The sequence below is a fragment of the Chelonia mydas genome, chromosome 2 (assembly GCF_015237465.2).
Source record: "Chelonia mydas isolate rCheMyd1 chromosome 2, rCheMyd1.pri.v2, whole genome shotgun sequence".
Taxonomy (NCBI): Eukaryota; Metazoa; Chordata; order Testudines; family Cheloniidae; genus Chelonia; species Chelonia mydas.
This window is the reverse complement of record NC_057850.1, coordinates 256,276,448-256,348,040: the sequence shown is the minus strand read 5'-3', so window position 1 is coordinate 256,348,040 and position 71,593 is coordinate 256,276,448. Positions and strand designations below refer to the sequence as shown.

The 71,593-nt window shown below is 49.7% G+C and overlaps 1 protein-coding gene across 1 annotated transcript; it reads left to right on the top strand.

Annotated features, from left to right (window-relative positions):
- Positions 1-28,212: 28,212 nt before the first annotated feature.
- Positions 28,213-68,806, top strand: MYL3 (myosin light chain 3). The gene is made up of 7 exons (XM_007059472.4): positions 28,213-28,486; positions 47,069-47,096; positions 56,974-57,123; positions 60,267-60,440; positions 64,420-64,497; positions 64,932-64,967; positions 67,965-68,806. Exons 1-6 carry the CDS (start codon positions 28,355-28,357, stop codon positions 64,958-64,960), a joined length of 591 nt encoding a protein of 196 aa, XP_007059534.1. The 5' UTR covers positions 28,213-28,354; the 3' UTR covers positions 64,961-64,967; positions 67,965-68,806.
- Positions 68,807-71,593: the final 2,787 nt, after the last annotated feature.

Genomic DNA, 71,593 nt, shown 5'->3' with positions numbered 1-71,593 from the left:
GCTAACACCTGTTTTTATCTCTACCGAGGATCCTGTCCACGAGATCACCTTGGTAACTAGATCCCATGGCCGAGTCCGACATGACGTTCTCATTTCGAACCACAGCCTGGATATCGTATGGCACCAATCACTCCACTGCATCCAAAACAGTGACTGTCAGCAAAAAGATATGCCTGGAATGCATTGAGATCCTGTTACACCGGGGCATGTTTCACTGAAGGGAATGGGAAAAAAAACCCAACAAAAATCCAAAGCTGTAGCATGATCAACATATAATGCAAACGGGACTGTGCGTAGATTGCTTTTGGCAGACATGAGTTTATACTATTTTAATTAAACCCAGCTGGTGTCAGCTATATTTAGTGCTATTTGTTTTTGGTGGTTGTTTTTTTAATCAATGCGACTGAAAAGAATTTCAAAAAAGCAATAACAGGCAACTGCTGATTGCTATCTTCTAATGAGAGAGTGTTCTGGATGAAATGCAATGGCAAAGCACAATTAAATTGCACTTAATGAGAGGAAGGAGGTGCCAGGGGACTAGCAATGGGAAATGGAGCATTTTACCTCTAATGTAGGTTGTAGTTTAGATTTATAACCTAAAAATGATTACCTTTTTAGAATCTGCTCTCTGTGAAAACAAATACAGTTCGAGTCCATTCTTAGTGAACAAGTGTTTGTTGGCTGGCTAGTAATCTGTCGAAACTGGTTGAAAAACGGGGAAACAATTTTGCAAACCATTTCAGAGTTGTTTGCATTTCACGAGGTTTGTCATGGACCGGCCTTTTTCTGTTTTGACATTTCTTTGGGTGATTTTTTGAATCATCGTTTTCTCAAATGTTTACCGAATCATCTTCATAATTTCCCCCTTTTTGTAAATGGAAAAAAAAAGGCGGGGGGGACTAATTGTGCCGGACATTTGGATTGAAACTGTTGTGAAAAGTGGAAAGTTTCTAGAAGACGGATGGTTTTTCCTGAACATTTTCCATTTTCGAAAAAAAGTTCACGGCATGCCAAAGTTTTTGACCACTTCTCTTTCTGCCTCTCTCTAGTCGTTCTCACCATACAATATGAGCTTCATTTGTCACTTCGCACAACACCTTGACAGTTCTGAACATATTATGAACACCTTGAAAGCTGCGAAGTTATCTGATGTTTGGGGAAATCATGAATTTCACAGCTAACAGTGCACATGACAAATTGAGGCAGGCTCAGCTTTTTATGAGACAATGAGAACAGCATTGCCATCAGTTCACACTTAAGTCTTTCCTTCTTGACAACCCAGCTGGGAGCGACAGTGACAAGCTGCTTTGTTCCAAGATGTGTAATTTCTAGGCTACATGTGGCTGTTCTCATTACAGATGTCATTCAAATCAGCACAGCCAGGGCAAATTATGAATTCTTAACAGCTCAGAAAACCCACCTGGCACGCCTTCTCTCACACACTTGGACTTTTTCTGTCTTTCTTTCTTCCTTAAAAAAAAAAAGAAAAAGAAAAAGTTTTCGAAGTTGGTATGTCTGGAGGAAAGTTTAAGTGCAGACCTCTATTATGGGAATTATAGGATTGACTGCTGTAGTTGCTCGCAATAGTAGGCTGTTTTCTTTTTATGCAGACCGTCCACTAGAAGGTGATGTGACACACGCTGTGCTACTGTCAATGTCCAGCTTCCACTTTGAGTTCAATTCAGTTCAATATTGAGGGGTGAACCTCCAAAGAGCTGAAGTGGGGCTTTGGTTCTGCTAAGCTTCCAAGTTCTCCAGAGCTTATGGGGAGCACTGTACTGACCAATTTGATTTTCCCTCAATAGGTCCCACACAACTTCCTTCCGCCGACCTGTTGGGCCTGCTGCTTCTCCCCATGCGGCATGACTGAGCAAAACCAGGCTGCAGGAGTCCTGGTTCTGAACACATCATCCACTCTCCAAAAATCATGGAAAGAGTAGAGCGAATCTGGAGTAGCAGAGAGGCAGGCTGGTTCAGCGGCCAGTATGTTAACGTGGGACTTGGAAGGCCCATGTTCAGTCCCCTGCCCTATCATAGGCTTTCTGTGTAACTGTGAGAAAGCTGATTAGGGAACATCTACGCTGCAATAAAAGACCCTCCGCTGACTAGGGCTCACTCTGCAAGGCTAAAAAATACCAGTGTAGATGTTGGGGCTTGCACTGGACCCTGAGCTCTGAGACCACCCAAGCTGGGAGGGTTTCAGAGCGTGGGCTACATCTACTCTGCTATTTTGTGCGCTGCAAGCTTGAGTCGGGTGACCCGGTCTTTGAGACTCGGTGCTGGGTTTTTTTTATGACAGTGGAGACTTGACTCACCTCTGTAATAACAGCGCTTCCCACACTGGGGTGTAATGAGGTGAACGATTGTGAGGCAAATAAACACTATGGTGATGAGGAGGGCCCTACCAAATTCATGGCTGTGAAAAGCCCGTCATGACCATGAAATCTGGTCTCCCCCCCATGAAATCTGGTCTTTGGTGCGCTTTTACCCTATACTATACAGATTTCACAGGGGAGACCAGCGCTTCTCAAATCAGGGGTCCTGACCCAAAAGGAAGTTGCAGGGGGGGTCACCAGGTTATTTTAAGGGGGTTGCAGTATTGACACCCTTATTTCTGTGCGGCCTTCAGAGCTGGGCAACCGGAGAGTGGCGGCTGTTGGCCAGCTGCCCAGCACCACTTCCAGCAGAAGCACAGAAGTAAGGGTAGCAGTACCGCAATCCCACCAGCCCTGCAATAAACTTGTGACGCCCCCCCCCCCACACACAACTCCTTTTGGGGACAGGACCCCTACAATTACAGCACGGTGACATTTCAGATTTAAATAGCTGAAATCATGATATTTTCAATTTTTAAAGTCCTATGGCCATGAAATTGACCAAAATGGACCATGAATTTGGTAGGGCCCTAATGATGAGGGCCAGGTAAGTACCTTGTGGATGCCTAACTAAGCAATGTAAGAAGAAAATGCACAACGGACTGTAAACTTTTGGTCCAAACTTCTTTTCAAACTGACCAGACATTTTTTGTGAAAGAAAAAAAAAATCCACTTCCATTTAAAATGTTCAGGTTTTCCTCAAAAAACAAAACTGCTCAGTTTTTGATTGCCAAAAAAACCCCCAAACATGCTTGAGTTTGGGGTGAAAAGCTAAAATGTTTTGAGGAATTTGGGGGTTTTTTGATGAAAACCTCCAAATTTTGCACATTAGAAAGAAAATTACTTCCTGACCAGCAATTGCTTCCTATCTAGCATTCATTGTCTCTGCGATGGGAGTTGGCCCATTGTTTGAGACAACTGTTCCCTTTGGCATGGTTCCAGTTACAGAGTACTGCATCTCTACTGGAATTATATCACAGGCCCATGCACTGCCAAGTCTTTGGCAAGGATTCACCACCATGAACATGGCCTTCCACCAACTGCACTTGACTCTTAGGACCCAAGGTTGTTGAAGGTCTGGGATGATGTGATGAAAAAGCAAAGTGAAAGCATGCTGCTGTCATAAATCTCCCTGCAGGCTGTGGGAGCGGGGAAGGAGAGCTGGAATGGATGGACTGCAAGCACCCAAATGCAAATAGCAAGCTGATGATGACCGTGCCATTGCAAAAAACTCATCCTCTTATGTCAGTGGCCCAAACACTTAGACTATGGCCGCCCACTGAGAAATTGGATTTGATCCTGGGTGTGAATGTCATGTAAGGGATATGCCTTAATGCCTGCAAAGTTTGGAAGGCCGCTGCTTGATTGAGAGTGGAAAATTAGATCAGTTCATGACAAATAGACATGCCCGCTGAAGATTCACTGCTTGGCATCCTCTGCCATTCACTGCAAGCAGCAGGATTTCACATCAGACAGGGAAGACTTGATTTCATTGCCCCCACCCCCATTCTGCAGGGATAAATTTAGGCAGAAGGTTTGGGTGGAAATTCAAGCCCCACCTGGCAGAGGCAGGTGCTTTCCCATCTATTGATCCACTCCATTTTGTTCCTGCAGGGAGGCTTGGCCGCATCATGATTGCATGAGGACATGGCGATACAAAAGTCATCTTTGGGGGAACTGCCAGAATGTGGGTCTTTGTCGCCCTCTAGTGAATGTTCCACATAATAGATTTAGGAGTCTGTGATTGCTTCCAACAACAGGATTTTGGCATAGCTCCTCAAAAGTCTTTAGGCACCTTCCTCCCATCAAAGTCAATCAATTAGGTGTCTAAATACCCATAAGAATGTGGACCTTCGTCCTTTATCCCAAGAAGTACTTCATGCTTTTAGTGCAAGGGTTCACACCCTGCTGATGATTCACTGGTGGATGAGAGGTTTAGTGGTTACCATGCAGCCAGCATGGGAGCCCTGTTTCCCAGGAGCTGTCACTAGAATGCAGGCTGAAAGGGCCTGTGTTTGAGTTTGCTAGACTTCCTGGCCAGCAGTTGCAATGAAACAAACACTGACCCAGACTCTGTGCTGGTGAAAGGTATTGGGATGATCACGCTGCAGGCTGGAGGTAAATAAATAACAAACTGAAATCTGGCCAGTCTGCTAAGTGTAAAGGTACTCCCAAGGGCTGTCAGTTAATCACAGTTAATGCATGTGATTAAGACAAAACAAATTAACTAGATTAAAAATATCGCAATTAATTGCAGTGTTAATCACACTGTTAAACAAAGCAATGTAAAGCTTTAGAGCCTACAAGTCCACTGAGTCCTACTTCTTGTTCAGCCAATCTCTAAGACAACCAACTGTGTTTACATTTACGGGAGATAATGCTGCCCACTTCTTATTTACAATGTCACCTGAAAGTGAGAACAGGTGTTTGCATGGCACTGTTGTAGCTGGAGTTGCAAGGTATTTACAGGCCAGATATGCTAAACATTTGTATGCCCCTTCATGCTTTGACTTGGGGGCTGTAAAGTTTTACATTGTTTTGTTTTTGACTGTGGTTATATAACAATAATAATAATAATTAATAATAATTCTACATTTGTAAGTTGCACTTTCACGATAAAGAGATTGCACTACAGTACTTGTCTGAGGTGAACTGAAAACTATGATTTCTTTTGTTTCTCTTTTTTACAGTGCAAATATTTGTAATAATAACAATAATACAAAGTGAGCACTGTCCACTTTGTATTCTGTGTTGTAATTAAAATCACTATATTTGAAAATGTAGAAAAACACCCAAAATATGTATAATAAATTTAAAGTGGTATTCTCGTATTGTTTAACAGTGTGATTAAAACTGTGATTAATCGCGACTAATTTTTTTAAATTTTGCGATTCTCTGGGATTATCTTTTTTAATCGCTTGACAGTCCTATCCCCTCATTCCTTTCATGAATAAGGACTTGTCTCTTTTATCATCCTAGCATTCATCTTACCCTTCCTGAGCCTTTGCGACCTTGTACGACCATCATGTTAAAAAAAATTGGGCAATTGATTTCTTCAAATGTACTAAGAAAGAACACAAGAAAAAAATACAGTTATTCTTCCCACAAATGAATCAATAGAGCATATAGGAAGGAACATGTTGTTCCTGGACTTTAGCAAAGCTTTTGACACGGTCTCCCACAGTATTCTTGCCAGCAAGTTAAAGAAGTATGGGCTGGATGAATGGACTATAAGGTGGATAGAAAGACTGGCTAGATTGTCGGGGTCAAGGGGTAGTGATCAATGGCTCCACGTCTAGTTGGCAGTCGGTATCAAGTGGAGTGCCCCAAGGGTCGGTCCTCAGGCTGCTTTTGTTCAATATCTTCATTAATGATCTGGAGGATGGTGTGGGTTGCACCCTCAGCAAGTTTGCAGATGACACTAACCTGGGAGGAGAGGTAGATACACTGGAGGGTAGGGATAGGATACAGAGGGCCCTAGACAAATTAGAGGACTGGGCCAAAAGAAATCTGATGAGGTTCAACAAGGGCAAGTGCAGAGTCCTGCACTTAGGACGGAAGAATCCAATGCACCGCTACAGAGTAGGGACCGAATGGCTCGGCAGCTGTTCTGCAGAAAAGGACCTAGGGGCTACAGCAGACGAGAAGCTGGATATGAGTCAACAGTGTGCCCTTATTGCCAAGAAGGCCAATGGCATTTTGCGATGTATAAGTAGGGGCATTGCCAGCAGATCGAGGGACGTGATTGTTTCCCTCTATTCGCCATTGGTGAGGCCTCATCTGCAGTACTGTGTCCAGTTTTGGGTGGGGTCCCACACTACAAGAAGGATGTGGAAAAACTGGAAAACGTCCAGCGGAGGGCAACAAAAATGATTAGGGGACTGGAACACATGACTTATGAGGAGAGGCTGAGGGAACTGGGATTGTTTAGTCTGCGGAAGAGAAGAATGAGGGGGGATTTGATAGCTGCTTTCAACTACCTGAAAGGGGGTTCCAAAGAGGATGGATCTAGACTGTTTTCAGTGGTAGTAGATGACAGAATGAGGAGTAATGGTCTCAAGTTGCAGTGGGGAGAGGTGGAGTTATCTAGGTCGATGCAGTTAGGTTGACGTAGTGTCAGTGCAGACACCACTTTGTTTACATCATCTGTTGCTGCCTTTAAGAACATAAGAACGGCTATACTGGGTCAGACCAAAGGTCCATCTAGGCCAGTATCCTGTCTTCCAACAGCAGCCGAAGCCAGGTGCCCCATTGGAAATAAACAGAACGGGCAATCACCAAGTGATCGATCCCCTGCCGACCACTCCCAGCCTCTGGCAAACAGAGGCTAGGGTCACCATCCCTGCCCATCTTGGCTAATAGCAATTGAATTTATCTAGTTATTTTTTGAACCTGGGCTTTTTCAGAAGCCATCCACACTGATAGTTAAATTGGTGTAAGCACTCCTGATGAGGACACGCACCGCTGACGCAAGGAACGTAGTGTGGACATGCAAAAGCAATTTAACGACTGCGGTGGCTGTACATTGACGTAACTTAGGTTGACTTAATTTTGTAGTGTAGACTTGCCCTTACTCAGTGGGAGGAAATGAAGTTCTCTGGCCTGTGCTGGGGTGAAAGTCTCTGGCCTGTGTTATGCAGGAGGTCAGATGAGATGATTATAAAGGTCCTTTCAAATATTAGCAACAGACAACAGTTGGGAGGTTCCATTCACACCTAAAATTTCAGCTGTGTATCCGAATCTTGCCCAACCCTCTGGAATCTGCAAAATGAGGCTGGAAATCTCTCTTGATACATCACAGCTGGAGCCCAAAAGCGCAGGTGGAACCCAAAACAAAGGAGAGAAAAGCTAGCCAAAGTTTTCACAGCTCAAGGAAGATTCAGTTAGAGTTTGGGGAGTGGGCTCTTCTTGGTGCTTTCTATATGGGAATTGGCTTCTCCATTCCTGGTAAACGGTCCTGTCAATAAAGAATGAGAGGAACGTACTAGAGCAAAGATACAGCGTGGCTTCTAAATAGAAATGGGTCCAAAGCCAAGACCTGGATGAACACCCATGAACTGTGGATCGCTATTCCCACTCCATGGCTGGTGTGACAGACCCAGACCAGTTAGGTGCAGGAGTCTGGTCGTATTGGGATCCAGGAATTGGGCAGGCAAAGCCCGCCCACTGCTAAAGGATCCCCCCCGCAGCCTAAGGGGGGGGGGGTCCACAGGACCTGGAAAACCAAATAATTACGGGACAACTAATGAACAACAAGGACAGGAGTGCGGTCAAAGGGTCAAACGAAGGGAACCGGATGGGAACACGGAGCAGAGAACCCCGGACAGCGCCCACCGCTCCTCGAAGGCGTCAAGGGAGTCTGTGGATGCCGCCCAGAGGAACTCTGCCCAAAGGCGTGAACGGACGGAGGATCGGAAATAGGCCCCGCAGTCGCAGGAGACTCCATCGGCCAACCTCCTCACCCTGGTTTTATAGATGGCCACAATAGCCAGGGCCAGGAGGAGGTTGACCAGGAGGTCCCGCGACATAGTGGGGCCACGGACAGGGAGTGCGTAGATAAGAAGGTGAGGGGACAAGTGCAACCAAAACCTTAACAAAATATTGGTGAGGAGCCGGAATAGGGGCTGCAACCTGGCGCACTCCAGATAGACGTGCGCCAGGGTTTCCCTCACGCCGCAAAAGGGGCAGGTGTCCGGGATTGGGGCAGGAGTCTGGTCCTATTGGGATCCAGGAAGTGGGCGGGCAAAGCTCGCCCACCGCTAAAGGATCCCCCCCCAGCCTAAGGGGGAGATCCACAGGACCTGGAGGCCAAAAAATTATGGGGGACAACTAATGAAAAACAGGGACGGGAGGGCGGTCAAAGGGTCAAAAGAAGGGAACCGGACGGGGACACCGAGCAGAGAACCCCAGACAGCGCCCACCGCTCCTCAAAGGCCTCAAGGGAGTCGGTGGACGCCGCCTAGAGGAACTCTGCCTGGAGGCGTGAACGGACGGAGGATCGGAAATAGGCCCCGCAGTCGCAGGAGACTCCATCGGCCAACCTCCTCACCCTGGTTTTATAGATGGCCACTTTAGCCAGGGCCAGGAGGAGGTTGACCAGGAGGTCCCGCGACTTAGTGGGGCCACGGACAGGGAGTGCGTAGATAAGAAGGTGAGGGGACAAGTGCAACCAAAACCTTAACAAAATATTGGTGAGGAGCCGGAATAGGGGCTGCAACCTGGCGCACTCCAGATAGACGTGCGCCAGGGTTTCCCTCACGCCGCAAAAGGGGCAGGTGTCCGGGATTGGGGTAAACCGCGCCAAGTACACACCCGTGCTCACGGCCCCGTGGAGGAGCCGCCAACTGATATCCCCGGCGGGCCGCGGGACTAAGGTGGAATAGAGGCTGGCCCACCGGGGCTCCTCACCCTCTAGAGGTGGCAGGAGGTCCCGCCACTTTGTGTCAGGGCGGGACGCGAGGGTGAGGACATGAAGGGTGTGGAGCACGAGCGTGTAGAGATGTTGTTTTGGCGCGGTCTGGAACCGGACCGGCTGCAGCTCGTGCAGCCGGCTCACGGTGAAGGGGCGGGGGGGGTCGGTCGGGTCCACGGGGCAGGGGCCCGATGAAAAGGTCCGGAGGGCCTGGGGTGGAGGGTGGGCGGGGCGGCCTCTTGCAGGACCCGGTCGAGGTAAACCCGAGCAGCGGGCGGCAAAGCAGCCCTCACCTCCTGAAGTACGCGCAGGGCAGTACGAGGTCTGGAGAGCCCCATGCGCTGAGCGAGCGTCAGGGGATCCAGCCAGTCTCCCCGGTCGTAGTCCAGGAGGTCTCCGACTTTGGTGACTTCTGCCGCTCCAACTGCCCTATCGCCGCATCTCTCCGTCGGCTGGCGCCCCGGGTGTAGTCACGGCAGAAGAGCCGGGCGCGCACCTTCCCTAGGTCCCACCACCACCGCGCCGAGGGAAAGGCACGCCGCTGCCCTCGCCAGGCCAACCAGAACTCCCGGAAGGACACCACGAAGCCCACATCCTCCAACAAGCTGTTATTAAAATGCCAATAGGCCGGCCCCGGCCTCTCTGCACAGAGAGAGACCGTCACGGTAGCCAGGTGATGATCGGAGAATGGGGCCGGCCGGATGCTGGAGGAGTGGGCCTGTGAGAGATGGAAACGTGATAAATAGATGCGGTCCAACCGGGAGTAGCGCGACTGACAGGCCTCCACCCGGACAAAGGTGAACGTCGAGGCGTCGTCCGGGTGGTGGTCGCACCAGACGTCCACCAGGGAGTGATGGTCCACTATCTCCCGGAGGACGTCCGCGGCGGCTGGGCACTGCTCGGTCCCCGAGCGGTCCCGCTCCTCGAGGGTTGTATTGAAGTCCCCGCCCAGGACCAGACACTCGTGAGGATCCAAAGTGCCGAGGAAGGCGGACGCCTGCTGAAAGAAACGTAGCCGCTCCGGGCCCGATGTCGGGGCATAGATGTTGACAAGATTGACCACGAGCCTCTCCAAACGGACCCGGAGGTGCAGCAGGCGGCCCGGCACAGCCTCGGCGACCCCCAGCACCTCGGGCCGTAGGTCGGGGGAGAACAGGGTCGCCACTCCAGCCGTACGAACTGTGAGATGGCTAAAGTAGACCCTGTCCCCCCATTCCAGCCGCCAGCTAGCTTCGGCGGCCGGATCCGTATGGGTCTCCTGCAGGAAAATCACAGAGTACCCCCCCTCCCGAAGGAAGGAGAGCACCTGGCACCTGCGGAGACCCATCCTACAGCCCCGGGTGTTTAACGTGACGATGGTAAGGGGTTCCATGAGGAGGGCTGGGGGGGATCCTCACCGGCAGGGACTCTCGCGGTTCCCAACGGGCCGCACAACAATCCGTGACCTACCCCGTAGGTAATTAGGGAGTCACGGAAGAGGCGGACCCGCTGGTAAGTTGTGGCAGCCTGCTTCCCGGTCCTTTTACCCTCCCCCATGAGGGCCCTCGCGGCCCAGAGGATGAGATGGAAATCCCCCCATCGCTGCAGGGCGAGCTGCACCTTATTACGGGAGCCCCGGACGTCCTCGAGGAACTCCCGCATCTCCTCCCGCAGCGTATTGGGGGCCGGGGCCACTAGCCCCCGGCTGTCCTCCGGAGGGATTACCGACACAGCCCCGTGGCCCACCGAAACGGGTAGACAAGGGGCAGACCCCCGACGTGGCGCCTGATGGGCTGGCACCACGCAGCCCCCCTCAAACCCTGGCTCGAGTGGCGGCGGCGGAGGGGAGGTGGCAGCCCCTAGTGAGTCGGGACTGGGGAATACAGAAGCCGCTCCCTGGGGGCTATCCTCTAGGAGCGACGCGATGACGGCCCCAGGGGCGGCAATGATAGCATGGGAAGTGGGGGGAACAGGGGCGGGGTTGACATCAGGGGCAGGGCAGGGATCCGGAGTGAGGGCAAGGCAAGGGTCGGATGCAGAGCCAGGGAGAGGGGCAAAGGTGGGATCCAGGGCCCCAGGAGCCAAGCCCTTGGAAAAAGGCCCCTCTCAATCAGGCTCTGGGGGGTGGGGGTGGGGCAGGGGACCCTCTATGATGCTGGGCTCTGGCACCACGGCTGGCATAATAGTCCCAGCACCGTCAGCAGGGTCCCCGCCCAGGGAAGAGATCGGTCGCCCCACGCCCTCGAGGGGCAACTCATAGGGCTCGGGTCCCAGCCGCAGTGCACCAGCGGTCGCCTCGATGGACTCGGCGGCTAACAGCATGGTGCCACCCACGGCCGGGCAGATGGAGGAGCCCTGGGAACCCTCGGAGGCGGGAGCAAAGGTAGCGGTTAGGGGAAGGGGACATGGGGAAGGCGGGGCCGGGGTGAGGTCGCTCAGATCGAGGCCCGCTAGCAGAGGGTCGTCCTCCCCCTGGGTGACTGGGGTCAGACCCAGGGCCTCGATCTCCTCATAAATGGAGGGGAGCTCTCCTTCCGCCACCCCGGAGGTCTCCCGGCTAGTGCCCGAGGCGACACTCGCCCCGAGGCTCACGGGGCTTGTGGATGGTAATGGGGCAGGTGGGGCTACATCGGGGTCCTTGGGGGGAAGGGACTCTAAGGGAGGGACGGTACTGCCCTCCCGTGCTGCCACGTCTTCCCCAGCCAGCGCCAGGGGATGGTATATGCCCGCGGGCAAGGCAGAAGGCTCGGCATTGGCGCCCCCCCTTCTGGTCTTCCGGGGGGCTTCCGCATCGGTGGAAAGGAGCTGAGCTCGAGCCTTCCGCTTGCCCCGCTTCCCCTGGACTAGGGCCCAGCCCTCCATGGCATCATCGGGGGGGCTGGCTAGCAGGGGTCGGGTCAGGGGGCAAGGATGATGGCTCAGGGACCGTGGGAGGCAGCGGTGGGGCGGAAAAAGGGAGGGAAGAGTTCCCCTGGGGCGGGCCCTCTCCCACGCTAGGCGGCATCCCTGCCGCACCCTCCTCTAGGGGCCCCGCCGAGTTGCAGGCAGCAGAGGCGGGGCTCTCCCGCTCGTCTGGGCGTGCTGGGGGCAGTGCCCCTTGGGCCCGAGCGGGAGCAGTGATGGACTGGATGGGAGGAGGGGCGGCTTCGGGCGCCGGGCAGCCAGGGGCGCTGGCGATGACGGGGCCAGCGCCCTGCCGGGGCTCGGGGGTCCCGGATGCCTCTCCTTGCCGGGCCAAAGGGCAGTCCCTCCGGACGTGCCCCGTCGCCCGGCAGAGGTAGCACCGGGCCTCCCCTGTGGAATAATGCACCCGGTATTGGGCCCCCTGGTAGGGGATCAAAAAGGACCCCTCAAGCACCTCTCCGTCACGCGCCGCCGGCGGCAGTTGCAGCTGCACTTGCCGGCGGAACGAGAGGACGTGACGGAGGGCGGGGTCCTTGCAGCCCAAGGGGAGAGGGCTTAAAACCGAGATGGGCTTCCCCAGGGTAGAGAGGGCAGGTAACAGGGCGGCATTAGGAAGGAAGGGAGGGACGGAAGTCAGGACCAGGCGGACGCCCAGGTCGTCCAGCGGCTCGAGGGGGACGAACACGCCTCCCACCGCCAGGCCCTTCTCCACCGCCTCCTGGGCGGCGGCCTCCGATGCCAGGAAGAAGACCACCTTCCCGTACATTTTGGAGGCCGCCACAATGGCCGTGGGCCCCACCACCCTCGCCAACGCCCGCACGTACGTCTCCACGTGGGGCGAGGCGGGCACCAGGAGGCAACGGACGCCGTGCTTCCTGGTCATGGTGGGAAAGGGGCCCTGGCCGCTATAGATGGTAGCGGAGGCGGCGGGGGGGGAGAGATGATGTAACGGTGGGCGCGGGGGCTGCCGCCACCTGGGCGTACGCCCTGGGGGCCGGGGGAGGGACACCCGCAGAGCTGGTGGAAGGAGCAGCGGGGTGGGAGGCTGCGGCCGGTGGCGGGGCCGCGGCAGTGGGGGCAGCCCCTGCCATGGAGGGCCTGGACTTTTTGGCAGGGCCCTTCCCCTTCTTCCTACCCCGGCCCTTCCCGCCGGCTGGGGGGGCTCCCCCAGAATCTAAGGGGGGGAGGGACGTGGCAGCGACGGAGGTCACCCCGGTGCCCGCCGCTGCCAGCGCCCCGGCGGGGGCGGTGCCAGATGGTTTGGCAGCGGCGGCTGAGGTAGAGGCTCGGGGGGGTGACGGAGGGGCAGGTGGGGGAGGGGTATCAGGGGCTGCTGGAGGGGCCCCACCCATCGTATCCCCCGCCATAATGATCAGGGAGGGAGGGAAGGACACCGGGAAGAGAAGGGGAAAGGGGAGGCAGGTGAACCACTCCTCCCCGCTAGGCTGCAGGCAGGGGAGGAGGGCACCAAAGGGGATGGGCTGGACAGGGGGGTTTCCAAGGGCTTGTGGGGGACAGTCACCGACTCGGGGTAGAAAACCGGCTCCTCTAGCTGCACTAGGGGAGAGGGGTCATAACAACATTTGGGGAGTGTAGTGAGGTCGGGGCAAACTCAAACGGGGGAAGGGCACAAGCGCATGGGAGGGCACATGGGCGCACTGAATAAGGGGCCAATCGGGGTAGGGCTATCACATGGGGGGGGGGGAGCCAGGCTGGACGCAGGACACGGAACCTAGGGGCTGACTTCAGAGGCAAGGGCGGGGCAAACAAGCAAGGGCTGCAGAGGGAAAGGGCGGGGCAGGCAAACAAACTGAAGTCAGCTAGGTGCTGGGGTAAAGGGGAGGGCAGAAAGGCTGCTAGGGGAAAAAGGGGGCAGGGAGCCAGGGACAAGGCTGGGGGCTGTGGAAGGGCGTCAGTCCAGGATGGGGCGGGGGGCACGTGCGCCCATGGGCGCTTGCAAAAAAAAGAAAAAAAAGTCAATGCGGGCTGGCTGCTGCTGCAGGCCCCAAAGGTGGTGAAAGGGGGCAGCAGGCCCAGTAAGCAGCAGAGTCCCAGAAGCAGGAGCTTGAGGCAGATGGTGAGTGTCTGCTGGGGGTGGTGGAGGGGGCAGCGCCGACGGTGGTGGTGGTGGTGGTGGTTGGGGGGGGACGGGGACACACTGATGGACTAGGGGGCAGGCTCCACGCCACACCCCCTGTGTCCCCGCAAACACAGTCAGCACCCCCACCACAAGAGCACCATCCAAAAGTCACTCAGCTTTTCTGGCCCCCTCCACAGTGGTCTCCAGAGTCCGTGTGCGCTCCCCCAGCAGCAGATGGCCTAGTCCCCTCCTCCTTCGGGGTCCGGCAGCTCTCAGGCAGCAGCAGCAGCAGCCTCAGGCAGCAGACCGGTGGCCAGGCAGGCAGAGAGGACCCCTCACAGGTGGTGTTGATGGTGGTGGTGGTCTTCACAGCAGCGGTAGCAGCAACGGCTGGGGCAGGGGTCCCTCACTCCCCCCCCCGGGGAGCGGGCCAGCAGCCCCCCCCCCCAAGGGGCTGTAGTTGGAACAGAAGCAGCAGCAGCACCCAAGGGTGGGGGGATCCAGCAGCCAGGTAGGGGAGATGGTGTCCGGCCCAGCCAGGGGAGCAGCTGGAGCTGGAGCAGGAGCAGGGGCAGGGGCAGTAGTGGCAGCAGTAGCAAGGGCCCAAGGCCAGCAGGAGCAGCAGTCTCCCTCCTCCCTCCAGACTAGTGGGGTACAGGAGTCTGGTAGAAGCAAATATACTGGCCACTGGATAAGCAGTTTTCTGTTTCCTGAGTGACCAAAGCAGGGGCTGCCCTAGAGCAATCAGGAACCTGCTAGAACCAGTTAAGACAGGCAAGCTAATTAAGACACCTGGATTCAATCAAGAACTTATAGAATCAATTAAGGCAGGCAGGCTAATCAGGACACCTGGTTTAAAAAGGGCCTCCCATCAGTTAGTGGGGGGGAGGGGGGCGTGCAAGGAGTGAGAAGGTGTGCTGCTGGAGGACCGAGGAGTACAAGCGTGATCAGGCTTCAGGAGGAAGATCCTGCAGTGAGGTTAAAGAAGGTGCTGGGGGAAGGCCATGGGGAAGTAGCCCAGGGAGTTGTAGCTGTCACGCAGCTGATACAGGAGGCGTTGTAGACAGCTGCTATCCACAGGGCCCTGGGCTGAAACCCAGTGTAGAGGGTGTGCCTGGGTTCCCCCCATCCCCCCGCAACTCCTGATCGGACACAGGAGGAGTTGACCTGGTCTGTGAGACACGCCAGAGGGGAAGGTCTAATTTGGAAAGGGATCTGGCCTGTCCCCAACCCACTAGGTGGGACAACAGCGACTTCGGAGATTGTTCTCCTCCCTTTCCCCCTTGCTGGCCAGTGATGAGGTTAGCTGAGTGAATGGCAGGTTTGAGCCTTTAGCAAAAGTGGCCAAACTGAGGACTGCCGTGAACCTCTGAGGCGAGCAAATCCTCCAAAAAGCACAGGACCCACCAAGGCAGAGGAGGAATTTTGTCACACTGGACTGTATCTCTATAAAGAATCAGTACCAAAGCCAGATCTGAGCACCCACAGGCTTTGGAGAAGTTTGGATCTGGATCCTAATTTGGGTGCATGGGCCCATATCTTTTCTATGCCACCAGCCCTCTCCAATATGCTTGGCTCCTCTTCTCAACCCAAGTGACCTGTCGGACAGTGTCCCACATTTTCGGGAGCACAGAGAGGAGACAGGCAGCCCAGAAATCCCCACCACCAGGCCAGGCTTTAGGTGCTTCTGAAGTCAGCCCGGGCAAGCATTGTTCCTGAGCGGCTGCTGTAGATTGTGTTACAGCTCTCACAAGTGGAATTGGATTTCACTCTGGGGCCAGAAATTCCACTGAATGAGAAAGGAAGGTGTGTATTTTGGGAGGCAGTGTTACTGTACACGTGTGACATCATGCAAAAGGATCCCACGGCTGCGTGCCAAGCCCCCCTGTGGAAATCCTGTTACAAACGTCCAAGTACACACCAAAGAAATTGTTCACCGTCAATATTATCACTGTAAGAGAGAATCACTATCATGGGAATTAATAATCGCTCCTGCCAGGTGCCCTATAGAGGGATTGTAGCCAGCCACTGGGTAGTATAATAACATGTGGAAGGGATGGTCTGGCTGGGGGTTAAGGCACTAGACTGTGACTTTAGAGAGTTGGGTTTAATTCCTAGCTGCGCCACAGAGCTCCTCTGTGACCACAGGCAAATCACTTAATCTCCCTGTGCCTCAGGTCTGTGAAATGGAGATGAAAATACTCCCTCTGGCTGCCGTGTCTCTCTAGATTGTAAATTCTTCAGGGCCGGAACTATCTGTATCTACAGGTCTGTACGGCACCTAATACAATGGGGCTCCAGTCTCTGTTGGGGCCTGGAACAGGGTGGCTGTCCTGGGTCTGGAGAGCCTGGGGCTAAACCAGCCCTGATTACAAGATGAGACTCACCTGAGAGGAGCCAGGGACTCCAAATATAAAAGGCAGCAGGATGCGGCAGGGAAGAGGGTGGCTGGGAGGAGTTACTGGGACTGTCCAAGCCAGGAGGCCTGGCAGGGAGCTGGGGAACCCCAGGAGACTGTGTGGAGCTGGAACTGATGAAAGCAGGGGAGAATTTTGTGCTCTCGGTGGGATTTTTGAGTTCTATTTTTGATAAGCACTGTTGGTGAAGGGTGCCTTAAAGGATTCTGGGCTGAGAAGGAAACGGGAAACAGTGGGTTCTTAAAGGGGCGCTGGGGAAGGGGAAATAGAGGCAGGTGATAGTTAAGGTACAACAGGGCCTCAAAGTGCTACTGTGTTACAAATTATCATAGGGCTCGAGTGGCTTTAACCAGGGCTGCTGGTGACACTGTCCCCTTTCCGCACCAGGGCTGGGGTGTAGCAGGGCTCTGGTGACATGGAAATTAGAGATAAGACCTAAAGGCATTTGGCCCATATAATGCTAATGGGAGTTGCTAGCGCTCAGCTCCTGTCAGGATCACGCCCGAGGTGAACAGCCGTTCAATTGCTGACATCCGGTCAGAAAGCACCACCAGCGTCCTGAGTCCTAACATGGCTCTGGCTCTTTCTTGTGAGCTGGGGTTTCCCACCATCTCGACTCACATCTAAGGGGGATTAGTGTCTTATGTACTCGAGTCACCACTAGCTCAGGAGCGTCTCCAACGCACTCTTAGCGCTGCTGTGTGTGCTTATGGGAAAGGTTTGCAATGCCCTGGGAATGTCCTCTCCTGATTCCTGACCAGGACTTGGGAACAACCAAAGAAGAGAGCTCATCCCTGGTTTTATGCTCAACCTGGTACATGTTGGGACAGGACTCTTTTCCATCTCTGGATTGTGATCCCCTGATCCCAAGAGATGTTAGATACCCTCAGCTCCCATTGACTTCAACAGGAGCTGCAAGTGCTCAGAACCCTCTCAGTCATCACGCCCAGGTCCTGTGATACCTACTTCACTGGGCCCAATTCGTGGGCAGGCCAGGGTGGTCCTGCACCTCAGCTACTTCCCAGTTGCCTCAAGGCCCTGGCTATTCATAGAATCATAGAAGATTAGGGTTGGAAGAGACCTCAGGAGGTCATCTAATCCAACCCCCTGCTCAAAGCAGGACCAACCCCAACTAAATCATCCCAGCCAAGGCTTTGTCAAGCCAGGCCTTAAAACCTCTAAGGATGGAGATTCCACCACTTCCCTGGGTAACCCATTCCAGCATTCCCTGGCAGCATCAGGATCACCCACCCATTCTTCTTCAATTCCTGTGCTGGGCTCTTCAGTATTGCTGGGATAAGTAATCTCACTCAACCCAACGTCAGACATGACCGCACAAGTCGACAGTCAGTAATCATCTGTAGTTGATTCCCAGCCACACCGAGGGGCCTCATGGTCTGGGCCGTGTCCCACAGCTGCTGGGTCTGTCCCCATCTCATCAGCTTCTCCCAAGCATCCCTGGGAACCATTTCTCTCTTCTTTTCCTATCATCCTATTGCTGCCACCCCATCAGTCAAGGAGCTACAGTGAAACACCTTCCCCCAATGCCATTTTTGTTCTGCTGGGATAACTGCTGGGTTGGCTGGCATATCGGGGACCTTCAGAGCTAAAAGCCCAAGCTGTTACAGCACGAGATAAAGAGACTGAGCTTCCCCCCTGGGGCTGTAACACACTCCTATGCTCTGAGGATCAGTTCCATCAGCAATCCCATAAGACACACCAGTGGGTTATGTTATACCTACAGTTTTACCCTTATGAGATGCTTGTCAGAACTCAGTTTAACAGGATGTTAAACCCACAGCCACACTGTGATGTAATTACAATTCTGCAGCCATAAACACTGGTTCTTAGAGCACAATCTAGAACCCAGGAGTACGGGGGGCTGCCACACCCCCTGGCTTGAAGTGGTTTCCATCATATACAGGGTCTACAGTTTGGCTAAATGGCTCTCAGCACCCCCACTATACAAATTGCTCCAGCCCCCCTGCCAGACACGTCCGTGGCGTGGGCAGAGAGAACCGCTGTAAGTGAATGGATCTGGGTCTTTACTCTTACCTGTGAGCTTTCTGCATGTGAATTATTTTTAAGAAAGGACATGGGGGGAGGGCTGCACTTTTAGTTTGGATCCAAGCTCAGTTTTCATGTTCACCTGCTGGCTTTTCACGCTTCTCTTGGAGCAGGGGAGATGAACAGCAGGACCTGTGGCCAGCTCCTTTAATGCTGAAAACGGGAATCGCTACCGCTTGAGCTAAAGAAATAAGCCCGACAAGTAGAAGCAGCAGCCAAGTCATAGACCTGAGCCATTGAAGGGAGACCTGGAGCACACTCTGAACAGTGCGGGTCACACAAGGGCAGCTTATTTTCCTTCTCAGGTTGTCTACACTAGTAGGAAAAATAGCCATTGCTGATCACTGGAATGGGTTACCTAGGGAGGTGGTGGAATCTCCATCCTTAGAGGTTTTTAAGGCCCGGCTTGACAAAGCCCTGGCTGGGATGATTTAGTTGGGGATTGGTCCTGCTTTGAGCAGGGGGTTGGACTCGATGACCTCCTGAGGTCCCTTCCAACCCTAGTCTTCTATGATTCTGTGATAAGGGGTACAGCGTGATGTTCTGGCAGAGGATGTGCTGCATTCCCCGTTCATGGCCGATACACTGCAAGATCGCCGAGTACTACCAGCTAAAGCAGTTAGTTGAAGTGGTGGAGGCCTGTGCTTAACGTGCCAGGTTAAAATTCTCCTTCTGATCTCTACAGGGAGGAGCATGATTTAATTGCCGACTGAGCTCTGCATCAGAAAACCCTGATAAGGGTTGAACATGGATTTTCTTGGTCCAACCTTTCAGTCAAACCACATGCAGTGCTGGTTCCATTGTGGACATGCAGGAGGTCATATTCCTAGCCTGGGCCTATGTCGACTCCTACATGCGTTACAGGTTGCCAGAAGCAAGCAGCTGTTACTGTATAGCCCCAGGATTCATTTCCAGTCGACCCGGCTGGAAACAACAGAGCTGGAGAGAAGAAAAGAAATCCACCTTCCCCCGGCATGGCAGCTGTCTCCGCAATGCTCAGCTTTTTTAATTTACGGCAGCCGCATTGCGGTACATGTGGGAACAGGCGAAGGCTGTAAAAAATAGTTACAGTGTCATATGAACCGAGGATCTAGCTTGTCACCAAAGGGGGAGAGAGCGGGAGAGAAGAGACAAGGGGAGGGGAAGACTGGGAAAGAGTCAGAAAGTCGGCCCCGCTCCACTGTAGTCCATTGGGTGAAGCTAAATTGGTCATCAAAGTTCAACATTTTGAGGAAAAATTTCAACAGCCTTTTGAAAACTGGAAAACTGTTGCCCAACTCTATTAATAACCTCTTCCTACAGCAGCATTGTAGAATGTTTCATGTGGATACAGACATGCAGAAACTAACATGTATGTTCTGGTATAGTCATTCACGACACGCCAGTTTGGGTCAGCTGACAGTTGCCCAGAGGTCGATAACAGAATGGTTGTGCTGCTCCATCGTGCTATAAGTCATAAAGTGACTAAAAATCTCCTTGTTCTACTAGCCTTAGTCCCATCTATATGGGTCAGTTCTTAGACTGGAATGGAGAAGAAGGACTCTATCTTGAAGCAGTTCCTGGGAAACTCTTCAGCTAATCAGTTCCTTTCGTATGATATCCATCCATCTAGTTTTGGGTCTTCCAGCCGTTCTCTTACCCTCCACTTCTAAGATTAACATAAAGTGACTACAAATTGAAAACATTATGTATCTATATTAATTGCACAGCCATTAAAGCAGATTTTTCAACAGAACTAACTGAAGAGAGCTGGAGGGGAAAAGGGGTAAGGACGATGCTATTCAGTTTCCCCCCATATTTTCCAAAATTTGACATTTTGAAAGCTGAAAAATTTCAATTTGTGAACTTCAAAATTTCTGACGATGAAAAGAATTTCAATAGCTGTACAATTGTTCAAAAATAGGGGGGGGGGGAAATGGCGACAATTTAATAGAGATGTTTCCAGTGTTTTGTTTTAATTGTCAACATTTGAAATGTGATTGAAAATTTGAAATATTTGGCCAGTTCAGTGTGTAGATCTCAACTTGCCATCTGAGCAGATGTGGTTTAGTGCAGGGGCGGGCAAACTTTTTGGCCTGAGGGCCACATCAGGTTTCCAAAATTGTATGGAGGGCCGGTTAGGGGAGGCTCTGTCTCCTCAAACAGCCAGGCATGGCCTGGCCGCAGCCTCCTATCTGTCCCCCCCACTTCTAGCCCTCTGACAGCTCCCCCAGGACTCCTGCCCCATCCAACCCCCCCTGTCCCCTGACGTCCCCCCGGAACTCCTATCACCCCCTGCTCCCTGTCCCCTGACTACCCCGGACCCTCCACCCCTGATTGCCCCCTGCCGCCCCATCCAACCACCCCTCTCATTCCTGACTTGCCCCCCGTGATCCCTGCCCCATACAACCCCCCCGTTCCCCGCGCTCTGACTGCCCCGACCCCTATCCACACCCCTGGCCCCTGACCACCCCCCAAACTCCCCTTGCCCTCTATCCAGCCCCCCTGCCCCATTACTGCGCTGCCTGGAGCACCGGTGGCTGGCGGTGTTACAGCTACACAGCCCAGAGCACTGGGTCAGGCCATGGCTCTGCAACTGCGCTGCCTGGCCGCCCAGAGCCTTGTGCCGGCAGCGTGGCGAGCTGAGGCTGCAGGGGAGGGGGGACAGCAGGGGAGGGGCCGGGGGCGAGCCTCCCGGGCCAGGAGCTATGGGGCTGGACAGGAGGGTCCCGTGGGCCGTAGTTTGCCCACCTCTGGTTTAGTGCTTTCCCTCTCCATTCAGTGACTGACATGGTATGTGGTGGGGTGAGAATTGAAGGAACATGAACACGCACCAGCTTCTGCAGGCAAGTCAGCAAAAGCCTTTCTGCTATCCTTCTCCAGGAAAGATGCTGAAAGTGAACGCTGTCTTAATGCCAAAAGAGGACATTCCTGTCTGGGGAACGCCACACAACAGCCTCCCGGGATCTCTTTTAGGTCTCGTAAACATGTTTCCATCAAACCTAGTTTTAGATGGAAAATTGAGATTTTGTCTACATTAAATTTTCATAACACGTGCCTGCTTTCCATGGAAAATTTCATTTTTTGGGGGGGGTGGAGGGGTTTAAAAAAAAAGCATCTGAAAACTGAAAAATTGAGGCTGAAAATCAAAATACTTAAGTCAAAGGTCCCGCTGTGGTGCTTCACAGGCGTTGTAGGTCAGTTTCCTCGTGCCCTCATTTTTCGTATAGGCTGGTCTCCATCTCCCGTTTTCACCGCTCCCAGGAATTCCCATGATGCACTCTCCTCACTTCTCTGTGAGGCGCGCAGGGGCTGTAGTCTGAGCAGGGAGCTGGACTGATGGAGGAGAATGGGCGCGTGAGATACCGGAACTACAACTCCCATGGGGCACCACGGCAGCATTTCTGAACGGAAATATTCTGGTTTGGTCCTGAAATATTTTGGCTTTTGATTTATTTATTTTTTGTCTAAAAAAGGTGAAATTATCTCTGGGAAACGCCCGTTTTCCGATGAGCTCCACTGTCTTTGGTGATTACCCCAACCCAGCTCTCAGGTGGAACTTCTCAAAACGTAATAAACAAGAGTATTTCAGGAGATCCACAACAAGCCTATGCCAGAAGTTGGGAATGGGCGACTGGGGATGGGTCTCTTGATGATTCCCTGCTCTGTTCATTCCCTCTGGGGCACCTGGCATTGGCCACTGTTGGCAGACAGGATCCTGGGCTAGCTGGTGTGACCAAGTATGGCCGTTCTTACATTCTTATATTGTATAAAATGCGCAGGTGATTCTGGAACAGCTTTCTGGCACAGAAGGCTGCCACTAACATCTGTTGCGTGAGCATGACTGAAAACAGAAAAACATGTTTTTCTGCACCTGAAAGTCAATTAATAGGAAGCAAAATTCTTGCTAATGCCTCCTGCATCTGTTGCTGCTCCCGGGATGCCATCAGAATAGCAATGGCATGGCAGCTAGGGATTAGAGCAGTGGTTCTCAACTTGTGATCCGTGGGCCCCTGAGGCGCCGCAGACCGTATGTAAGAGGTCCGCGAATGGGTGTCATTAACATAGAACTGGGGTTTTCAACCTGTGGTTCACAGACCCCGGGGGTTCCAAAGATTATGGCTAAGAATTCCAAAGGGGTCTGCACCTCCGTTTAAAAATTGTAGGTGTCCTCAAATGAAAAAAGGTTGCAAACCACTGGATTAGAGCACTGAATTAGGAAATCAGAACTCCTGATTTCTGCATCCAGCTCTATAATTGATCTCAAGCAAGTTAAATATGAAATAATTGCTGCCCCCGCCCCGCCCCCCACAGCTCCCGGCCCCCCCACCGCAGCTCACCTCCGCTCCGCCTCCTCCCCTGAGTGCGCCATCGGGTCCTGCTTCTCCCCGCTCCCTGCCAGTGCTTGTGAGCGAAATAGCTTCGCGAAGGAGGGCGGAAGAGGGGGGAACGTAGCGCGCTCAGGAGAGGAGGCTGGGCCGGAGTGGGGATTTGGGGAAGGGGACCAATAGGGGCAGGGAGGGGGCCGAGAATGGGGGCGGGGAAGGGGTGGAGTTGGGGCAGGGCTGGGGGCGGAGGGCGCAAACCGGCGCCGGGGGAAGCAGCCTCTGGCTGCTGTTATAAATTTGCCGCCCCTGCAAATTTGCCGCCCTAGGCCTAGGCCTTGTCGGCCTAGCTGTTAATACGCTGCTGATCAGCCACACCATCAGGGGGTCGTTCACCTGCACATCTACCAATGTGATATCTGCCATCGTGTGCCAGCAATGCCCCTCTGCCATGGACATCGGCCAAACCGGACAGCCTCTACGTAAAAGAATAAATGGACACAAATCAGACATCAGGAAAGCAATTTTCCCTCTCTTAGTAATGACACCGCCTCTTCAGTTATTGGGAGTGGACCACATCCACCCTGATCGAATTGGCCTTGTTACCACTGATTCTCCACTCGTAAGGTAACTCCCTTCTCTTCATGTGCCAGTATATTTATGCCTGTATCTGTAATTTTCACTCCATGCATCTGAAGAAGTGAGTTTTTTACCCACAAAAGCTTATGCTCAAATAAATCTGTTCGTCTTTAAGGTGCCACTCCTCGTTGTTTTTGTGGATACAGACTAACACGGCAACCCCGCTGAAACTTGTGTCTTTGGTGGCCCAGGGCAAAAAGCATCTCTGCAGCAAGGGCCTGAGGCAAAGCCCATTGAAATGAATGGAAAGACTCCCATTGACTTTAGTGTCCTTTGGATCAGCCCCTAAGAGCACAGTGAGAATTCAGCATTTCTTGGGCTCTTTGCTCCAGGTTAGAATCATAGAATATCAGGGTTGGAAGGGACCTCAGGAGGTCATCTAGTCCAACCCCCTGCTCAAAGCAGGACCAATCCCCAATTTTTGCCCCCATCCCTAAATGGCCCCCTCAAGGATTGAACTCACAATCCTGGGTTTAGCAGGCCAATGCTCAAACCACTGAGCTATCCCTCCCCCCAGAAGCTATCAGTGCCCACATGCCGTGATATCGCTGTCAAAGCGATGCCGTGACTCGTTCCATTCTGTCTGTCCCCTTGTCAGAACCTGGGCGTACAATCAGACTGTGGTGGGCTTTCCAGTCTATACAGGTTGACCCGACAAGATCTTCCACCTGCACTATCAGTCCTCCACTGTCTTTTTATGAATATGGCTGAGAAATTAACTGTGATCTGTGAACTTCTGGATGGAGAAAACGCCTTGTTGTTATTATTACCTTGTAACCTCCGAGCTGACGAGATGCTGAGCTGCTGCTAAGCTGTCTCTGGCATGCCTGATATTCCCCTCTCTTCATGGCCATGGCCAATTCAGAAATAAGATCTGCTGGATGTTCAGTGGTCTGCGTGAAATGAATCGGGGAGGGGGCTTGATTCCATGCCCCCAAACCGCCCCCACACTGAGCACTCATTAGCACCCTCGGTTGGCTGATTCAGCCATGAGATCAAGGAGTAAATGGAAGTCTGAACTCTCCTTCCCACTCTCAGACCTGGTCCCTCTAGGCTGAGGCACATTAGAGAGGGAATGTGGTGGAAGCTTGTGTTGGCTCTGCCTTTGCCGGATCCATGTTCTTTATTCATGGAGAACTTCTGTTTTCCATTTGGCACTTTTCTCCAGCAGTGAATTTCCCTCAAGACAGTATTAAAGTAAATGGACACTTACCATAAAGGCAACAAAACCATTTAGAAGGCATAAAGGACGGCAGGATTTCAGCTACCACCCTTTATGGGGATAACCTGCTAAGTGGCACATGGGTGGTCACGTGCATGCAAAATGTGGTTGCACTTGATGCACCCTAGTTCTGTCAATGCTTGCCTTGCAGTACGTAGAGGAAGGCTTGGCCATCACCTTCCCTCCCTCTGCTTTCAGCAAGGTCATGAACATCTATCTCTTCCCACTCTGACCAAGTGGGGTGCTCTTGTGATTGCCACACTTTCTGTCCATCTCTGCACTTGTATTGTCACTCTAGCGCCTAATCTCCATTCCCTGCCCTTCCTACTGCAGCAGAGCCAGTTTCCTGCGGCGGGAGGGGAAAGTTCTGCTTTCAGTTATGATGATGCAAAAACTGAACACTAAGGGCACTGGATACCCCCATCGGTATGCCCCCCACAGGCCTGTGCGGATTGACAGCACTGGAATCTGGCCTAAGTGAAATGAGTGGCTGGATCTGAGTGCTGCTCCTGGGGGGCTGGCATCTCTGTTACCGCTGGCACTAATGAACCCCTTGGGTGTCAGTTCTGTAGGACAGACCAGTGAGTAGAGCTCCCCTGCAGGGCAGCGCTAAGGCACATTGACATGGGAGTTTGTCCTGCCTAGGGTTATCAGGTGAACGGTTTTTGACCGGTGAGTCCAGTTGAAAAGGGAACCTGGCAGTGTCCGGTCCGCATTGCTGACCGGACACTAAACGACCGGTTACCTGCAGTAACCGATCTCTGCCTGCACGGGGCAGGAAGAGCAGTAGCTGCGGCTGGAGCCTGGAGGAGCTGCTCTCTGCTCAGCTACTCATGGACAGAAGTGGCCGGCTGGCTGCTGAGTGGCTCCAGCCTCTCCGGCAGAGAAGTAGGTACGGCTGTGGGGGGAGATCCTGTCTGTCCCCTGTCTGCCCCGCTGTCCCTCGATTGCTCCCCATCCCCTCGCTTCAGGCCCTGACCCTCCTCCCTCTGCCCTGCCATGTCCTGATTGGGCAGGCAGGCAAGCTCCACGTCAGCTCCTCCCAGCCCAGCTCTGCAGGCAGCAGGTGAGTGGGGGGGGGGGGGGGGGCAAGTGACAATGCAGGGAGGGGGGAGAGGAGTGAGCAGAGGGCAGGGCCTGGAGGAAGAGGCAGGGCTGGGACTGGGGCCTCGGTGGGGGTTGGGGAGGAAGGGAAGGGGCAGCGTATCCGGTTTTCAGCAGCTAGAAAGTTGGCAGCCCCTAGTCCTTTTCTGTGGATAGAAGGTGTCAGGCTCTAGGATCTGTCAAGCCAGCAATGCAATGTCCTTGTGGTGTGAGCAGACAAAGGGCTGCCCTTGCTGATTGCTCTTATCTCTCTCACTCCAGGCGAGGTGGCTTTGCATCTGCCCTGGTAACTGGAGAAGCAAAGAAGGCTGGGAAGCTTTGAGCCGACATTTTCCTTTTAGATGATGGGAGGCTTGTCCGACTTTTGCCCCAGCGGGGTAGCCGCTTGTCCCGTCGCCTGGAGGCTCTTGAATGTGTCATTTCAGCGGGACCCCACCGCTTCTCGCAAGTCACATTTCACCTGGGCCGGGCCTGAGCAGAGACAACTGCAGACAGGAGCCCTGGCAGGACCAAATACAGCAGAAAGAAATGTGAGATGCCAGCCAGGCATGCGGCTCTTGTTGGCATTCAGCCTAAGATAGCTGAAGAACAGGTGACCTTCCGTTTGGCAGGGGCTGTTGGTACGTATCATTTCAGTGTGCTAACCCGCCTGTAGATTCTGAGGCCTATGGATTGGCCTCCTCAGAAATGCCAAATAGAAACTTGCTTCCTTTCTACCTTCCTTACAAGCAGTGGAGGGTGAGGAGGTGTCAGGAGTAGGAACCAGTTCGATAACGTGAAGCTACATTTCAAAAAAATGATCCTCTTGTCTAATAATCCACAGCTCACTAGAGATCTCTGGAAATCAGTGACTAGCCAGTGGAACAAGGAATGAAGCTGAGCATCAGGCTAGAAAAGCCGATCAAGTGTCTGGATTATTTTCACACCCAACTTGGTTTACAGGAGGGAAATTCTGGCTGGACAACACATAATGGACAATCATGATTTTTCAAGACACATGAATAAATACAGTTTGATTATTTATCATTTGTACTACCAGGGCACCTACAAGCCCCAGTCATGGACCGGGTCCCCATTGTGCTAGGCGCTGTGCAAACACAGGACAGAAAAACGGTCTCTGGCCCAAAGAGTTTAAAATCTAGGTAGAAGCGAGACAACAGGTGGAGACAGACAGACGGATGGGGACCGTAAGCTACCAAGGACGTCAAACATAAATCAACGCAGGTCCCATAGAGGCTTGCCTGATGGAACCCCGAATGTTGCATTAACCCAGAAAGAATGACAGAGGGCAAGAGAATATTGCTGGAACTGTTGTTCATCTGAAATACTGGGGACACCCCCAGTGCATTGTCGATCTTGAACTGGGGAAGTTGCATCATTTCTAGGGATGCTTGAAAAATGGTCAGGCTGCCCTAGTCCCTACGTTGATGGTGGTGAGTTTTTTTTTTAATCAGAACAAAAGCTGACATTATCCAAGCTTCCCTGGGACACTGGGCGACACAGTTCCTGTTGTTTTTAATTCATCAGTTGAGTCCCTAAGTCAGTTTTGGAAATCTCACCCACGATGGTGAAACCCGTCTTTCGATAGACTTTTAGTATCGCACTAGAGTGTGAATGCTTGTGTGTGTGCGCATCGCTGCGTTCCGCTGGATAAACCATGCCGGCTACGTATCCGGCCACCTTGGCTCCTTTAATTTCCCTTGGGAGAGGACTGTATGTACGGTGCCAGGGTTCTTAGGGTCTGTCTACATGGCAATTAAAAACCGGCTGCTGGCCCGTGCCAGCCGACTCGGGCTCAGGCTAAGGGGCTGTTTAACTGCAGTGTAGGCGTTCAGGGTTGGGCTGGAGTCCTGCCTCTAGGTCCCAGCAGGGTGGGAGGGTCCCAGAATTCAGGCTGCAGCCCAAGCCCAATGTCTGCATCGCAATTAAGCAGCCCAAGCCCAAGTCAGCTGGCCCACGGGTGCCTAACTGCCGTGTGGACAGACCCGTTGTGCCTTATCCTCTCTTAGGAATCAGAGAGCTGACATCTAAAATTGAGACCATTCTTGTCTCAGATGGGAACTAAGGGTATGTCGACACTACCCGCCGGATCGGTGGGCAGCGATTGATCCAGCGGGGGTCGATTTATTGCGTCTATCAGCCCCTGAGCGCTCTCCCGTCGACGCCTGTACTCCACCGCCGTGAGAGGTGGAGGCGGAGTCGACGGGGGAGCGACAGCAGTCGACTCACTGCGGAGAAGACACCCCGGTAAGTCGATCTAAGTACGTCGACTTCAGCTACGTTATTCACGTAGCTGAAGTTGCGTAACTTAGATTGATCCTCCCCCCAGTGTAGACCAGGGCTTTTACTGACAATCAACTAAATACTGTACAGCAAAGGCACAGAGCTCCATCACTTCTAGCAGAGCTGGTCACTCAGAAACAGGTGAGCTTTAAAGGTACCTGGCAGAGTCCACTGGACACAGAACAAAGAGATGGGAACCTGCAGTGTAATCCACTCCCCGCTCCACTACACACACACCCCAGAAAAATTTGATCAGGCTCCAACCTCATGCCTAAAATCCCCAAACTCTCTTTCCATTTCAGTGCTAATTCATAACAATGCCATAACGGACTGCTCTAAAATAGCAGGGTAAATGTCTTGTCCTTTTATAGCAGTGCCCCTATTGTGGGCCCTGGCATGTGATGGGCTGGGTGAATGACACAATGTGTGACATTAAGGGACCGGCAGGGATAAAGACCTCCGCTGGAGGAGTGACTTGTGCTCTGCTTTATCCTTGAGCAGCCACCCCTACTCTCTCCGTCTCTGTCTCTCTTTTTTTCCCTCTTTGTAAAACAGTCGAAAAAGCAGCATGCCCCCCAAGAAGCCTGACCCAAAGAAGCCCGAACCAAAGAAAGAGGAACCGAAGGCAGCACCTAAGCCAGCACCACCACCAGAGCCGGAGACCCCCAAGGAAGTCCTGTTTGACCCAGCTAACATCAAAGTAGGTATCTTTTCAACCTACTGCAGGAGGCATGGCCAGGGCTGTTTGGAGCAGGGCTGTTGCCTTCTGTGCATTATGAGGTTAGGGCCGAGCCCATCTGGAGCTACCCTTTGTCACTTGGCCAGGTCCTGCTGCGGGAGGTGGGCAGCAGAGGGACTGTGCCCTCGGGCCAGCTCTTGGAGTCAAAACTGCAGTTGAGCAATATAATCGAACTCCCAGGGGCTTCTCTTTTCCCAAGAGAAAAGCTGAGGGCTGAATTCCATTTGACAAGGGATACGTTTGATCCTCTTGCCCCCGGTTAGAGGCAAATCCCTCCCCTTCCGCCTTTCCACACGGGGATGGGAAATCTAATGCTGCAAGGTTTTCCATGCCAATAAGAAATACTTGTTTGCCTTAAAGCAAGTGAGCAAATCCATCCCACAGTTTCTAAGAGCAGCAAAACACTGTGGCATATGAAGCCTCAGTGTGCACGTATGCTAGGTATGCAGAGAGAAAGCAGGGCAAAAGTCCATGCATACTGAGCATCCTGCTGCCTTAAGGGACTGCCCCAAAGGATAACCAAGTGCAATGAGCCTCATTCCATTCTACCTTTCTTAGATCCGCTCTGTTACACAGCTGATCCTGTTGATCCCTTGAGTATTTGGTTAAGTCGTGTTCATATGCCTGTGTTTGTGTGTATTTCCTTTCCTATATAGCACAGAGAGGGCCAGATGTTCAGCTGATGTAAATCGGTGTCACTGCATTGACTTCAGCTGTGTACATCAGCTGAGGATCTGGCCCAGACTGAGAAAGAGAGCAAGAATGCATCCAAATGTCAGTGTCAGAGATGAATTACTGGAGGGTTTGCCCCGTTGGTTCATACAAAATTAACTAAAGAAATAAAGATTTGAAGGCAGGACAGCTACATTTACCCTTCGCTCTTTCTGGACTGGATTGAAATCCAGAAGCCCCATTGATGTCTTTAGGAAGCACTTTCTCACACCGTTGGCGCGTTAAAGGCTACGCAACAGATGGAGGCCATCAGGCAGTAGCAGGTCTGTCTGCCTTTTGCAAAGGGTTTGCTTTTGAGCTAGGAAATGAAGGACCCACCGTGGCAATTCATGCAGCGAACTCTTGTGGGGACCTGAGCCAGATCCGCAGGTGGTGTAAATCAGAATATTTCCACTGACTGGTTTAAAACGATGCCAAGGTGCAACAGCTGAGGATCTGGCCCAACTTGTTGCTTGGGAAGTGTCCCGAGGACTGTTTGCATTTAGGTCGAGCAGAAGATTTTAAGGCATCAGGGAGAAAATGGGTAATTCCAGGGAGCAGGGGCCAAAAAACCTGCTGTGGAACAGCCTCTCAGCTGGTGCAAATTGGTGTCACTCCCTTGAATGAATGGAGTCAGATCCACAGCTGGTGTACAAAGCCCATGGGGCCAGACTCTCAGCTGTTGCACGTTGGCATAGTTTGACTGGTCAATGGAGCCATGCTGATTTACACCACCTGATGATCTGGCCCGGCTTCTCTGAAGAGACACTGATTAACTATCAGATGTGGAGGGGCGGGGAGGGGAGCAACACCTCCAGCAGCCTTTCCTGCTAGTTAAAAAGTCAAGGCAAATAAAGGAGCCGGGGAACGCCAGAGGACGTGAATGTGTCATGCTGCTGCCGACGTGGGGTGCTCGTTCAGCTCAGAGCAACTTGGCCCACAGGCAGAGTAGCAGAACATGGCGGATGCTTTGCTCCCCTGAAGAGATTGTGACCCCATATTCCAGCTGAGGGTTTCTGAGAAAGGAAGAGCTGGGCTGGGACCTCCTCTGGTTTCTTTCACATAGCAAGGGCCCCAGACGTAACGGTCTGCAAACGGCGGACCAGCAAGAGGAGAACTGTAGCATCCTAGTAAGAGAGAGGACAAACAGGCATAAAAGGACTCTAATGATGGTGGTTATGGGTCTAGCCTAGGACTTGGGAGGGGTAGGTTCCAGTCCATGCTCTGCCACAGATTTCCTGTGGGACCTTGAACAAGTCACTTAGCCTCTTTGTGCCTCAGTTCTCCATCTGTACAATGGGGATAACAGCACCACCCTACCTCATGGTGCGTTCTGAGCATCAATACATTAACGGCTGCAAGGCGCTCACATTCTGTAGTAATGAGAGCCATATTAGTAGGCTAGAGAGATGGGCATCAGTCCATTCTAGAGCGGGTCAAAATATATCTATATCTTTTAAATTCACCAGCTTTTCAAAACGTCTGAACACAGTTTCACGCCACTAGTTTTCTAAGTGGGCAGATTTTTCATTTTAAAATAAATACGCTGCACCTTTCCGCCAGCGGAATGATTTTCCATCCCCCTAGACCAGAATTTTCAAATACAACATTTTTCATAAAAGGAAAAAGGGCCATTTTTTTGGTGGGGAAGTGTAAAAACTTCCCAGGGATGAGATCTATCAGTCTGTGGGATGGTCTCCGTGGGAACTGACTGAAAGCCATTACTTGACACATTTAAAACAAGCCTGGCTAAACGTTAGTAAATGCACACAGGGAGTGTAGTTACTCTGCTTCTTGGGGCCGGAGATAAATGGTCTTTTCTACCTCTAGCTTCTATCTTAATAAATAATGGATTAAAAGCCTGATCTTGCGCTCCGGAAATGAATGGGACTTTAAAGCCATTGACTTTAATGGGTTCAGGATCAGGCCCTATATTCTTGTCTCTGTTCCATTAGTGTAAATCTGGAGTAACTCCATTTAAGTCAGTGGAGTGATTCAGGAGCTGCAGTGATGGATGGGAGCACAGGATTGGGTCTGACACTTTGGTACTGTAAAGGACATTGGATGGGATCCAAAGCACATTGAAGTCAGTGGAAAGGTTTCTGTTTACTTCGGTGGGCAGTGGACTGGGCCCATGAAAAACATAAGCCCTTCCCTGGATTTTGTCTCATTGTGACCAATATCGTGAACTTTCTGCACAGACTTTTGGCACTGATAAATCTGCACCCGAGCCTTCCTCCCCTGAGGGATGAATTGTCCTTCAGATGTTCTGGAGCAAGAACATTGGGTTCTTTATACACACAGTGCAAACTGCCTTCACTCCCTGTAGCGTGCTTATAATGTTGCAGGGTGCCAAATTTTGTCCTGCATTCTGCTCCCATGGATTGCACAGGGCTTAAATTGAGGCAGGATTTGGCCCCAGAGTGGTGCCTGTGGAGAGTCCAGGGGGTTCGGAGTCCAAAGACCAAGAGGAGTAGGTCAGAGAATCATAGAAGATTAGGGTTGGAAGAGACCTCAGGATCTAGTCCAACCCCCTGCTCAAAGCAGGACCAAAACCAACTAGGTCTATGCAGGGAGCTAGACGGGCTGGGCTAATGGTCACCATTCCAGAAGCTTGGGCAGATGTCTCCATTCCACCTGCCCATCGTAACAATATTCACGAATGTACGTGTCTTGGAGACGGGATGGGCATGGTTTATTTTCGTTGGGCGCCTACTGTCCTAGAACCTTGAAAGCCCACCTCTCCTGCAGGGCTTTCTTGCCCTGCAGATTGCACACCTTGGTATAACCCTGAGTTTCTGGTTACAAAGCTCCCTTCCTCTTTTGGCAGGAAAGGAAGGATTTTAAGGCTCCGGGACTGCTGCAGCCATGAGGGAGTGAAGCTGGTTCTGCAGTGGGCGACAGGGAAGATGAGTTCCCTCACCCATTCTCAGAGGCATGGGTTCAGTTCACAGGCACGGAGAGCATTCAGAGACCCCGTGCTGTGCCCTGGCAGGGTAGTAGAGGAGAGGCAGACTCAGATGGACAAGAAGCGGGAAGGGCATGGGGGTCGTGCGTGCGTAGGGGACGTGAGAGGATTTCAACCTGTGAGGGTAGGTCTGTGTTTTGTATGTTGGCACATGAAAGTCTGCCACAGTTAGAATCCTAAATGGCCAGTGACAGGTGTATGGGGCTGAGGAATGGGGCTCGTTTGAAAAGGGGAATGGACTGACTACATAAGAAAATGCAAAAGGGGCTTCTGTTGCCAGGAAAAAATCCACCTGTTGGAAGTAAGATTGGGATGTCCTGGCACAGACGGATTCCTGAAGTCTCAGTAGGCTGGCGAAAGCTGGCAGATTGGCGGCCCTGGGATCTGGAGCCCTGTCTCCACGGAGCAGCATGGGCAGCAAAAGTGCTGGCTTCTTCCACCCTGTCCATTACCATGCCTTAACCCTGATCCACGTGGTCCTCCCTAGAGTGAGAGGAGAACTGAATTTTATTCATTTATAGGACCAACATGGCTACAGCTACACTGCATACATTCTCCATCCACTGTCATTCTTTGGCATCTGTGCTGAACCCTCCTTAGACGAGACCAGTTAGCGCCAGGTGAGAAGGTTGCTTATGGGACATGAACCCACAAGAGATGGCTTGAGACCCACCAGCTCTGCTCATATCAGTCACTCAACAGCCATCAACTGATAACTTTAAATCATTACCAAATGGTGGGCCAGAACCTCAGCAGAGGGTGAGGTTCAGAGGGTGATTGCTCGGCATGTTCTGAGAATCAGGGCCCTTTCTGGCATCGCAAGATGGGCACCCAGAATCACTTGAGCAATCTTGCTCAATGGGACAACTCACGTGCTTGGAGTTGGGCACGCGCTTCAATACTTTGCTGAGCCAGGGCCTCGAACATAAACCATGTTCCTCCCTCCTGGAAGAGTCCTGCACGTCTCTTTAAAGAGTTTGTGGGCCAGGAGGGAAAGAAAAAAAGGAAGTGACCCAATCTCTGTGTATTTCCTCACTGGGAAAAGCTGGAAAATTGGTCAAATTTGTGTCACTTTTTCCATGATGTTATAACAGTGCATGAACTCTCTGCTCCCCCAGTCCCATTGCACGGGCTATATGGTGCTCTGTGTAATGTCAGGAGGGGTGTAGCAACCAAAATCCTGACTCAGAAGGGATTTGCCTTGGATATGCCATGGGCACTGGCTCGGTCATCCTTGAAGAGGTAGAAATTATGCTTCTGGCTAGGCCAAAGGTAGAGCCATAGCCTCACCCACCTTGGGGCACATGGCATCTTTCAGGATGCCAGAAGACATGAATCTCATTGGGGTTCTGGCTTGCTCTGGCCCAAGAAGGAGGTGGAAACTTCTTATAGTCTCCAGAGGTTAGCTACAGTCTGGCCTTTCTTTCTTTCTTTCTTTCTTTCTTTCTTAGGAAATATATTTTTAATCATCACCCCCATTATTATTACTGTGCCCAGTGCTGCCCAGTGGATTTATACTTGCAGAACAATTTCCCTTACGGCCCCCTCTGCTCACACACTTGTAAGATTCAGTGATCACCTGTTAGGCTGAAATTTTATTTCCTCTGCCTGTAAGTGATTTTTTTTCCCTGAGGAGTTTGAGCAAAAAGAAATTTGAGTTGCAATCTGTGAGTAGCAGTCTTTGAGTAGCAGTCTTTACTGACGTTTTGGCCTGGGCAAAGCACCTGATCCAAAGTTCACTGAAGTTTTCCCTCTGATTTCAATGGGCTTTGGCTCGAGCAGTGTTCTATCAAGGTCCAGCAGCCACCCTCGGCATACACCACAGCTGAGGTCTGCCTCCCCTCTGCTCTTGTCTTCTATAAATGGAAGGGTCTTTCTTCCCCCTCCCCCCCCCCCCCCCCCCCCCCCCCCCCCCCCCCGCCCCCAGTTGCGTCCCCTTTCTGTAACAGGAGGCAGGAAAGTGTGATGTTACACACAGCGCGTACACCCAGGGAGGGGGCATCTCAGCAAGAGGAATCCAGATCTGGCCTGTCAACACAATCTCTGTTTCCTCTCACAAGCCTCCTCTGCTGCAAAGGGTTGTTGTCTTCAATTACCTCCAGCCAGTTTTCCCTCAGCATTCAGGAGCCTGCAGCCAAGACTGGGTCTGTTTTATGTAGGCAATACAGCCCATGCCATGCTCAGAATACCCTATTAGTAATTTACTCTGGCGCTTGTGGATGGATCCCAGCAGCAAAGATAATTGAAACACCAGAAAGTCAGAGGACAGTTCTAAAGGCAGCTTTGCTCTTTATTTATCACAGCGCCTGTAAAGCCAGAGGTACAGACCGTCCTCCGTCAGGCTGGGCACTGCGGGGCAGGCTTTTAATCATCGGAGAAAGCACGTTTTTCCCCCTCTCTCCCTTCTGAGCAGCTGGCTTGGGTTGACTTGAATCTGGCAACTAACTCTGCAGGAGTTGGTCGCTATCTGATGTGGCGGGTGGTATTTGGACTCTAGGAAACAAATGTATGCAGTAGCACTGGCTAGACCTGACAGTTCCTTGGGGGTTATTCATGTAAGGAAAGGGTGCAGGATCGAGCCCTTTCCTTGTAAGTAGAAATGGGGCTGGAGTCACCATAACTTGCTCCAGCTCTTGGAGCACAAACAGGCCCAATGTTGAGGGGTATTCCCGGAAGGGACTGGTTTTGAAAGATAGTGATGGGGAGATAGGGACAGAGCTGCCAGGTTAGATACACAAGGGCAGATCGAGGGATCAGAAAGTCAAGAGGAAGAAAGGGTTTGTGGTTAAGGAACTGTATTGGACTCAGGAGATTAGAGCCACTGTGGGACCCCTTCAAGTGTCACATGTTTTTCACCATTTACACTAATTCAGTCCAGGTTATGGAACCACAGGAAACTCAGAGCACATTCAAAACTCAAGCTGGGGGCTCTTCGAAAGTAGACCCTGGGTTGCTTAAAACTGAACTTGGCATTGTGCAACTCCTGGCACAAACTACCATAAAACCAGCCAAAACCATCTCTCTCTCTCTTTCTCTCTCTCTCTATCCCTAAACATACCTGTCCATCCATCTATCCCCATGCATACATGTCCATCTATCCACCTAATTATCTATCATCTCCATAGGTACCCATCTCTCTCTCTCTCTCTCTCTCTCTCTCATACTTATATGATTCTCATCATCATAGTTTCTGGCTTGAATTTAGAGTCTCACCTGGCATCTCAGTTTGGTACAATAGTTTAGCACAGCTCTAAGTATCAGCATTATAGATGTTTGTAAATCTTTTTGGGGGGTTTTGCTTTAAAGTCGTTGTCTGAGCTCAATCAGGATGTGCTGAGATTGCTACCCCTGCATTGCCAAGGTGGTGCCAGCCAGGTGAGGTCTGTGGCTTTTAAGGGTCTAGTCATAACAGGAATGTTCAGTAAAGCAGGAACGCAGGGATAGAGCTGTGTCCAGACCAAGACACTGGTGCAATTAATCTAATGACAACCCGTGTCTAATAATGCTCAGAATCTGCTCCTGCAAAGGACCTGGTGTGAATCCATGGCTCAATCCAGCTCTTATTGAAGTCAATTGGAGGCTGATTATCTTCAGAGAAGCGATACTATCTGAAAATCCAGCCTACCGATTTCAATGGCGCTACATTGGTTTACACCAGCTGAGGATATGGCCATTAATTTCAATGGAGCTACCCTGCTTTACACTAGCTGAGAATACAGCCTGTTGGCTCTAGTCATCAATGTGCTTGGGGCTTGGGGAATAGAGTAGAATGCCTTCCTGACCCTCACAGGCAAGTCGATGGTGCTTTGAAGCATGAGGGTTGTTTGGTATTATCTTTGTTACCATAGTCTGCATAGTTACAAATGTTATTGGTACCAGTCAGAAGATTGGGGACGAGCGCTGTGCTTCAGCTAGTATACCTTGGTAGTGAAGCTTCCCTGATTTACACCTACAAAGTATCTTATTTGCTCTCTAGTTGCATGTTTATCTCACCTCATCACTGTAGTATCTGAGCACTTCACAATCATTACAAGTGTAGGGAAGTTTTACCCCCATTTCACAGATAAGGAATGGAGGAACAGAGGAGCTTAAGCATCTTACCTCAGGTCACACGGGCAATTTTTACCTGACCTGTGAATTTTACCAAGGTCTCCTGATTCCCAGTCCAGTGCCCTATCCACTAGCCCTCCCAGATCTTGATCGATTCTTTTAAAAGCCAGCCACAATGTGTCTTGATGAGCAGGGAGTTATTAAAAGCACACTCTGGAGACCAAGCAACTCTGTAATAAGATCTGCATTTCTCACATAGCTGCTAAACCTCAATAAATGTGGTTTTAATCACTATTTGTTTAATGTGCAATAACTGTTCTATTAAATTTAAGTTAAATGCACAACTAAATACATGCAGGATGCTGGAGCCAAAGTGCTAAACTTTTCCCAAGTGACTCAAAAGCCAAACTGTAGGCATGGAGAAAAGGAGTACTTGTGGCACCTTAGAGACTAACAAATTTATTCGAGCTCAAATAAATTTGTTAGCCTCTAAGGTGCCACAAGTCCTCCTTTTCTTTTTGCAAATACAGACTAACACGGCTGCTACTCTGAGACCTGTCATTATGCAAGTAGGCATGGAGTATTTATTTCACCCATAAACTAGTAAAACCTAAAGGGACTGAAATGTGACTCGGAGAGTACCATATACCAGTTCCTTTCTTGGCACAGCTTACTGACCCTGCATTAGGGGGTCAGAGCCTAGGGTCCACCCACTCCCTGCCTACCATTGGCTGCTATCTCCTTCCAAGCTGTGGCAATGCAGGTCGATATACATGGGCTTAAAAGGGCTCCTTTCTTATGCCCTTTGATTTCCCGGTGCAGGTGTTTAGTTGGGTTCACAACTGAGCCCTCAGTAACAGACAGCTCCTGACCCCAAGAGTTTACAATCTAAGTAGACCAGCCAGACAATGGAGGTATTAGTATATGGAGAAAGAATGGCTGTCAGTTGGGACAGTAGGCCGAGATGTGAGTGCAAGTCCTGACTCTGCCACAGACTTTCTGTATGACCTTGGACAAGTCACTTAGCCTCTCTCTGCTTCAGTTCCCCATGTGTAAAATGGGGATAGTACCAATGCCGGCTTTTCATCAGGAGACGGGACTTGCCTAAGGTCACCCAGCAGCAGAACCCAGATCTCTGCTATCCCAGGTCAGTGGTCTAGTCACTGGGCCCATTGCCTCCTCCTATGGTTAGCACTATGTCATAGCCATCAAGTTTAAGTCCAGAAGGGCCCACCAGACCATCCAGTCAGATGCCCTATATGTCATGGGCCACCAACATCACCTGGCCCCTGCACACGAAACCCAGCAATGGAAATGAGACCCACAGGAGACTAGATTATTATGTGCCACAGGCGGAAAACAGGAGGGGCCAAGCTGCACCCATGCATGAGGACCCTGCAATGGCAGGGGAATGAACACTCGAAGGAGAGCTAGAGAGGTATTACTCCTATCCGACAGGCCGGGACTGGAGGCCAAGAGAAGTCAAGAAACATGCCCAAGGTCATGCTACAAGTCTGGGCTAGAGCCAGGCAGCACACTCAGCAATCCTATCCTTTTTTTTTAACACTGGCAGGTTTCAAGGCTTGGAAAGAAACCTGGGAAAGGAAAGGGAAGTGATATGGCCAGAGGGACAATGCAACCACAAGCCCATGCTAGAATTGTTCCTGAGCAAAATCCCTTCCCGAGTGTAATTTCATCTCCCACTGCAGGCAGACATCTTATAAGGCATTGTTCCCTGATCTCTCTGTCTGGCCTGTACTCCAAATCACAAGGAGTGGTAAGGGAGGAGGGGGGCATCAGAGGAACTAAATTTAAACTGAAAGCATTAAGTTATGTCAAGGGTATGTGGTCATCCAGGAGCCAAGTTCTCCTAGATGAGATGGCTGCTTCCTAGAATCATGTACCGAATGGTCACGTACAGGGAGCCGGGTGTTATCACTGCTAATAATAGTGCCCGAGGAAGATTCAGATGCATTTACTTGTGGCATCTCGCTACACTCAGGACCAGAGCCTCGGCTGGTGAAAAGCAGCATAGAGCTCTTGAATTCACACAATCTGTCCATGTCCAGGAGCTACTGACTTCAAGGGAACTACACCCATTTTCACCATCTGCAGATTTGGCCCATTAGCTTTAGTGGAGCCAGGCTGATTTACACCAGCTGAGAAGCCAGCCTATTGAGTCTAATGAAGCTACACTGATTTACACCAGCAGATCATACGGTCCATTGAGCTCAATGCAGATGTGCTGATTTACACCAGCTGAGGCTCTGGCCCATTGATTTCAATGGTGCTGTACTGATTTACACCAGCTGATGATATGACCCTCTGATTTCAATAGAGATGTGCTAATTACACCAGCTGAGGAGATGGCTCATTGATTTCAATGGAGCTGTGCTGATTTACACCAGCTGATGATATGGCCCATTGATTTCAATGGTGCTGTACTGATTTGCACCAGCTGAGGATATGGCTCATTGATGTCAAAGGAGATGTGCTGATTTACACCAGCTGATGATATGGCCCATTGATTTCAATGGTGCTGTACTGATTTGCACCAACTGAGGATATGGCCCACTGATGTAAATGGAGCTGTGCTGATTTACACCAGCTGAGGATATGGCCCATTGATGTCAAAGGAGATGTGCTGATTTACACCAACTGTGGATATGGTCCATTGATTTCAATGGAGATGTGCTGGTTTACGCCCGCCGAGGATATGGCCCTTTATGTCTCCCATCCCTTGGTGCTGGCTGCTCTTTGAGCGGGGTGCTAATGGCACATAAATACAGAGCTGGAGGGAGGTGGCGGCATGACCTCCTTGGAGAGTGAAGGCCTCTCTCCAGCCCTAAAGCAGGTGCAGCATGGGCGAGCTCTCCCACACATCACCCCACTGATGTGCAGGGAGGGATGGCGCCCGGACGTGACGATGGCGTTCAGTTCTTGACCTCTCCCCGGAGACGGCAAGCTGAGCCTGCAAGCACGGACGTGCATGAGCATGTCCGGATAGTCACATATTAACGCCACCATCCATCAGACGCTCACAGACAACGCTATCATAACAGAGCCGTGCCTACGACTGGCCCTAGGACACCAAAGCAGTGCTTATTACTGACCCTTTGGGAACAAAACAGTGCCTGTGTGCAACCCTACCATAACAAAACAATGTCTAGAGAGAACCCTCCTTCTTAGCGTCTGCGCAACGTGCCTCAGGTGGCAGGTGACCAGGATTCATCACCGAATTTGGTCCACTGGTTGGATCATTAGCTTCCCCTGGCCGGGGACTGATGGGGAGTGCAAAGTGAATGCTGATCCATGCCCTACAGAGAGAAACCTATAAAGACACAACTGTGCTTAGAAGTGACCTTACAATAGTAAACTTGCACGTGTACGATGGATGTGGGGAAAAAACATTGGTAAGGAAACAGACTTGAGTTGCAAACCCCCTCAGGGTTTACGGCTAGGGGTGGTGAAAGTCTCAGGTTTCCCATCAGCAGGAATTTTGGGGTTTGGATCGGTCTGGATTTGGACACTTCCTCCCCCTGAGTTTCATTTTGAATCACAGGTTTGAGCCCAAACTGAAAGAAAAATACAGGCAAAAATTGCAGAATATTCACTTGGTTTAGGGTCCAAACTTGGCCAGAGAGTGGATTTCCCAAGATTTTGAACCACAGTCCATTCATCTGAATGATTTGCGTCCTTTGAGGTAGAAAAGGACAGACTCAGCTGTACGAATGCAATGGGCATTCTTTATGAGGCTGTTGGACCTAGACAAACTGTGTAGTTCTCTCTGGCTTCTAACTCCCAGATTAACTAAACAGTCCCCTAATTCCCAGCTTGGACCACGCAGTCATGGTTCACACCTCATTAACACTGCCAAAATTTGAACACACTCATCTGGCTCCAACCTTCAAACCTGGATGCTCTAATGCGCTGAACCAAATACCTGGATCCAAGCACCCCTGAGCTGTGGAAAGGTTTGGATCTGGGTTCAGCTCTGCAGCTGTGACCCACGTCTAGTTCAGCAGAATTTTTGATCCTCCTCCCTTTTTATAATTTGAAATGTTGCTGGAAAAGGGCATCACAATTTTGACATTTCCAACAATACCGACCAGCAAACTTCGTCTGAGCTTCCCATTTTTTTAGTAAACTCCTCGATCCAGACTAAGTGTCTAGAACAGTTGGGATTACAAAGAAAACTCAGAACACAATATTTGTCAGTTTGCAATGAAGAGTGTCCTCTGTAGGACAATAATAAATTACAGTAATGGGTCCAATTGTGCCCCAGGGGCAGAACCATTGATGTGATGATTTGCTCAGGGGATCAGTTTGGCCCATTAAAGACCATGGCTGAATTCCAGGATGATTATTTTGGGAGAGGCACGCCGGTTGACTGCCAACTCTGAAACAAAACCAGAGCTCTCTCTCTCGTGCCAATTCTTTATCGCAGCTTTGGAAGAGCCGGCGTGACCCTAGTTATTCAGGGACGCGGTTACACAGGACACCAGGCAGTGTGACATTTCTAGCTGGCTAGCTATGATTTACCTTGCTGGAATTTTAATACTGTCGAGTGCAAAGGCACTGATTCAACCTACAAGGAGCCTGGATCCTCAGGGGCACGTTGCACCATTCCAGTGTAGGTTGCACTGTTGCGACATTTGTGTCACGATATCAAGAGGCCTTCATTGCAGCATCAGGAAGTCAGACTGGTGGGGCCAGGATGGCGGTGGCGAGGCATTAGTGTATGCCAGGAAACCATGCCCGACTGGCTGGCTGCTGTCCAACTGGTGGCCTGTTGGCCAGATCTGGCCCACGGCACAATTCCATTTGGCCCCCATGGAGGGCGCCATTTGGTAGAACCAACCTCGGCACAGCATGACCTCACACACCAGAGGCGCATGGTCAGGCCGCTTGGGTGGCCACTCACACATTCCCGGAATACCGGACATACTGGCACTTTCAGGAATGATATGAACCTGCCCCCGCTAGTGTGACCCCGCCCCCCCCGCGTGACCTCATACACATGGTGCATGTGAGGTCATGCCTCCTTGGGGATGCCATTTTGAAGCGCTCACTGCGCCGCCTCCACCAGCATGACCTCGCATGTACGGTGTGTGTGAGGTCACGCCAGCAGGGGCAGAGTGGCGTGCTCTCCATTATGGTGTCCCCTGTCCCATACCGGACAAAACCACCTCCTGTTTTGTCTCAATACCCGACGGGGGACAAAACACCCCAATAGGTGTGTCTAGTTTATCACCTGACGAGTGGTCTCTGTCCACGCCATATGGAGGACTCCATTTTGGACCGCCTATGACATGCAAATGAGTTGTTGCATGCCTAACTAAAACCGTTATGGCATGCCACAGCATGCCGGTTATAACCATAATGATGGCGCTGTGTGATTTTCACCACAGTGTCACAGGGTCACGAGTAGGTTAGACAAATACCTGTAAGGGTATGTCTAGATAATACTTAGTCCTGCCCTGAGTGCAGGGGACTGGACTAGATGACTTCTCAAGATTCCTTCCAGTCCTTTGATTCTATGATTGTGACAGATATTGCAAGCACAGTCAGTATCTTTGGGAACCTTGTTGTATTTGACATTGAAAGCATGAAAATCTCAAAAAGCCATTATATTGAGATGGACCAGGCAACATGAGTTGTATAATACTCATAGACTTTGGTATCAATACAGGTGAGGTGTATCTGGGGGTTCCCGGAATCACTATGGGGCGATTAATGAAAAACCTAAGCCTGTCTATAAAGCTTGACTGTCAGATCAGGGCAAGGGACTGTTTTCATCTCTTTTCGAGAGACCAAGAGACAAAGAGAGGGCTTTTGGTACAAAAGGTTGAGTTTAAACAGACCCAGGAGCTTCATTTTGATTCAGTGAAGGGCCAGGCCCTTCTGTCCACGGGGAGGCCCCAACCCTTGTTGAAGAGGTGGAAGGGACATTGGCCTACTGCAAAAGATGAGCAATTCCTGGTACATTTAGTGCGCATTTAAACCCTTTTATTGTTTTATATGTTTTCTCTGTGATGCTTTTGCCCTAAGAATAAATGTACTTTGCTTTGGAAGAGCTGTGTGGTCACTGTTGGTCTCAGAGAGAAAGCAACGCACAGGTGCTGGCTTATAGGGTAGACTGGCTCACTGGGGGTATCACAGTACATGGCAGGAGCTGTGAAGACTTAAAATGCATGGTTAGAAAGGAGCCACTCTGTCCCTGCCCAAAGACACCATATCTGGGGGCCTGACGCCAGACTTGAGACTGTTGGAGTGGACCATGGAGAGGGAACAAGGGTGCAGTTACCCTGAAACTGTGACAATGCTGTTTGTGTTGCTTTGTTGTGGGTGGTGGGGTTACTACTGCAGGTTCATAGTGTTGTAACTGTGACATCCCATGACAGAAATGCTGGGCTACAGAGCAGAGGTTCTCAATTTTATCCACGTGGGACTCAAAGGCCACCTGGGATGCAACCTTGATGCAACCCACCCACTCCCACAGTCCTTTGTGGAGCCGTGGAAAAGCAACATGGCTGTGTCTGAGAGGACTGTCTTTAGGGGTGAGAAGATATTTTGGACTCGATAGCCTAGTCAGTCCTGGACCTCTGCTATGTGACTCTCGGGAAATTCTGAGTCAGCCAGAATTCACTCTGGGGTATGTCTACACAGCAAAGAAAAAACTCTGGCTGGCCTGCACCAGTGGACTCTGGCTTGGGCTGTTTCATTGCTGTGTAGACTTCCGGGCTCTGGGACCCACCCACCTCGTAGAGTCCTAGAGTGGGGGCTCCAGCCCTGAGCCCACACGTCTACACAACAATGAAACAGCTCTGCAAGCCTGATTCGGCTGGCACAGGCCAGCCACTGGTGTCTGGTTGCTGTGTAGACATACCCTTGGAGGCCCAGCTACAGGGTAATTCCTGCAACGCACCATCTACCCAGCCCAGCCCTTTATGGTCTTCTCCTTTAAGCAGCCAGCACACACAATATTTGGCTTCCCCTGCCATTTATCCAAGGGTGTTTTTAATTTTTCATATTACTTTGCTGGTTAAGAACATCTGAACAAACATCTGCTGCAAGGCTTGTGGTGTGGTGTGTGTGTGTGTGTGTGTTGGGGGGAGCGGGGGGGGGGAGAGAAGGAGGTGAGCCAGCCTTCAATAAGTGGTCAGAGAATCCAAGCTCATGTTGCTGAAGGGGAAGAGTGAGGTTAAAATGTTTTACATTTCTGGGGCCGAATGTTGCCAGAAACTCTCTCAGTTTCTGCAAAGCGGCCCTACGTCTCCTGCTGATGCCTCAGAATTCCCCATGCTATGAAAAAGAAAGAGGAGCATGTTCTCAATCAAAGAAAGAGGCTATCACTTTACAGACTGAAGCCTCCCTGCCAACTTGGCTTAGCATTTAAAAGAACAAAGAGCGACCCCAGGCCCTCAAAAAATCTCTTCTGAAAAAGTATGCTTGCAAGGAGGAGGCTGGAGATGGCCGTCCCCTGTCAAGGCGGGTTGCTGCTCGTCAGCCACCCAAAGACCTCAGGGTGGTTTGGCCGCAGGCCGGGACCAAAGCACCAATAGTATAGGAGAGACTAAAGTGTGAGCACGTGGTCCCTGTTCCTCTTTGGTTGGTGACCCTGGAGAAGTGGAGATTGAGCACTGGAGACTCATGTTTCCCATGGGCTGCTAGGTTTAGCCCTCAACACCCTGAGGGTTTGTGGGTTTCTCTTCTAGTGGCTGCAGGCTAGAGATTAGAGCGGGTTGGGAATTTTTTACAGAAAAGATTACTCCATCGGAGAGTGTCAAATTTGTCAAAACTGCAACTTTTTGCAAAAATGTATCAGTGTCAACAGAAATGTCAGGAAGGATCCTCAGGTCCAGGGTAGAATCTCTGGTCTGCCCCGTTATAGCCAATAGCCCAGAACCTGGGTTCCCATGACTCAGCTGAAGTTCCGAATCTAACCCAGGTTCAAGACCTTGCTCTGAATCAGGGAGGGCGTGCTCACTGCTGGGCTAGTGCCTCTCACAGGGCGGGGCTTTCATTGTGGTTTCATGAACATTTTCATCAGGGCTAGACTCGTTCTGATGTGGAAACAAAACCAAACGTGGCCATGTTGACATTTTTCAGAAGACAGAATTCTTGTTTCCCCTGCAAGAAATGGGCCCGCAATGAAACCCTGCCCCTGAGCAGACCTGAAGCTACGTGTCGTAGCTTGGGCCCTTCTCTAAGCAAGGCCAGTCAACCAGCCAGACCCTAGCCCCGGAAGCAGCACTGCTCTCCTCCCTCTCCCTAACCTTCGCCACAACCTCCCACATCTTCTCACACAGGAGGTAGAGCCTCATGCTTACTCCTCGCCTGAGAGCACTGGTCACTGCATAGAGCAACAATAAGACCCCTGCCAGAGCTTCGGCGAGCCACTGCTCCCCATGCAGCCAGACTCCCCCATTTAGCTTCTCCACAGGCTGAGGGAGGAGAAGGGTCAGAGAGTACAGCTTGGAAGGGAGAGGTACCTGGCATGGCAGATCTGTGCAGGCTAAAGCCCTGACCTGGCCCTACCTCCCTTCTTCCCTGCACAGCACCCCTGAGTGGTTGCCCCAAACACAGGAAATTTGGCCCAGATCCTCAAAGGTATTTAGGCTCCTAACTGCCAAAGGCTTTTGAGGATCTGGGCTTTAGTCTGTACCCAGACCATGAGTATAAGTGCTGGAATAACAAGACAGACAACGGTGATACATCACCTACCATGTAATGTAGACAGAGAGAATCAGGAAACCCAGTTAATGGGGACAGACCTCAGATGACCCGCTTACGCCCGGGGAGAGGAAGAATAGGCTCAGATTACAGTGCAGGGCTAGGAGACCAGGGTTTTGTTCCTAGCTCTGTCAGGGCCTGGGGCAAGTCACTCAGCATGGGCTGCTGTGAGTCACCGAAGCTGGCTGGGGATCCCTGTGGAGTTTACGCTCCACAATGACTGCAGAAGGTGTGACTAGCGATCATCGGGAAGGGCACTTAATCCAAACAACAGGCCAGCCCCTGGGCCACCCCAGGCAAACAACTCCCATGATATCTTGCTCCAGCCACGTCCTATTCTTTTAGCAAGCCCAGGAACTCCTGTGACCCAGACAGGGGTCCCCGTTTGCCTTCCAGGGGAAAAGGGGAGCGGGAGGATTCAATGGCTGGGAAAGAGGGAGGAGGGCGTGAGGACTTGTGGGAGGAAGGGTTAGTGGGTGGGTTGACCAGCAAGGGGGGAATTCAGAGCAGAATGCTTGTGAAAGGGTTTGGAGTAGGTTCAGCAGGTGGAAAGGAGCATTGAGGCAGGTGTGGGTTGTAGGAAGGTTAAAGAGGTCACTGAACAGACAATAATACTCATCCTTAGTATTAAGAGCAGACTTAGTATCTATCTAATTTATCTAGCCATCCATCCATCCCCATACACACCTCTATATCTACCCCATATACACACTTTATCTATCTATCTATCTATCTATCTATCTATCTATCTATCTATCTATCTACCCCCTCCCCTGCCTACACACATTTCTCTCTCTCCATCCTGTCTTCTGTGGATTATGCAGTGGAGAACCTCAGGTATTCACAGATCAGAAAGAATTTCAAGAAGCAGATGGTACCAAAGCTCATGGACTACTGAACCAGGGAGCATGACCTGACACTAATAAACACATGGGTCTGGGCACTGCAGGCTTTTGCATGCAACGGAATAGCTCTGTGCACAAACCGATGGGTTTGTGGGTTTTGCTGTCCAGCACAATGTGTGTTAATAGCTTTAAAAAGGACTGAGTGGAAAAAAATCTTGCAGGGCACAAATGCCACCTCATCACCACGATACAGACCTTGATGGATTTCTGGGCCTCTTCCCATCCTCAGCATTTCTAATCCCTAACCCAGCCCTGCCCTGGTTAGTTAAGAACCTCGTTATTAACATTAGAATTCCTTAGCCTGCCGTAGAAGAGAAACACATTGGTTCCATTTTGGGGACTCCTTGCTTGCGTTGTTTAAAAGAATGCAAGAAACAATGTCGGTGCAAACTCCCTGCACACACACACAAAGGCCACAACCACATGAGGTTAATTGTGCTAGGTGCTGTACAAACATATAATCAGTAACTGTCCTTGCCCCAAAGGGCTCAGAAACACAATGGCTGGCAGAGAAAACACTAGTGAAAGCTGGACTCGTTCCAAATAACAGTGTCATGCTAAAACAAACACCGTGGTTCACTCGCAAGTAATAGTGGGTGTAAAATATTGTCCTTGGGAAAGAAAAGTTACCTTGAGAATAATCCCTAGATCTTTCTAGTGCTTTTCATCTGTAGATCTCAGAGTGCTTTACAAAAGAGGTCAGGGTCATTATCCCCATTTTACAGATGGGGAAACTGAGGCAAAGAGTAGTGAATAGTGAAATCATTTAGTCAGCGCCTAGCTTTGGGCATTATGGGCCAGATTTTCAGTGCTGATTGAGTAATCTAAATAAGTGGCCATATTTTCACATTTTGATTTCCATCCATCCGAGTGAAAATGGGACATATTTTCAATTTTTTAATAAAACAATCCTTGATCAGAAACAGAGCAGAGAAAGGTGCTGGGTTGACAGTGGCAGGGCCCTATTTTCCTCACCCTATTTCACATTGACCCTCTCTACACAGAGGGTTTCCACAGGCCCATTGGAAGTGCCAGACTGGATCACACCAGGGGTCAACCTAGCCAAGTAGCCTTTCTCCAGCAGTGGCCAGCACCATACGTCAGAGATCGCAGTCCTTGAGGTACATCAGCAGAGGGACTAAACTGTGACTTTTTTTTCTTGCTCTCTTTCAGCTTGAATTCACGCCCGATCAGATTGAAGGTGAGGAGTATTTGCTTCTCTTTCCAGGTGGTGGCGGTGGGCGGAATGAACACAGCCTCTGGAGCTTATAATTAACTTGACAAAGAAGATACTTAATTAACAGCTTTGCTATTTGTGGTATGGTCGCACCTGGTGGCCTCAACTGAAATTGGGGCCCTACTGCGCTAGGTCCTGTACAAACGCATAGAAAAAGACAATCCTTGTCCCTTATGGGATAAATAGACAAGACAGACAATGGGGGTTGGGGGAAGGAACAGATGAGCTAATGACTTGCCCAAGGTCACTCAGCAGGACAGAGTGGGGACTAGAACCCCCGTATCTCCAGTTCCCAGCCAGTGCCTTAGTCACTGAACAAACTGTCATATCACCCCAGCTTTCTACCCCATAATGCCAGCAGTCCACTGGGGTAATTCCATGGCAACAGATAAACGCTCTGGTCAGGGCAAGTTCTCTCTAAAGGCAGGGGCACAAAACCTAACAGTGAGAGCGTACTCCAATGTGAGTAAAAGGCACATCACAACTGTGGTTTTTCTCTGGGCTTAAGCAAAATAGGGTTGTCCCTAATTTCATGTCTGGAGCCAGATCCTCAGCTGGTTTCAGAGGTCATGTTTCTTTGGGCTTGTCTACACTACAGAGCCTTTGCCGGTATAGCTATGTCTGCTGAGCCCCCTAGTGGAGATGCAGTGTAAACCAACAGACGTACTGGCATGGCTACACCACCTCCCCATACAACTTTAGCACTTTGCCGCCATAGATTCATAGATTCCAAGGCCAGAGGAGAGCACTGTGATCATCTTAGTCTGGTCACCTGTACAACACAGGCCGTAGAATTTCCCAAAAATAATTCTTAGAGTAAATCCTTTAGGAAAACATCCAAACTTGATTTTAAAATAGTCAATGATGGAGAATCCACCATAGGATCATAGAATAGAATCATAGGACTGGAAAGAATCTTGAGAGGTCATCTAGTCAAGTCCCCGGCACTCATGTCAGGACCCTTGACTCTTGGTAAATTGCTCCAATGGTTAATTACTCCGACTGATAAAAATGTATGCCTTACTTCCCGTTTGAATCTGTCTAGCTTCAACTTCCAGCCATGGGATTGTGTTAGACCTTTCTCTGCTAGACTGAATAGTTGTTCCCCATCTAGGCATTTATAGACTGTAATCAAGTCACCCTTTATCCTTCCGTTTGTTAAGGTAAATTGAGCTTCTTGAATATATCACTATAAGGCATATGTTTCATCCTTTAATCATTCTCGTGGCTCTTCTCTGAACTCCCTCCAATTAATCAATCTCCTTCTTGAATTATGGGCACCAGAACTGGACACAGGATTCCAGCACTGGTTGCACCAGGGCCAAATACAGAGGTAAAATAACCTCTTCTCTCCTACTTGAGATTCCCCGGCTTATGCATCCAAGAATTAAATTAGCTGTTTTGGCCAGAGTGGGTATGCCTATGCTGCAATTAAAAACCCATGGCTGGACCATACCCAGCTGACTCAGGCTTGCAGGATTGATACTAGGGAGCTGTTTAATTGCGGTGTAGATGTTCAACTCAGGCTGGAGCCCTGGCTCTAGGACCCTGCAAGATGGGAGGGTCCCAAAGTTCAGGCTGCAGTCCAAGCTACACATCTACACTGCAGTTAAACAGCCCCATTAGCCAAGCCCCTTATACCGAATCAGCTGGCACAGGCCAGCGGCGGGTGTCTAATAGCAGCGTAGACACACCCTCAGTCACACTTGACGCTCATGTTCAGCTGATTATCCACCATGTCCTCCAAAACTTTGTCAGAGTCACTGCTTCCCAGGACAGAGCCCCTACATCTTGTAGGTATGGCCTAGTTGCGTCTACACGAGGGGTTTTGCCAGCATAGCTGTGTCGGCTGGGCTGTGTGTGGTTTTTTTCACACTCCTTGTTGACATAGCTGTGCTATCATAATTTTGTAGTGTAGACGAGGCCTATGTACCAAACAATTGTTGAAATGTCCCTCTCTTCTTTTTCTCTTTCTTACTTTGATAGCTAATTTTGTTTGGGTCCAGATCCTTCCACAGCAGTTCCCTGGCTGTGTGTATGCACGGTGTCTAGCACATTGGTCTCTTGCTACGTGGTGGGGAGAGTAGTGGTCTATGTCAGAAGCAATTTACAACATCTCTCTGCAAGGAGAAAAGGCAGAGCCAAGGCTCCACCAGTGCCCCCTGCTCCCGGTTCTGGGCATGGAGTAAGCTGGTGCATAGCACCTCCTGGCCCCTGTGCTGCTGGACCCAAGATCTAGGCAGACCCTGCAGGGGTGCAAGAGAGACTGACTTCTTTGGGCAAGTCACCATCTAGCATGTAAAGCAGGGGTGAGGTGGGCCCTCTGACGGAGTCTGGAGAAGTGATCATTGATGGTACTTGGTCATATGGTTGGCCTGATGACGCTTGGTCACACCGAGATGCTGCAGAGGGGAACAGAGACTTTCCACACAAATGTTCCTTCAGAACAGTAAGTGGGTTTTTTTAGTTCCATTGTTTGTCCCTTTGGATGAGGTGTTATCTCCTGACCCTTACCCACCTGGTGAGCACGGCTTGTTTATCTCACAATGACCAACGCTTTCTTTCTTATAAGCTACACACATCTCCTCCTCGATCTCACCGCACTTGATCCCTGAGCCGTGTCTGCCCTGTTCTTACCATGCCTGCCATGGAGACATGCTGCACAATACACTGAGGGGAAGGGCACTTTAATTTACTCCTTGATGAAATTAAGACACATTCCCAAATGGCTCTGCGGTGCTCGGCAGAGGGTTGAAAATCACACATCGTTCAGATTACAGACATGCAAAGCAGATTTATTACATAAAGGACAACACAAACGCCCCAATGAGAAAGAATAAAATCACTCAATGTAACCATATGTCCTTTCTTTAAAAAAAAAAAAAAAAACAGCCCTTCTTTGCCTTTGAAAACTTTTCCCTGAGTTAAATTGGAATTTAATCTGTTGCAGCTACATAATGGAACTCAGAGCATTTATTTTATTTTATTTCATTTGAAGGAAAAACATCAAGTTCAATTTCCTAGCCGGCCACCCCGGTCCCAGGAACTGACACGGAAGCCGATCTCATACAGTGCTGCAAATACCACATGCTGTAGCTGGCTGTAGCTTGGCACCCAATGTGGGATTTGTTTAGACATAATTCATGCTTTGTGGTTGAACGTCTGATGGGGTTTTTAACAGGTTCTCAAATGTTTGAAAGGTAGAGCTGACAAGCTGGTTATCAGCACAGGGGAAAACTCCCCTATGGGTATGGTGCCACAGGCTGATTGAAGGGAAGGAGGATGGGTTTCTTACTTTCAGGGTTTTTCTGATCCAGGACGTATTGGATTCATGCCTTTTGTCTTGAGCCATAGGTTCTGCCACTGATGTACTGCAAGACTTGGGAAAGTAATTTCACCACCCTGTGCCTCAGTTTCCCTTCTGACAATAATAGATCATTTAAAAAAATGACTAGAGATTCCGTGTGTGTCCATTTCTGGGGCCCAGACTGTGTGGCTTGACACAGAGCCACTTTGCTCCCAATGAGATGCTGCGCTGAAGCACATCCCAGAGAGCTTTCCACAAAGGGTAAGAGAAACGCCCCATGTCTTGGACAACAGTTTCCATCTCACTGAACACAGCTACTGGCATCCAAGGTTGTGTGTGAGCAAATGCTGAGCTCACAGGGCCACATTCTGAGCTGCAAGCCAGCCCCCCTGCACCATTTCAATGGCACAAAGGGGTTGGAAAACAGCTGGATTGCCCCTAAAAGGTGATTCTCCTAAGGCTGGAGAGTCCCTTTCTGGCTCCTATGCTCTGTCCCCTCCCACTGCCCCAATGGTCCTTGGTATAGGAGATATGTAGGGGAGGGTAGAGGAGAGGGCATGGCTGGAGCACTGCTGTACTCTGCTGACTTTCAGCCAGGAGAGAACCTCTGGAGACCACAGATATATGGTGTATTTTGGAGCAGCCCTAAGGCTGCTCTAAAGTGCAGCAGGTCCAGGGCTGGTATAGACCATCCCTCGAATCAGGGAGCCATGCCCATCTCCTTCACCCACAGGCTACCAGACAGAGCTGAGAATCCAGGTTTGCCATATTATCTAGTGACAGTCTCAAAGTGGGACCCGCAGGCAGGGACCACGTCAGCCTTTGCGTCCATGAAGCGCAACACACCCCTCCCGCACTGCATCAGCAACAGTGGGAGTTACTGAGGGGAGGAAGAACACTACAGGACACCAAATCCCAGCCCATACCAACTCCACTCTGCTCTATTGACGCTTCCACATACCGTGGTGTGGATGCTGTGAGGGTACTGCCGGCAGAAGCACCGGTCAGTAAAGGCATCACGAACTGAATGAGCTAAAAATACTGCCCGCCCGTCCGGCCCTTGGTGCAATTCCTTCCTGACCCTCATTGTGGACTGGAGCCTTGAAGTTATTGGCAGTGGGTGTCTTTCCATTGATTTCAATGAGCTGTAGATCAAGCCCTGATCTTTCCCTGCTGCCTTCTGGGCTCAACCTAGGAGTTTCATCAAAGGAGATGCCTGGCCCCTTTTCCCTTTGGGTAAGGAGTCAGCTGCAGCAAGAAAGTGACAAGAGCAATCTGGTCTGTTTGATTCTGCAATAGGCAGAGGGAGATAGAGTGGAGGCGTTCGAGTGAGTTTCCCCCCCGTGGAGTGGAACGTGGAGTGGAACTGCCGCTCATCCTGCTACTACAGGGAGAGGAGAGACCAGAGAGATGGGGTGGGGAAGAGCCCCAAAATGAAGAGTGCCCAGGAAGGAGGAGAAATACAGAGACGAGGAAACAGAGAGAGGCCTGTCCCATTGCTGTTTGGTCTGGACAGTTTAAGATGATGGGTAGATTTTGGGAACTTCAGCAATGTCTTCGAGAGGGTGTTTCGGTGGAAGTTCCCAAATCGCAGCATTGCCGAGGGGGCTAATGGAATCAGAACAGACCTGCTTTCCCACAGTGCAACAGCCCTTTCCCTCCTGCCTGCCCCCAAGCAATGCACGGCAGCATCAGGCCAAGGTCTGCGCTGGAACTCAAAGACACAGCTCTGCGAGCGCCACTGAATGAGCCAGACGGAGATCGGAGCTCCTGCTGGCAAGGACTTTCAAATCGTTAAGGACAGGCCAAAGCAAATGAGAGAGAAACACTGCGAGTAAAACCCGGTGTGTTTTTCAGCTGTAGTCAGGCAAGAGCCACCACAATGGCAGGCCAGAGCCGCCACTTTCACCTTCTGCCCACGGTGATGGAAGGGCCATGATCTTCGGACAGGTTCGCAGCAAATGGCGTGGTGATAACCAGCCAGGCTGGGGAGAACCTCATTCTTGGCAGCAAAGGGTGGAGGAAACAGACCGATTGCACCGTGTCTGGTGTTGAATCTGGCCAGGCTTCTATCCCCAAGTTTGTCTCTTTCCACGTCTGCTTTCCAGAGGCATCAATTTGTTTCACTCCAGGCAGTACGATAAAAGGGCATTTTGTTTTCTATCTCAAAGGCCATGAATTTTTCAGAGGCCGGGATGTCTAAGTGGTCAGAGCACAGAAGGAGCCTCTTTCTGTCCCTGGCAAACCATCAAAGTGAAGGAGCTTAGCCAAGCCCAGTCTATGGTTCTTGTTCTTAGACAACCAGACTTCAGCGCCCTGAGTGGTCCCTGATCTAGTTCTATGATTCTCAGACTGTGGTCTGGGTGTGTCACTGCGGGTGAAGAGATGTGATTGTAGCCTCCAGCAGTCAGCAGGCTTTGAATCTAGTACCTTTAGCATGGACCTCCACCGCTGGAACTGAAGGAGTAACTCTTTTAGCTGGCAGCAGTAGCAGGCTGTTATCCTCAGCATGGTGCAGCCACTGGAGGGGGACAGAACCCACACTTTACAAGCATATCCCAGGATCATATCGCCATCTAGTATGTGGCCTCCATAAGTAGAACAACCTGCTACTTACACCTAAGAGAGTTTGCCGTTCGCCTGGGAGATGGGTGCAGAAAGAGCTGGGTTCAATCCGCATTGACAGCTTATTGAGCCTGTATGTATGTCACCCTGGTTTGTTACAGATGAGCCACGGGAGGGTCACAAAATAAATGGTTTTGAAAGCCACGCACACGTGGGTTGGGGTGGTAAAAGAGAGGCGAGTCCAAGAAAGGACGGTTCTCTGGTGAAGTGGGCTGCTTCTTGGGAAACTGATTTAGTATTAAGTTATTGGGCCAGATTCTCATTTACACTAAGGCTCCGGTGGAAAGGTTCATTTACATCCACATCAAGGTCCCTTTACACTGGCAAAGCATGTAAAGGGGCCTTTGGGTGAATCAGGCCCAACAAGCTAGCAGTCAGTTAATAATGAGGACAGACAAATCTAGAAAATCCCCAGCTGCTGGAGACGGGACACTAGCGGGAAAGGCTCTGAGTAACTTCAGAGAATTCTTTCCCAGGTGTCTGGCTGGTGGGTCTTGCCCATATGCTCAGGGTCTAACTGATCCCCATATTTGGGGTCAGGAAGGAATTTCCCCCCATGTCAAACTGGCTAAGACTAGGGTGGGCGGGGGGGTTCGTCTTCATCTGAACATGGGGCATGAGTCACTTGCAGGTTTAAACTAGGGTAAATGGTGAATTCTCTGTAACTGAGGTCTTTAAACCACACTTTGAGGACTGCAGTAACTCAGCCAGAGGTTAGGGGTCAATTACAGGACTGGGTGGGTGAGGTTCTGTGGCTTGCAACGTGCAAGAGGTCAGACTAGATAATCATGATGGTCCCTTCTGACCTTAAAGTCTATGAGAAAGATCCTCTAACCCTTCAATCCATGCCCCAGATCCAGGTTCCAGCTCTGATCGCTTGTGGAGACTTTCCACCTTTGTACGCCAACAAATACAGTCACCAGAAATGTGTCTCATGTCAGGAGAAGTAAATGTTGCCAAAGAATTGGTTTTATACCCACCTCGCAAACCTTGTGCTTGGGTGCATCACCAAGCAGGTACTTCCCATCACAGACTTGTCCTAATTCCATCTCTCCTTCACCTCCTAGCGCTCTGTGGACTATGGGTCAGAGGATGAGCCCCTGACGCTGGTGAGCAGTTGTTCACATGGGCAGTCTCACTGGAGTCCATGCTCACCAACCTCTAGGCTCCAGTCCCACCACCAGTGGTGGGGCTCAATGCAGGAATGAGGTTCTCTGGCCTGTGTGATGCAGGACCCTAGGCTGGATTATCACAATTGTCACTCTAGCTTTAACAGCTACACATTACTGAATCTGGCCCTTAATATTGCAGTTATTCCTCTCCTGTCTGCCTTTCTCTCCCCAGTCTGCATGTCATGGGAGTCTGGTGAGACTAGATTTCCTTAGCCCTCCCTGGATCCTGTTTCATTCACTTATTCATTAGTTTGCACTCAGAATTTTGCTCACTTCTCCTCTCATTTTTTATCATCTCTCTCCTTTATTTCCATTTTTTCATTCTTTCCACTGGCATCTCCTGGCAGCTTTCTCTTTCTTTCCCTGTTAGTCCCTTCCTTCTCCACTCTCCTTTTTCCTCCTGCAGCACTTTGCTTGTTTCTACCCCCCTGCTCTTTTCTTCCACTGCTTCTTTCTGCATCCCCTCTCTCCCTTCCTAGATATGCACAGTCTCTCTGTCTCTCCCTGTCTCTCTGTTTTTCTTCTTGCTCTCTCTCTCTCTTTCCCTCTCCTGGGCGTTGTCCCCATAGACAGGGCAGACACCAGATCCCCTGGGAATTATTTGCTACAGCATGGGGCTCATCTCATGGTACCCTTGCTGATGGCTGGACAGAGAACGCCATAGTGCGTGGTATTCCAATTTGCTCCATTTCCAGCGGTTCTGTTGGGATTCGGGGCAGCAGGGAAATCCACCTATCTATCTTAGATGCTTAACCTCTCACCGTGCCGTGGAAGCCCCGAGAAAGCTTAAGGGCAGGCCTGAACTTGATTTGAAACTGGGCCTCTTGCAGCATCTTGTAATAGGACATGCTGCGCCATAGTCACCTGCAGCTCGGGTGGTTCTTTATCGTAATGAAAGTGCGCTCTCACAAGAGCACAAGGCCTATGGCTTTGGGGGATCGCTTGTGGCCGTATACAAAAGCATCCCTCTTTCTGAGCTCAATGGCTCGCACAGTTGCACTCAGAGCAGTGAAACCGGGGATGCTCGTCCCTCCTCTATACTTAAGTTAGCCATTAAACCACTTGCAGGCTCAGTGCATATATTATTATGACTAATTGCTTCCTACATTCTCAGCTTGAATAGCTTGTGTTCTTCTCCCCCGTCCAGCCATTAAGGAATCTGGTCCCAAAGAGACCAGAAATACACCGTCCAATACATACCCATTGCCAATGCCAGTTCAATCCATTCCCAGCCCAACCAGGAGAACATGGGATAATGGGCGTATTACGCATCATTGACTGCCTGGGCCTTTCTTTCCAATTTGAAATAACAGATTTGGATGGTAACCTGGCACTGACCGCGGGGTGTGAGGTTATGTATTTATTGCTGCACTTCAAGGTCTTCACATTTACAGCGAAGCAAGGGTCACGCAGGAACAGTGAAACAGGAAGTTTGACAGTTCTAGTGTTGCAAAGTCACTTCCTCATCACAGAGCAGAACATTTCAAATCCACCCGCCAATAATGTCTATCATTCTTGAAAACGTTTCGTGGTATAAGTTATTGGCTGATTTTCAAGCTGTCCCAACAGCAGCTAGAGTAGCCTAGGGGCTGCTTTTGATTATGACAACTGCTTACAACCCCTAAGAGACCATATGCCAACTGTGCATTGAAGTAGCGGAGAGTGGAGCTCTGTTCTGCTACTCCCTGCATGCCCACTGCCTGCCTCTGCCTGTCCCTGACACACAGCATAGGTGACCTGTTGGTACAGGAACCAGCTCCTACCATCTTTACACTACAGCCAAATTCTGGCTCCATTGTGCTACTCAGCTACTCCTTTGTGCCGCTCAGAATCTAGCCCTTAACTTTTAAGGCCTACAAGACTTTCTGATTCCCAGGGCTTTCAAATAGCAACACCAATCCTCCCTGTTCTGCCGTTGCTTCAACAGATTGCCAAGAGGGAAGCTTCCTAGTCGGTTGCTAACCACTATTACATTGTTCGTCTTTAGCAGTCAATTATTCTCACTATATAGTTCCCTTAGGTTGAATTCGTTCAATCGTCGTTCAGTCATTATGTTCAATGGGCTTTTATCTGAGCAAAGACTGTACAGTTAGGCCATTACATTAGCCTGTCTTTACTGACAATACCTCTTGAAGGGGTGAAGGGGCTGTATTATAATTAGTCACCTCAAGTGTCAGAGGTAGGGTTCACCCTGGATAAGCACCCCAACGTCTTGGGGGTTGATCCCCACACTGGCAGTGTGTGTCAAGTGAGCATCCACTACAAGAGAACAGCCTGCAAATGCTACCAGCCAGTAGAGATGCCCCTTTAACTCAAATGGAATAGGAAGCTCCTGTATTGTAAAACCCTACGGATGACTCATGCAGGGGATTGTTACGCAAGCAATTAACATGTAGAGCTGCTATTGAAGCCAATGAGAGTTCTGGGCCATGGAGCGCACTCTCACTGGTGTGCATAGCTCTCAAGGTCTGGCTTTCCCATGAGCTTTCCTGTATTTCCCCTGAGTCGGAAATACCACAAGAAGAACCGTTTGACCTGTTTAATTCCATTCCCAGCTGGAAGCAGGAAGTGTGGTGGAGGAGGAATGCAAACATATCAGAGAACAACAATGTTAATGAACTCTTCCAAATTGCAAACCAAAAAGTTCAAGGTCAGGTTGAGTGAGAGTTTGGGGGGAAGGTTCAGACAGGCTATTACTTTATCTCTCTCTCTGTGTTTTTCTCTTTGTGTCTCCCAGAATTTAAGGAAGCCTTCTCGCTCTTCGACAGAACTCCTAGCTCTGAGATGAAGATCACATATGCGCAGTGTGGAGATGTTCTGAGGGCTTTGGGGCAGAATCCAACCCAAGTGGAGGTCCACAAAGTCCTTGGCAGACCCAAACCAGAAGGTCAGTGACCCTCTTTCTGTTTGTTTTCAGTGAGAGATCTCCAGGAGTAAATTGTCAGGCCAGTCGGATCGTGTCTCCCTCGATTGGTGGAAAGATTGATTGAGGTTAACATAACAACTTGGAGCAGCCTCCTCTGGGGTTCCAAGTCAATCAGGGGCAATGAGAAGAGATGGTCATTGTGGTCAAGGCACTTGAGTGGAATCTGGGGTCTCTGATCTCAATTCCTAGCTCTACTATGCATTCCCTGGGCAAGACACTTAGGGCTGAATGCTCAAAAGGAATTCGGCGTTATGATGATGAGTGTCACAACAACTAACTTCTAGGTGCCTGGAAAAATCACAGTGATTCTCAAAGCCTGAGTTAGGCACCTAAGCTCTTACACATGAATGGGGAGATATAGGTATCTTACATTTTTCAGAGTAGCAGCCATGTTAGTCTGTATCCGCAAAAAGAACAGGAGTATTTGTGGCACCTTAGAGACTAAAAAATTTATTTGAGCATAAGCTTTCGTGGGCTACAGCCCACTTCATCAGATGCATAGAATGGAACATATAGTAAGAAGATATATATATATATATATATATATATACATACATACAGAGAACATGAAAAGGTGGAAGTTGCCATATCAACTCTAAGAGGCTAATTAATTAACCTTACATTGTGATTCACCAAAGCCACCACACAAGGCAGGCAGCCGCCTAAGCTAGCCATTGGGAGATGCTGGCCAGAGGGGTGTGTCCTCTCTCACAGAGATAGGCACTTGAGTTCCAGCTGCAGGGAGGCACCTAGTTCTGCTTGTGATTCTGAAGCCGGGAACCCTCCTTGGAGTTAGGTGCCTCATGCCATTTTAGCAAGAAGCCAGGGGGAGAAGAGACCTTTTCGCCCGGTGGTGAGGGTGTTCACCTGGGATGTGGGAGACCCCTGGTTCACCTCTCCTTCTGCCTGAAGTGGAGAAGCTATTGCACTGCAGATATATAATTAAGGACCCATTGGAACAGGAGAACTGGATCCTGGGTCCCCCCCCATCCTGGGTGTGCTCTAACCAGCAGGCTATGGAGTCATGCTCATGTGGGTATGCTCTCCCTTCTCTGAAACAGGAGAGACTGAGGGAGGGAGGGAGAGTCTGCAACAGGAGAGACTGAGGGAGCCCCACATGAGAAAAGCCCATTGCCCAAAGGTTAGAGCACTCAACTGAGAGGTAGCAGATCCCTGTTCAGATCCCTTCTCTCAGGTGCGTATCCTAACCATTGGGCTGTAAGTTGTGAGGGAAGGCCTATTCCACATCTTCTCCTCTTTCCCACCCCCAGCTGTTTTAGGTAAGCTCCCCTATGGGGGCTCGCAGGCAGCCTCTGGGCACACCTTCTGGATCGGGCCCCTCCGGTGAGGGAGGCGTCCACATAGCCATCTTCCCTTGGTTTGTGGATGGCTTTGGGGCTCATGCCCCTAGGCACCCACAAGGAGGCAGCCGTGTGCACATCCAAAGGTAGAAACATAGGTGACGAGGGAACTCATACTGCAGAGACATAGGTGCCAAGCGTGTTTAGGTGCCTTCAGGGTTCAGCATTGCAGTGGTCCCAAAACGGAGACTGAGGTACCTAAAACAGGGACTTGGGCACCTATCTCCTTTTGTGCATTCAGCCCTCAACACTTAATCTCTCTCTGCCTCGATTCCCCGTCTCTGTAATGGGGATAATGATACTTCCCTGCCTCACAGGATTGCCTTGAGGATAAAATTCATTTCTGTTGAGCAGGTGCTCAGATATTCGGAGGGTGAAATGAGCAGATAGGTAGACTGGATTGTAGGGTGTTCTCTGCTCTTTAAAAAAAAGTGTCACGTGATCTTTAATGTTGGGTTTTCAGGTCTCCTCTGAAAGCTCCCCACACTCAATATATCTGCTCATAGGAATGCAGGGCTGAGTCTCCCTGACCCACACCTACAATCTAGCCCTGCAGACCTGCCCACACTGTCTGCCATCTCCATTTAAGCTAATTGGAATGGAGGCCGCTCAGCACCTTGGAGGATCAGGCTCTTATTGAATAATTGTGATCAATCAAGATACAGCAAGTTTGGCTGATGACACAAGGGTGGACTTCGGGGCTATCCAAGAAAGAACTGTACCTTACGAGGACCTCATTCCTTAGCTCAGTATGGGAGGCACAGGATCATAGAAATTAGAGATGGAAAAGGCCCATCTGATAACCAGCCCCTTTTCTGCCTGCTCCCCAGTTTTAAACATGCCTATGCTACAGGGCTGCCACCACTGCCCTGATGCCCTGGGGAGACTACAGCAAAGTAAAACTGATTCCACTGCCAGGACTGTTTTCCAGATATTAATTTTCATTTGCTCAGTTTCATGTACTTAGTCTTAATTAATAAGCATTGATTAACCCTAAACAATTGTTTCCCCTCCATGGCATTTACATATTTCAAATACTTGCAGATGCTGTCTGTCCATCCCATACATACCCATGTATCCATTCCCAACCATGATAATGTATCCATCCATACCCATACATATTCATCTATGCACCCATCCATCCCATCTATCTATCTATCCATCCATCCACCCCGATTCTTCTCCATCTATCTAGCCATCCCTCCCATGTATCCATCCAATCATCCCCATCCATCTCCCCATGCATCCCCATTCATATCCATCTATCCACCCATCCCCATTCATACCCATCTATCTATCTAGCCTAATTCATACCCTTCCACCCATCCATCCATCCATCCATCCATCCACCCTCACACATATCTAATCTATCTATCTATCTATCTACCTATCTATCTGAGAGACAAGCTGGGTGAGGTAATATCTTTTATTGGACCAACTTATGTTGAGGTAAAAAGACATTAACTCACCCACCTTATCTCTCTAATATCCTGGGACCAACACGGCTACAACTGCAAATATCCATCTATCTAGCATTCTCCATACACCTCTCTCTCTCTCTCTCTCTCTCCCTCCCCTCTGTTCTTATCATGGTCCCATATTCCTGCCCTTCTGTTTAGCTGACAGTTTGCCAAGCTCCCTCGCACACATCCTGCAAGGTGCTGTTCACCTTCTGAATGGCCCTGAGCCCCACTGTCTCCACAGAATCCCTTGCATCTTTCTGTTGAACCTGTGATCTTACAGAAATGAACAGCAAAATGATTGACTTCGAGACCTTCCTGCCCATGCTCCAGCACATCTCCCAGACCAAAGACACGGGCACCTATGAGGACTTTGTGGAAGGCCTGCGAGTGTTTGACAAGGAGGGGAATGGAACGGTCATGGGTGCTGAACTCCGCCATGTTTTGGCAACTCTGGGTAAGGCGAAGCTTTCTTTATATCATTTCAACTCTGAGGTCTTTTCAGAACAGCTGGTAACGTACTGACTGGTGTGAATGTGCACCACTGCTCTCTGCTGGACAGAAAGACAGGTGCACTTAAGCATCTGGGATGATTATGTCACCCTCTAGCGGCAGGGATCCGAAGAACTCCTAAAATGATTCCAGCTCAGGGTCATTATCTTTCAGCTCAAATGTTCACAGATTTTCTCTCTTTCTGAGTTCTGAGTTCTCTCTTTCTAGTTCTATCATTCTATTCTCCCTGACAACTGTTAATTTATATGGTCAATTGTCCAGCTCTGGAAGACACTTTCTTTGTAAACTGTGAAAAATTCATCTGTGTCTTTGTTGTTTTTCTTTAGTTGCATAGACTTATGATGAAGGCATTCCATTTTAGGCCCATCTCTGCTACTGACACTTGAGAAGATTAAAATAGAATTTTAAATGTCAAATTCCCGTTTTACCATGTATGGTGTTTGTTTACTTTGGGGTCCAAATTAGGTGACCAGAGTCCTGATTTTAATAGGGACAGTCCCAGTATTCAGGGCTTTGTCTAATATAGGCACCTATTACCGCCCCCCCCCACCACCACCACACACACCATTCTGATTTTTCACACGTGATATCTGGTCACCCTAGACCAAATTCAGTGCCGAGGCACGTGGGCCCATGTCAGTGAGGTCAGGGGAGCTGCGTCCATTCAAAGCATCTTGGACAAAGAAACTAGTTTGCTCAGTTTGGTCAATTTCACTTCTTTAGCTTGACATTTCCCCTTTCTGGTTCTCCTGACCCAGCACAACACTGTAATGTCTGGCTTTCAAGCCCTGGTGGGGAATATTTCAGTCCAAAGGAAAATCATTGAGTTAGCAAAAAATTCAGTGCATTTTTATTCAGATTAAGATTTCGAATTAATGGCCTAGAGCCCCAACTGGTGTAAATCTGGGTTCAGTGGAATGACATAGATTTCCACCAGCTGGCCCAATGTGCCCAAAATCAATGATGTAAAATTGGATTAACACAGAGGTGAACCCTGACCAGTATAATTATATTTTAAATGCCATCTATATATTTGGCTAAAGCTACCTGACAATTTCACTTTCCAGCTGAAACATTGATTGACCCCAACTTTTTAAAATCGTCACACACATATCTTGTTACTGATTAGCCGATCTGAAGTGGCTTTTTACATGTATTTGGCTCTATGTTTCAGGGGGGGAAAGGTTTTCAATTCGCCATTAAGCAGTTAATAGAAAACCTGTTGAGTGTGACTTCACATCCGCGGACCCTTTAATTGCAGCATACTTTCCTGGCAGTCACATACGGTGCTGAATAAGACCCTTAAGCAAACTCCATGAAAGTCACTGGAAACATTTGCATTGACTTCAAAGGACTTTTGAGCAGGGCCAAATCTTCACCCAGTGAAAACTGGTGCAGCTTCCTTGGCTTCGATGGAGCTCCAGCAGTTTATCCCAGCTGAAGATTTGGGCCGTTCTACACACCAATGGGCAGGCATGTAGCCGCTCTGTCAGCGTCCAACTTTGAAGTTTCATTGCAAAAGGTATGTGAAGCAAGGTAAAATTGCTAGACAGCTCATTGTGGGCCTGCTCCGGGTGATTATTACATACTGCTACTATGGTGTTGCTTTAAAGGTCCCAGAAAAGACCAAGGCCCCATTCACATAAAAAGAGACAGTCCCTGCCCCAAAGAGCTTACACTCTAAAGAGACTAGACAGACACAGGCTGGGAGAAGAAATGGGCCCAGAGAGAGGAAGAAGCTCCCTTCCCCATGTGATTAGTCCATGAGCCTGACTCTGCTCTCATTTACACCAGTGTTGAAATCCAAATTGGTCCAGTGCAGTTGTGATGGGGCCGTCACGAAGAATTCAGATTTTAAAGCAGACACCGCGCCAGTCTTCAGTTTCAAATGGGACGTGCTAAGGTGCCAGGAAGCAGAGGGGGAGACAAGTGGATGAGCCAGGAATGGGCTCGGGGCAGACACCATGGCAGGCTGGGGGCAGAGAGGTGCGACCGGGAGTTAGGGAATGTGCTAAATACTCAGCTCAAGTTGTGGTCACTTGGGCAGGAAAGTTCGATCCTAACCAAGGGGCAGGAGAGATTGTGCAGACTCTGCAACATTGGGGGAAGGTGACGGGAGATGGGTCCCAGCCGGGACCACCCACAGAACAAGTACAGTGCAGGGGAGAACTCCCATCCACCTGATGCAGGCAATAGGACCCACGCTCCAGCCTCCTGCTGTGTGGACAGGGGCATGCAGAGTAGCCGCCCGTGCAGAAACTGTAGCAGGGACTGGCCAGGCACTGATGATGTCATCTGGATGCTTCCTACAGGTTGGACTCTGGACAGCCTCTGCCCTGTGCTGACTGACTGTTGTCCCCAACCCACAATATCTTCACTTCAGCCTCACTCCAAATGCCCTCTGTTCTCCCCTCCTCTCTTTCCTCTCTCTTCTGCCCTGCCCTGCCCTCCTTCTTTAAGTTCTCTCCCTCCCCTTGCCTTTCCATTCTCTGATCCCCTCCTAATAGAGCAGAATTCAAAAGAAAAATTTTGACACTAACATGACAGTTGCCAACCATCACAAATTGTGTGTTATACTCCTTGTCCCCTACCCCGAATCTGTCTTGCCTATATAGACTGTAAGATGCTTGGGGCCAGGACTGTCTCTTACTCTTTCTACAGCACCTAGCACAATGCGGCCGCATCCTTAGGCAGTCCCTAGGCACTACCATAAATATATTAATCACAGTGTTGTTAACCTGAAGTACTCAAAAATCATGCCATCAGTTTAAATACATGATACTTTTTAAAAATAAACTCAGTTCTTTTTATTTGTCTTCTGATCTCAGAGCAATTAGGTTAACCTGGGTCATGTTCTCAGGGTTTTCCCTACAACTAGAAACTCACTTTTTTAGAAAAAACGAGAGCTAAGATTCTCACTTAATCACAGGACTCCCGGAGTTGGGGCTTTAAGAAAACTATACTCACAATTAAATTGCCAGAGTTGGCAACGTTGTAAATCATAATCATAGTTAATACTATCTAAAATAAATTCCTTCTATAAATTAGTCTCTGTTAACTCTCCAGATGGCTCCATGCTTCGCTCCCAAGAGCACCATTTCAATCAATAGTTGTTGTGTCACTGATTTCAGTAGGAGCGGGAGCAGACCCTGAAAGAGCAGGGGTCCTGTGTTACATCTTGGATCCCTCCTGGATCTAAAACTCAAAGCTAAACTGAAGTGACTTTACTATGAGTTTTTCTTGAGTGAAAACTGAGGGGAAAAAGGTCCCATCGATGCCAAAGTCCCATTGATTTTAATTGATGTCATTAATTTCAATGGAAGTGAGGTGCCTAAACATATTTAAAAATCTGGACCTCAGGGCTTTAAGATTTTGCCCCTAAAGTATGGTTATACTTAGAAAAGTGATAATGTGAAAAAGATATGGTGGGGATTTCCATATTTGTTCAGAGTCACTGGCTTTTAGATCAAATTTCCTCTGTTTGCAAGCCCTAAAGTGGATTTTTAACACTCAGTATTGCAAATTCACCTTGGGATCTCTCTCTCTCTCTCTCTTTTCTTATGTGGCATCCATCATCATAGCACCTGAGCACTTACTGAGTATTAAAAACACACATTACCAATACCTTATTTCATCCAGGTTCTTTTTGCTACTTAGATCTTCAGTGTGAAATGAAGCAGGTATGCGAGGTAGCATAGAATCTGTGTCTCTCCCAAACCTGTATGAGAATTGCAAAGTTTGATTTCTCTACACCAAGTCAGCAGCTATGACTTGAAGGCAGACAAACAGACAGATAGCAGCTAAGATGAGTAAGAAGGTGCTGTTATCGTGTAGGTAGTTTTTGGACGGTGACCACTATCCAACCCAAGTGATGGTTCGGACACTCCAAATCACTGAGCAGGAATTTGTTTTTTTCTATCCAGGTGAGAGGTTGAGTGAAGAGGAGGTTGATAAGCTAATGGCTGGCCAGGAAGATGCCAATGGTTGTATCAACTATGAAGGTACGAGGTGGTTAGGGTTGGATTAATCTCACAAGGCTTGGTGTCATTAAGCCTGTGAAAGTTTGGCGCAATGATGGGCCTCAACCACATAGCTAAGATTTGAATCTGACCTTCCCCAAAGTTTGGGTGCCATGATCCAGTTCAAGTCCATTGTCCTCAATGAGATTCCTTGCACCTTCCACAGAAGCAGCTGAGGCTGGCCACTCAGATGTGGGCTAGAGAGACCATTAGAACATACTGTAGATATTATCTTAAAGATCTGTAGAGCACTTGCCACCATGGCACCTGGGGGCTTATTTACAAAGCTAAATTGCATTAATTATGCAAAACGATGAGTGGGGAATGGAATTAAATAACAACAGTGCTGAACAGATGCAGAATGCTCCTGAAGTGAAGGAAATAGATGCTAAATTATCTCTTTCTATTCATTCCAGCTTTTGTGAAGCACATCATGTCCAACTGAACACTAGGTGAGCCTCTTCCTTCTTCATCCCCCAATCCCACCATTATTTCAGTTTCCCCTGTTGGCTTTGCAGCCTCCGCCTCATCTTGGGGGTATAGGGTGGGGTCCCATGTAGCTGGAACTCAGCCGTTTTCTCCAAAGCCACTGTCAAAGATGCCCTGGACACTGAGGAGAATCGTCTGGCCAGCTACCCCCCCACTGTGAGGTGGTATCTGTTGTTCAGTTTGTATAATAGGGATATTTATCCCCTTCAGATCATTTTCAGGAGACCACAAGACAAATACTATTGTGAATGAGCATTATGAAATCTGAAGCTATGTTTTCTTTTCAGTTTTGTCCAGAGTTATATTTCCAATTTGCTCTTCCATCTCTGTTCTGGAAAACAGCACTTTTGGGTGTGAGGGCATTTCAGAGATGAAATCTTTCAGGGCTACATTTTCAGCTCTTAAATCAAGAGTTTATTGCACAAGAGGCTGGAAATAATTTATCCCCATTACACTGATAATGAGAGGCCCAATTCATAACTATCTGTCTGATCACCCACCCCACCAATTTTGGGGGATGTAAAATGAAACTCACCCTTAGTTTTGGCTTATCTCTTGCTAGATGCCATAATACAGGCCTTTGAGAAGAGGGTGAAGGGTGGCTGGGGGGAGCATGGAATCTATCTATGTCTCTGAGTTCGGCTTGGAAAACCCATCATGGCGTGAAATGCAAATGATCAGTTACAGGGGATGAAAATTTTCAGTGGACTGTAGGAGGAACTCAGCCGAGAACTTCCATTCAAGGGAGTTACACATAATTTTCCACACTGCACTGGAACTAAAGTACAAAGACCCTGTGACCTACCGTCTCAAAACTATCTAGTGATTTAGGGTGCTTACATTTTAGATACTCCAATGTAAGGCACCCTAAAAGGGCCTCACTTTCAGAAGATGGGCTCTCAGCACTTTCTGAAAATCAGGCCCCTTAGAGGTGTCCCAAGTTGAACACCTGAAAACTGAGGACCCTAAAATCACTCATCACTTTTGAAAATATAGTTGTGTAATTTAAAGGCTTTGCTGTCATAGTCTTTCCCTGTAGGGAAGTCGAGAAGAAACCGATTAGGGAGGAAGTCACGGGTAAACGAAAAATGATGTCTAAATAGAAAGAAGCAACTCAATCTTATGGCTCTAAACCCAGATCCTCAGGAGAATTACTGGCCATTCACAACACAGATTCTCCACCTTTATGGGCAGCTATCCCAGTTTTCCAGATGAAGACCTCAGTTGTTCCAGGCAGTACCTTTGGCCTCCCATTCAGTAATGTGTTCTCCAAACCACAATAGAGCTTAAGTACCCCAAACCCAAGTCTCGCCATGCCAAACTGGCTGAACTTCATTTCCAGTATTTACTGCCCATCGTTTTTTTATCCCTTCCTGGAAAACATTTCTGAGTGTCTTATCCCAGTATTGATATCTTTACAGCCCATGGGAAAAGTCTGACCTAGGAACCAACCACCCCACTTATTTCACAAAGGATCTGATAGGCCGGGAAAGAGATTGGCTTCATTTGGACCAGTTCCTTTCTCTTCAGCTTTGGTTTATTTTTCTACCCGTGCACTGACTTGGCCCAACTTTGCTTAGCTTGTGAGATCTGGCACTGTCACAACCCACGGACAGGACAGCAGAATAGTGGCTTTTTGGTTTTGTGCTCGCTGAGGCCCTAGAGATTGAGTTCATTTCAGTAGGAGTTAAGTCCAGGTCTCCAATACTTTTGTTCCAAAATATAATTTGCCACTAAAATGTGAGTTGGCTTTAAACAGCTGCTGTTTTCTTGTCACTGTCCAGTTCTCTTTCTTTTGGGCCTTTCTCTCTCATCCCTACGTACACACTGTTTTAGCAAATGCCTGGCACATTTAAAATCCTGCTGGCCCACATCCAGAATGGACTGTGCCCACAGCTAACATAATGCATCATGATTATTATTTAGAGATAGTCCCAAATCGAATGCACGTCATCCCACCGCAGCTTTGGGAAAATTCAGATCTGGAGCCCAAATGTATAACAAACCCCTAATGGTATAACAAGCCAACTCCAAACCCTGGACATGAATCCATTTGAGTTTTGTGGAGGTTTGGATCTGAATCTCAGTTGGGAGCATGGCTCTGTTTAATAGGTCAAACCAAAGCATCAGGCCTGAACATCCCAAGCACTGAGGGAAGCATGGATCTGGAGCCATATGTAGCAGCTTAAGCTCATCTGTGTTCTTCTTGTTTATGATCATGGGTTATCACCACTAGTTTGCCTGTTTGCATCTTTATTCTCAACCACAGACTGGTCCCTCCACTTACTCTCCAACCGGCTGCTGCAAACTCTTGATAATACAGTATAATTTGTTACATCCTCTGCTAGTGAATCCTCAGTTTATTTTGTTAGATCTCTGGGCCAAGTGCTTTTCTGGATCTCAGCCAGCTCTTCTTGCTTCACATTCAGCCTGGCCGTAGGGAAGCATTCCCAGATTTGCTGCTCTTTTCACTTCTTACGCTAATAACTCAGAAAAGGTACAAGGCACGGGCGATGCTGTTGCCTCTCTGTGGGATGGAAACTGTGGTCAGATAAGAGTAATGAGTGCAATATAAGAAACAAGATAGGGAGATAGTATGGTCTAGAGGATAGGACACTGGGCTATAACTCACTGTTCCTGGCTTTGCCACTGGGTTGCCATATGTCCTTGGGAAAGTCACTTTGCCTCTTTGTTCTTCTATTCCCTTTTCTGTGTTTTTAATTAAGACCCTTAGCTCATCAGGGCAGGGACTGTCTTTCACTTTGTACAGTGCCTAGCACAGTGGGACCCCAATCTCTGGCAATTACTGCAATATAAATAATAACACTGGAGTGAGAATCAGTTTGATGTTTCATTATTGATAATCTGAGTGCAGATCCAAGAGAAACTGAAGCTGCTTGGGGCTTTGCTTTTTGCTGTTCTTTTTCCCCCCTCGTGCTTAAAAATAACTTTGTTTTTAGGACAAGACAGATTCCGACGAACCCCCGATGCTGGCCTTGGATTTTGACGTAACGGAATGTCTCTTCATTTTCCAGCCCAGATTCCTGTTACAAAGCTACAAAATGTCCCAGCCCTGAGGTTATTTGGATAATTTTTTTTTTTCATGGGAGGATGGGTGGCCTTTACAGAGATGTGGCAATCAGAAGGAACTGGGGTCTGAATTTTGAGTACCTGGGCACTCTCATTGCTCTCTGATACCTGAGATAAAACAGCGACTTGAATCATATAGGCTGGGGGGAAGGATATTTCACTTATTTCATACCAAAAAAGAACTGGAAGATCTGAAATGTAGCAGAGATTTTTTTCCCCCTAACACAACTGGATCCATCTCTTTGCATTTGTTGCGTCCGGAGGAATTTGAGGCTTCAAAGTTAGCTCAGAAGTAAGCTGGAATAGGTGGAATTAACACTGATTAGTGCAAAGATCTCTCTGGTGGGCAGGAAATATTGTCTGGGGGTGTACTGGACCTTGAGGGAACGTGGGGGAGGGAGATGCGTAATACCCACCAATGCGCCAACAAATGCAACCTAATGCACCAGCTTCTGGGATATAGAAGGTGCAAGTTTAGTTTCAACCTGAAGAAAACCCCTTTTCTGGCATGAAGTGTGGGCATTTTAACTTGTTTTTGTGTCAGTTAAAAGGTGTCACAAAAAAAGTCCACCTTGTCCATAAAGGTCTCTTCCAGGTCAACAGCCTGAATGATGGAGTAAGTGAAATGTCTGTCCCGGTTCAGATTGGAGAATGTTCTAATATACATGTCTATTGTTACTGTAGCTTTTCTCATTAAAGCATTCTTTTCTCATTTGGGGGTGGGTCTTTGTTCCTTGTTCGCTGCATTTTATGCGTGTGTGTGTGTGTATTAGAAAGGGGCCATAGCTAAAGCCACAAGTCTGAACTGCAGGTGGGGGTCTCAATTTCTCATTTCTGTGATGGGCATAACAAAATCATGGTTCCAACCCTTCTGTAATGTGGTGGTTTGAGATGCATTCCAAATCTGATGGCAGGGCATTTCGATTCTGTGTTCGTACATTTTAGAGCTTAATTCCCTCTACTGCAGGAATCCCTGGGTGAATTTCTATGGCCTGTGTTATGCAGGAATGCAGAGTCCATGATCACGGTGGTTTCTTCTGGCCTTAAAACCTATGGCTCTATTGAGCCGGATTGTACAGTTTCAAGATGCAAACTTGGATCTGAATCTAGAGCTGAGATTCTGGGTAGGTCCAACTGAATAGATAAAACTCAGCCATTTTCTCCAAGGGGAGACAAAACGTCACTTAGATGCCTTCTAGACAAGTCCCCAAAATGATTTAGGTCACAATGAAATTTGCTACGCACTGTTATATATAAAACATTTTGCAAACACTTGCTACCATGCAACTGATAGAACCTTGGCGGCACTGACTTGAAGCTGCATACATAGCAACCCCTATCTACCCAGTTACCTTCTTAAATGCCAATCTGCTTACAGGTTGTGATGGACAGGCCTGGGTTCTTCTGGATCCTGCCACCCACTCATCAATATGTAACTTCTTTATTCTCTTTCCATAGGAAGTTATTTGGCAGTGCCTCCCTCCCCTCCTTGCTCCTTCCTGGCACCTACAATATATTGAACACAGTCATTATATTAAACAGGAGAGAAATATAACCTAACAGGGTAGAACATTATTCTCAGGGTCACCGGTGCCCACGCTCATACTACCTGTGATGTTTCCCAGTCATGTGACCTGATATAATCAATGAAAATGAGTATCCCATTGGTACACAAACTTTGTAGGGGCCCTCAATGACTTGTGACCATGATATCTTCTGTGCAGCAGTTTGCAATGTGGCTGACTGGACTCGGTACAGCCCAAAAGACTCACAAGTGGGATAAGGGGTAAGTCCCTCTGCAGGTTTAATGGGCAGCAGATAACAAAATCCCCAAACCCTGACCCCTTGGCTTGAGGACACCGTTCAGGGAGTAGAGGGTCCCCCAAACAATTTCCCTGACTAGCTAACTAAAAGATAGTGACTCATAATTATGTGAATGAGCCTCAGGTTCAGAGAGGACTCTGGACTCTTCAGTCACTGCAGAGGGGCTGCTGACTGCTGCTGGCAGGCGTCCTTTTCATGCAGGAATCAGGCGGCTTCTGGCCCCAGGACTTCCCCTCACCAAAGGGCGCTGAGCTCAAGGTGCAGATTACAAAACTATACTGAAATCCAAACTTTGATCTCCTACCCCAGTGTGAAGACACACTCAACTGACTCCGGGAGTTGGGACTTTAAGAAAACCCCAAACATCAGGAGTCTCACAATAAAACCATGAGGGTGGGTAACACTGCAAGAAAGGACCGAGGTCATTGGCAGAACTGGGTGAGAGCCCAGGACTAGACGACCAAGGAGCATCGCTCGTTAGGAGTCATGAGCACCAGCAGAGCTGGGCCCTTGAAGAGGGATTGGGTCCAGCCCACTGTGGCTCATGAATAGACTTTTAAGGGGCCTGCTAGGGGAGTGTTTTTCAAAGTACGGGTCACGAGCCAGTACTGGGTCTTGGAATGTCAGACACTGGGTCGTCTTGCTGATTCAAATCATAACGATCGTTGCCGCGCAGCAGGGACCTGGAGAGGAGATTGGTAGGGGGTGGGTGGGAACTGGGGAGGGGAACAAGTTGGGGCTTGCAGGGCTGCTGTGGGCCTCTCCCCTGGCCCCGGAGCATGTTGCTGCCAGCGGGGAGAGAGGGACCCTTCCCCTAGAGCTCCGTGCATAGGGAGAGAGAGGCCCTTCCCCAGGACTAGCTGCTGCCAGCAGGGAGAGGGCTTGGGGGAGTCCTCTGGCCCCAGCCCTAGGGCAGCCTGCCTGCACCCCAAACTCCTCATCCCTGGCCCCACCACATACCCCCCCCCCCCCCCCCCCAGCCAGAGCCCTCACTCCCTGCATCCCAACCCTCTGCGTCAGCCCTGAGCCACCTCCTGCACCCCTCATCCCCAGCTCCACCCTAGAGCCCTCTGCCCCAGACAGAGCCCTCAGCACCCTCTGCCCTACCCTGGGCCACCTACCACACTCCTTACCATTGGCTTACTAAGGCTAGTGTCTACTGTTAGTTATGTAAGTGGGTTAAGCTGGAATGTATTGCAATATTATGATTTTATGAAAACTCTGGTCAAAAGATATAATTATGTTGGGTCACGGGCATCAACAATTTCCTTCAACTGGGTCACGAGGAAAAAAGTTTGAAAACCACTGTGCTAGGGAACAGCTGGCATCTCTACAGAGCCAGAAAGGGCCAGGAAACGGAGAGAGAGAAGCTGTGGCCACAGCTACTCTGCTCCGGAGGCCCCTGCAGGAGACCCTGGGCTGGTGGAAGAGCTTGGGAGGGTCACTTGGTTGCTGTGAGCCTGTGGCAGACTCCAGGTGGAAAAGTCTGGGAATCCTGCAGCAATAAAGTGCAGGGGCAGACTCTGGGGCGACAGGCCTGGGAGCGGCTGCTCAGAAGACGGTCTTCTGTATCTATTTTGAATTCTAACCAGACCCCAAGATGGGTTGTTGGTATTGGGCACTTAGGGTGGGACCCACAAAGGTCCGTAGGCTAATACACCCTAGACTGAGGTGC

Coding starts and splice junctions, on each gene's coding strand:
- MYL3 (XM_007059472.4), top strand. CDS start 28,355: ATGCCCCCCAAGAAGCCTGACCCAAAGAAGCCCGAACCAAAGAAAGAG. Junction 47,097..56,973: donor CACGCCCGATCAGATTGAAG/GTGAGGAGTATT, acceptor TGTGTCTCCCAG/AATTTAAGGAAGCCTTCTCG. Junction 60,441..64,419: donor CCATGTTTTGGCAACTCTGG/GTAAGGCGAAGC, acceptor TTTTCTATCCAG/GTGAGAGGTTGAGTGAAGAG.